The sequence below is a fragment of the Paroedura picta genome, unplaced genomic scaffold (assembly GCF_049243985.1).
Source record: "Paroedura picta isolate Pp20150507F unplaced genomic scaffold, Ppicta_v3.0 Ppicta_v3_sca41, whole genome shotgun sequence".
Taxonomy (NCBI): domain Eukaryota; kingdom Metazoa; phylum Chordata; class Lepidosauria; order Squamata; family Gekkonidae; genus Paroedura; species Paroedura picta.
The window spans coordinates 2566-68508 of record NW_027518638.1 but is presented as its reverse complement, the minus strand read 5'-3'; the positions used below and the strand labels follow the sequence as shown (position 1 = coordinate 68508).

General features: G+C 51.0%; 1 protein-coding gene across 1 annotated transcript; it reads right to left on the bottom strand.

Annotated features, from left to right (window-relative positions):
• Positions 1-5501: 5501 nt before the first annotated feature.
• On the bottom strand, positions 5502-37980 carry LOC143828504 (protein hinderin-like; the record flags this gene model as incomplete). Its single annotated transcript, XM_077318875.1, has 3 exons — positions 37119-37980; positions 34037-34141; positions 5502-5787 (listed from the first exon to the last, which is right to left on the bottom strand). Coding segments are annotated over exons 1-3 (1041 nt in total), but the record flags the coding sequence as incomplete, so codon positions are not given.
• Positions 37981-65943: the final 27963 nt, after the last annotated feature.

Below are 65943 nucleotides of genomic sequence, written 5' to 3'. Positions count from 1 at the left end.
CTGCCTGATACTGAATAAGACCCTTGGTCCATCCAGGTCAGTATTTTTGACTCTGACCATCAGTAGCTCTCCTGGGTCTTTCCCATCCCCTCCTGCCTGGTCCTTTTAACTGGAGATGCAGGGGATTCAACCTGGGACCTTCTGCAGGTCAAGCAGAGGCTCTGCCACTGAGCAAGGGTCTCAGGTCAAGGTGCTTCCCATCCCCTCCTGCCTGGTCCTTTTAACTGGAGATGTTGGGGATTGAACCTGGGACCTTCTGCCTGCCAAGCAGAAACTCTGCCACTGAGCCAGGGTCTCAGGCCAAGGTCTTTCCCATCCCCTCCTGCCTGGTCCTTTTAACTGGGGATGTTGGGGATTGAACCTGAGACCTTCTGCATGTCAAGCAGAGACTCTGCCACTGAGAAAGGGTCTCAGGTCAAGGTGCTTCCCATCCCCTCCTGCCTGGTCCTTTTAACTGGAGATGTTGGGGATTGAACCTGGGACCTTCTGCCTGCCAAGCAGAAACTCTGCCACTGAGCCAGGGTCTCAGGCCAAGGTCTTTCCCATCCCCTCCTGCCTTTTAACTGGGGATGTTGGGGATTCAACCTGGGACCTTCTGCATGTCAAGCAGAGACTCTGCCACTGAGAAAGGGTCTCAGGTCAAGGTGCTTCCCATCCCCTCCTGCCTGGTCCTTTTAACTGGAGATGTTGGGGATTGAACCTGGGACCTTCTGCCTGCCAAGCAGAAACTCTGCCACTGAGCCAGGGTCTCAGGCCAAGGTCTTTCCCATCCCCTCCTGCCTGGTCCTTTTAACTGGGGATGTTGGGGATTCAACCTGGGACCTTCTGCATGTCAAGCAGAGACTCTGCCACTGAGAAAGGGTCTCAGGTCAAGGTGCTTCCCATCCCCTCCTGCCTGGTCCTTTTAACTGGAGATGTTGGGGATTGAACCTGGGACCTTCTGCATGTCAAGCAGAGGCGCATCCATGGAGCCATGCCACCTCTTCATGGGTCTCCAGGGTCCATCCTTTTAACTGGAGATGCCGGGGATTGAACCTGGGACCTTCTGCACTCCAAGCAGATGCTCTACGTCTAAACCACAACTTTCCCCAATGGTCTCTGCCAAAGGTAGAGCAATATGGCTTCCCATTCCAAGCTACTGAACCATCCCCGTCAGGATTCCACATCCGGGCTCATTCCTAGGGTTCCCCTCCCCTGTTCTCCCATTCCCCTACTTCCCTCCCCCTCAACCGCCTGCATAATCTTCCTCTTCTTACTGGTGAGCTCTCCTGCTGTCCACATTCACCCCTCCGGCAGCCCTTTTCTCAGGGTCACAGGGCTGAGTGTAGACGGGAGCACGGGGGATTCCAAGCACATGGGGGTCAGGAGTTCACCAGCTGAGGTCCATGGCAGCTGGACCTGAGGGTGTCTTGAAGGCAGCTTGTGGAAAAAGAAAAGTATGCCGGCTGTTGGGTCTTCTGGGCTGTGTGGTTGTGGTCCGGTCATTTCAGTCCCTGACGTTTTGCCAGTAACTGTGGCTGGCACCTTCAGAGGTGGGCCATGGCAAGATGGGAATCTCTTTGTGCTAAAGTGTGAACGCTTTCTGGGCATTTTATTTACTTCTTGGCAGATGTGTGTGCCTGTGTTTTCCAGGGGATGGACTAGAACTAGGAAGTGCTTTTCCTGTGCCTCGGTGGAGTTCATTAGCAAGTCCATTTGGAAGTATTTCCCCTGTACCTGGGTGGTGTTCATTAGAAAATCCATTGACCAAGGTCTTGCCTGTCTTACCTTATGAACCAGGGTCAAATCCTGCTGCTTTCAGCCGTCAGGCGTCCCTGCTATTTCATGACTTAGCAACCCGCAGGTTGTAAGCCTGCTCAGCCAAGATTACAAGTCTCCCAGTTAGCATCCCAGTGATGCTTTGGGTGTCGGCATGAAACCTGGATCAGGATCATTGTAGCAGTGTGGGAAAGGGGGGTAGGGTTTAAGTGTTGTTGTTTTGCCCTATGCCAGTTCTCCAACCTGAAATATCATCCTCCAGAATATTTATTAACTACCTTTCTACCTGGTGGAACTCAAGGCAGCTTGGAATATAAATTAAACAATTATTATTTTTTTTAAAAGACCTCAATTTAAAAACTCCAATTAGGGTGGCCTATAAATACATACATGGGCTCCAAGATCACTGCAGATGGGGACTGCAGCAAAGAAATTAAAAGACGCTTGCTCCTGGGGAGGAAAGCTATGGCAAATCTAGACAGCATCCTAAAAAGCAGAGACATCACCCTGCAACGAAAGTGCGTTTAGTCAAGGCTATGGTCTTCCCAGTTACAATGTATGGCTGCGAAAGTTGGACCATAAGGAAGGCCGAGCGTCAAAGAATTGAGGCTTTTGAACTCTGGTGCTGGAGAAGACTCTTGCGAGTCCCTTGGACTGCAAGGCGAACAAACCGGTCAGTCCTAGAGGAGATCAGCCCCGACTGCTCCTGAGAAGGCCAGATCCTGAAGATGAAACTCAAATACTTTGGCCACCTCATGAGAAGGAAGGACTCCCTGGAGAAGAGCCTAATGCTGGGAGCGATCGAGGGCAAAAGAAGAAGGGGACAACAGATAATGAGGCGGCTGAATGGAGTCCCTGAAGCAGTAGGTGCAAGCTTAAATGGACTCCGGGGAATGGTAGAGCAGGGGTCTTCAACCCCCAGTCTACGGCCCAGCCCCGGGCCGCTATGGCCATGGTACCGGGCCGCCAATGGCCGCGCCTGCCTTCCTGCCCCCCCGCAGCGAGAGGGGGGGAAGAGGCAGGCGCGGCCGCTGGCATGCCAGCGACGCAAACGCGCACGCAGGGAGCCGGCGCGCATGCGTGTTTGTGCCCCCTGCTGGCGAAAACGCGCACGTGTGGCTGTTCTAGGCAAGCGCGTTCGTGCCATCTAGTAGCATAAACGCGCATGCGCGGCAACTGCGCGTGCACGTTTACGTGCAGCTGCTGTGGCCGGGCCGCCGGCTCTCTCCCACCCTCGAAGGCGGTCCCCGACTACAAGAAGGTTGGGGACCGCTATGGTAGAGGACAGGAAGGCCTGGAGGATCATTGTCCATGGGGTCGCGATGGGTCGGACACGACTTCGCACCTAACAACAACAACAACATAAATACACACTCAACCCATCAAAGACACTTAATGACACTTTCTCCATCCACCTCCTGAAAGCCAAGAGAGAGAGGGCAAGGTCTTCCTTGAGAAGACTGTTCCATAATCATGGGGCTGCCATCAAAAAGGACCCGTGGAGTTTGTTTCTTTGCTCCAGTAGGTTGTCTTGGGGCTGCTTTGGGTCAGCTCAACCTTTCGGCAAACTCTTTCTAATTATTCCCTGCATGTTATCCAGCCCTTTCTGCAAGGAGATCAAGGCAGCATGCTTGTCTCTCCCCTCTTCTACGTCATCCTCACCCCAAATCTAAGAAGCAGTTAAGATGAGAGACAATGAATGCCCAAAGGCCGCCCAGTTAGTTTCAGGGCAAGGGCACCTCTGAACCGGGGTTTACCCCATCCTGGACTCAGAAAGCTCTCTAACCCAGGGATCTCTGCCCTCTTTTGAGCTGGCAGGTACTTGTGGAATTCTGATGCAGGAAGAGGGAACACAAAGACTCAAATTGGCTAACTCGGGAGGAGGAGCCAACTGCAAAATGGCTGCCATGGCTTACCTTCGGTCACACAATGAAGATCCATGTTCAACAGAATCATAGAATCCTAGAGTTGGAAGGGACCTCATGGGTCATCTAGTCCAACCCCCTGCATTATGTAGGACACTCACAACTGGTGGCACCTACTGCCAAAGCAACAGTTTAAAAGGTCTGAGCAGCCCATCAAATCTCCCGAGGCCAATCAGAAGCCTTGCTGGGCTATGGCCACGCTTGGCCACACCCACTTTTTCAAAACACCAAGAAAGAGGTCAGCAGGCACCATCAAGACTGTGCAGTCCAGGGGTGGCCCAACTGACCCTCTAGATGTCCACGGACTACCATTCCCATGAGCCCCTATCAGCAGGTGCAGGCAGGGTCTCATGGGAATTGTAGTCCATGGATATCTGAAGGGCCACGGTTGGCAACCTCTGCTATAAACGCTACATTGACCACGCTGCCTAAATGCACTCCCAATCCAAATTGCAGTCCCAAAGCTTTGCTCTTCGCAAGAACAGAAGAGAGGGCTCCCAGGAGCTCCTGGCACCCTGCGGCTCACAGAATTTGCTGGTGGCTCAGTCTAAGCAGAGACGACCCGTCAGCTGACGATGAATAAAGGCATTCCCAAGCTTTATTCAGAACAAGTTCCTAGGTATAAAACCTCGTTTTCGTATTTTACTTCCTCAGTAAACTTATTTCTGAATTGGTTTTTATCCAGGGATACAAAGTCTTCAACCCACTACCAGATTCTTATATTTTATATACCTTTATATTTTAAGTCAAGAGCCTCTTGTGGTGCAGAGTGGTAAGGCAGCCGACATGCTGTCTGAGGCTCTGCCCATGAGGCTGGGAGTTCGATCCCAGCAGCCGGCTCAAGGTTGACTCGGCCTTCCATCCTTCCAAGGTCGGTAAAATGAGTACCCAGCTTGCTGGGGGGTAAACGGTAATGACTGGGGAAGGCACTGGCAAACCACCCCGAATTGAGTCTGCCATGAAAACGCTGGAGGGCGTCACCCCAAGGGTCAGACATGACCCGGTGCTTGCACAGGGGATACCTTTACCTTTACCTTTTTATATTTTAAGTCATATAATTTGGGTCTATTAGTATCAAAGGTCCATAAAGGTAACTACCTTATAAATGACCCACTTCAATACCTCTAAAAAGGTAAAGGTAAAGGTATCCCCTGTGCAAGAACCGAGTCATGTCTGACCCTTGGGGTGACGCCCTCTAGCGTTTTCATGGCAGACTCAATACGGGTTGGTTTGCCAGTGCCTTCCCCAGTCATTACCGTTTACCCCCCAGCACACAAGCTGACCTCATTTTACCGACCTCGGAAGGATGGAAGGCTGAGTCAACCTTGAACCGGCTGCTGGGATTGAACTCCCAGCCTCATGGGCAGAGCTTTCAGACAACATTTCTGCTGCCTTACCACCCTGCGCCACAAGAGGCTCTACTCAATCTCAAAATGTGAAGAATATACCCCGGCCTTTGGCTCTGTACTGTAGGGATGCTAGTTGGACTGAAGCACCAATTTTCTCACAAGTGAGAGGAACAACCACTGAGGAAAATCCCCTTTGAAAAGGGAAGATATCTGGAACCCATTCTGGTTGGATGCTACAATAAACCAACGTAATAAGAAGAGACTTTTTACTTTTCTTTATCCTGTATTAATTTTGTTAATATTGTTTGTAGCCTTGGGACAGGCATCTCAGTCTATACCAGGGGTAATCAAACTGCGGCCCTCCAGATGTCCATGGACTACAATTCCCAGGAGCCCCTGCCAGCGAATGCTGGCAGGGGCTTCTGGGAATTGTAGTCCATGGACATCTGGAGGGTCGCAGTTTGACTACCCCTGTGCACTGGGAATTGGGATTCTTGGGGGAATGTGATGCCACCAGCCCCAGCGAGCAACCAGGAGAGCCAGAGGGCTGGCAGACAAAATGGAGAGACGGGATGCGGCTCGCCGTCTTACCTCTTCTCGGCCTGACCCTGTCCTTCTCGGGCTGCCCCCAAGGGGCTTCCCCATCCGTGCCGAAGCCGACCGTCTTCTTCCCAGTGCTGCTTGCTGGTGCCCCGATCCTTCTCTGTGCGGCTGGGGTTCTAGAGAGGCAACCTTCGCAGTCGGACCTGGAGGGGCTGGAAGAGGCAACAGGGATTCAGGTGCCGCACGTTCCATTTTCCGCATCCCTCCCCCCTTTCGGTACATCCCCCGTGGCTTTGGACAGGCAAGAGACGAATGCAACTGAAAATCCCTTTGTGGCAGCGTTGAAAGGGCTCTTTTTCCTGGGCGATGAAACCAGGACCTGGCAAGGAGATGCACAAAACCCACTGGCCCTCCTGGGAGGGGAGCGTTTCTCCCCTTCGTACATGCCTAGGAGGTGGAGAACGAGAGTCCGTTCCAAGCCACAAAAGCAGGCAGCTGGGATAACCGGGGGCTCTTCCTCCTTGACAGATGGAAGGCTAACTTTTAATCAGGGGACAACGCTTGATCCACAGACGGCGATCGCTCCGGAGAATGGCCCTGTTGGCCCACCGTAGAACAGCTAGATCTGCGTTTTGGTGGAAAGTGCGGCCAAAGCAGGGCCAACCGATGGATTGATTCCTTCCTTTCTTCAATTTATTAACTGCTGCTCTCTGGCTAGCCGGCTCACGGCAGTTTACCACGGGCTAGAAACCATGAAACACAGTAAAATAGTAATACATCCCTGTTTCGCCTTAGTCTAACCCCCATAAAATTCCCGGCCTGACCCCAAGCCTCAGGGTAGATGTTTAGATCAGTGGTCTCCAACCTTTTTTTGGCTGGGAACCGGCAGGGCGACGGCCACGCCCGTGCAGCACGCATGCGTGGCCGTGCCCGCGCATTGCGCACGCGCGGGCGAGCTGCGCATGCGCATGCACACATGCGCGGCCAAAATCGCGTATGCACGGCACTTTCGCGCATGCGCATGCGCGGCACGGCCCTTATTCCCTCTCCCCCCCTCCCGCAGTAAGAAGCTTCCTGGGCCGCACGCTTGCGGCCTGGGAAGTTTTTTACTGCGGGGGGGGGCGGGGAGAGGGAACCGCGGCCCAGCGCCCTGGCCTTCACAGCCCGGTACTGGGCTGAAGACCGCAGGTTGGGGACCACTGGTTTAGATGGATTGCAGTGGTTGGATGAGTGGAGGAGGGACCCAAAAGATCTCCCTTGCCCTGGCCTTGACCAAACGCCTGGTGGAAGAGCTTCGTCTTGCAGGTCCTGTGGAATTGTGATAACCTCTGCCAGGGCCCTTAACTCTTCCGGGAGCTCATTCCACCAGGTAGGGGCCAGGACCCAAAAAGCCCCGGCCCTGCTCAAGACCAGGCATGCCTCACACAGGCCAGGGACCTCCAACCTATTCAAACTCGCGGAGTGGAAACCCTGCAGGGTTGTCGGGGCAGGAGGTGTTCAAAGCTAGTCTGCCATTGCCTGCTTCTGCACAAGAACGCTGGACTTCCTCCGTGATTTCCCATCCGACCTGACTGGGACCGACCCAGCGTGGCTACCGAGGTCTGATGAGGTCGGGCTAGCTTAGGCCCAGGGCACGGCAGGAACACCTCAAAGGCCAACACGGTTTTGGGGAATCGATCCCAACTAAGCGGTTACAAATACGAACCGCGGGGTGGGAAGCCCGTAGGATCACGGGAGAGTAAAGAAGAAGAAGAAGAAGAAGAGTTGGTTCTTATATGCCGCTTTTCCCTACCCGAAGGAGGCTCAAAGCGGCTTACAGTCGCCTTCCCTTTCCTCTCCCCACAACAGACACCCTGTGGGGTGGGTGAGGCTGAGAGAGCCCTGATATCACTGCTTGGTCAGAACAGCTTTATCAGTGCCATGGCGAGCCCAAGGTCACCCAGCTGGTTGTATGTGGGGGAGCGCAGAATCGAACCCGGCATGCCAGATTAGAAGTCCGCACTCCTGACCACTACACCAAACTGGACACTATGGCCTACAGCCATTTTGACAGTATGGATGATCGATGCTTTAGCGATTACTTCAAGTGATAAGGCTTAATAGGTATCACAACCCTGACCCCAGGAGGGGATTTATCCAGCTCCCGTTTCCTGAGGGAACGAGGACATTTCTACCGCCATGAAAATATTAGTGGTACTTTCTTTCACCGGGGAGTTTCAGCACAATTAGCATCGTTTAAAAGATATTTAAGAAGCCGGTCTTTACTCTGACCACTTTCCAGGGGCCCGGACTGAAGCTTTAATGAGAATTGATGGCCCTGTTATCCAAAGAGGGCGACCTTTGACTCCGGAAAATTAGGGGGAGGAAGCAAACGTCGCTGGAAGACTCCCATGGCTTCTCTCGAGGAGGCAAGGTTACCCCGAGGATGGAACGGCGGCTTTTCAGGGTTGAGAGCCAGAGAGAGACGGAGAAGGGAGGAAAAAAACCCTAAATTGCTAATTTTAAAGGACAGGGTTGGAAAGGAAATAAGGAAACGTACCACATAGCTCTACTACCAAGGCCTTGGGGCCTGACCCTTCAGTTCTTGAGTGAACAAAAGCCCGAAAGGATGTGAAGGAGGTTCAGGGGAATGGATTCATATCGGGGAAGGATTTCAAGGGCACAAACAGGCATTTGCTTGAGGCTGGCCGACCTAGACCCAGCAAGAAGACGACGAAAAGTTGGTTCTTATATGCCGCTTTTCTCTACTTGAAGGAGTCTCAAAGCAGCTTCCAATCACCTTCCCTTTCCTCTCCCCACAACAGACACCCTGTGAGGGAGGGAGGCTGAGAGAGCCCTGAAATTACTAAAGAAGAAGAAGAGTTGGTTCTTAGATGCAACTTTTCTCTACCCAAAGGAGTCTCAAAGCAGCTTCCAATCACCTTCCCTTTCCTCTCCCCACAACAGACACCCTGTGAGGGAGGGGAGGCTGAGAGAGCCCTGAAATTACTAAAGAAGAAGAAGAGTTGGTTCTTAGATGCAACTTTTCTCTACCCGAAGGAGGCTCAAAGCGGCTTACAGTCGCCTTCCCTTTCCTCTCCCCACAACAGACACCCTGTGAGGGAAGCGAGGCTGAGAGAGCCCTGAGATTCCTGCTCGGTAGAACAGTTTTATCAGTGCCATGGCAAGCCCAAGGTCACCCAGCTGGCTGCATGTGGGGGAGCGCAGAATCGAACCCGGCATGCCAGATTAGAAGTCCGCACTCCTAACCACTACACCAAACCAGCATCCGCTGGTCCCCGTCCCCCCTCAAGACACCCCCTTCCATGACTGAAATAATCTGACCTACCTAAGTCTTCTTTCAACGTTACCGTTCCTGTTGAAACAGTATTCTAGTTGATATGTTATGTTTGTTAGATTGGTTATGATATATTCTATGGCATCATATGTAAACCGGCCAGAGCCATACGGAAGGGCGGTATAAAAATCTAAAAATAGAAACGGGCAAGAAGGTTTTGCCATTACATACAGTCCAATCTAGTTGTAAAGTACAGTGGAATTTAAAGTGCATCAGCATACGTGTGAAAGTGCATCATTCAGGGTATGTGGGAAAGTTTAAACGTGAGTTATTCGGGGTACGTGTGAAAGTGCCACTGGACAGCTGTCAGCTCGGATGGATTGATGGCAGCACCTACTTTTCCTACACTGGCAACATGGCCACCCTTCCACCGATCTGCCTGTGGTCAACATCATGATAGATGTCTGTCTCATCTACCAAAGAAACTCATCCGACAGGTCCACGAGGAAGGGCCTTTTCAGTGGCAGCCCCGCAATTGTGAAACAATCTCCCCAGGACGGTTCGCCTGGCTCCTTTTACGCATGAGTTTCAAGAGGTAGCGGAAGATGACTTAGAACCAAATTCTGTCTTTGTTTTTTTTTAATGCATTTTATTCTATGTTTGCAAGCCACCTTAACTCCACCAGGAAGGAAAGGTGGCAAGTAAAATGTTTTAAGTAACCAAATAAATAAAATAAGTCGGTTGAGACTCCACGGCACCTCCGACTGCTAAATGACACGGCACCGCTGAGCATATCACAAAGATAAAAACGCATGACTGTCATTTGAGGGAAAGCCCGGGGGGGGGGGGGGACTCAAGGGCCAGAGCCCTCCCTGGTTTATCTAAACTCCTCCCAGAAAACACAGATCACCCATTAGTTTGCTTTAGCTGGAAGAGCAAATCTTAAAAAAATGACATTCAGGATCCCATTCCACGCTGAAGAGGATTTGCATTCCTTAAGAAGTAGTTGGGGAAGGGGGGGGAATGAGAAGGGAGGGGGGGGAGAGAAGCGTTAACCTTTTGTTTTATTGAATTAAAATGCCACGGAAATGCTGATGCAGTCTTCAGAGACTAAAATACTTTTGCCGAAAAGAATAGCTGTCATTTATTAGACGCAAAGAACAATGACTTGATCGGATGTCTTCTGACAAAAGGCAGATTGGTATTCTCATCATAGGAAAAGGCATGGCCGCGGGAGGGGGGGGGGAAGGAAAAGGAGGGGGGGGGAGGAAGAGAGAGAAAGAAAAACCCAGCAACAGACCTCTGAGACTTGAATAATTTAAAGCCGCATTTGGTGCAATTTGAATTTTTCTTTAGGGAGGCAAAGTTAAATACCTTTAATTTGTTCTAATTATTTCAAATTTGCAAGTTAATTATGGCTGATCATTAAATAACAAAAAGGACTATCATCTCCATAGAGTTTTACCTCCTACCCTCTGCATTACTTAAGCGCGATTTTAGTATGCATGAATTAACTTTCTAAATAATCGCCCGGTTTGACTAAATGGCTCAGCAAAATGAGCTCTGATCCTCGGAATAAGCATTAATGGACATTAGGCGGGCTACGGGGACCCATGATGCTTGCATTATAAGTATTTTTAATGGGGTCTTATTTACTAATCTTTATATACTGCTCAAGTTAGGGCAGGAACGGAGCTTCATTAGGCGCCTGGGCTCAAGAGGGAGGACACATCGCCCCGACAGAAACAGTAAAACCCAGGTCAGCTCGGAAGAAGAGCAAATCCTTTCGAAATCTACGTGAACATAGGACAACGGGGGCCTGGCTTGTCCATGCCGTGTGTGCCGATTAATCTAGCTAGGCAAGAGGGTGGCCGGGATCCAAGCGAGGCGTTTTACGGGACTGGCGATGTACTAAGTCAACCAAGCGGAGAGAGGGAGAGAGAGAGGGAGACTCTTTCGTTCCTCCATGACGCAAAAGTAGCAATCGGCACAGAGCCTTCCCAGCTGCGGATTCTGAATCTGCAGGCTCCTCCGAGTGAGGTCCATGTTTTGCTGGCCAATCGGAGGTATCCAGAGAACGGGGAAGCCAGCAGGCCGCTCAAGCCTTGCACTGCTGACCTCTGGCAGATGGCCTCTTCGTCTTCCCCACATCCCAGCAGAGACCGCCAGGCTTGTGAACGGAGCCACAGAGGTGCTCCCCTCCCGGTCTTAATCGGCTATGCTGCTATTTCTGTGGCCGGCGCCCACCGACACCTTTCCTGGCGCCCACCAAGTGTTGTAGGAAATGGGCAGGGCCGAGAGCCTTCTCGGTCCTGGCCCCCACCTGGTGGAACAAGCTCCCTGAAGGGAACAGGGCCCTGTCCGAACCCTCACAATTTCGCAGGGGCTGCAAAAGGGAGCTTGAGGCTTGGAGGGGTCCCCTACAGAATGTTTAAGGGTGCTCAGTGGCGGGGGAGGAATTGACCCGTAGGACAGATTTCGTCATACAATGCGCCAACGTTGCGGAACAAACCTGTTCAATCACTTGTTGAAGGGGGCTGGCCCTTCCTGCCGACGGGCCGCTCCAACAATAAGAACGGCCTTGTGGCACCGGAATGAGTAAATGAAAGGCACTCCATGGCCTCGATGGCACATGCTGCTCGCTGAGAGCCAGTTTGGTGTAGTGGTTAGGAGTGCGGACTTCTAATCTGGCTTGCCAGGTTCGATTCTGTGCTCCCCCACATGCAACCAGCTGGGTGACCTTGGGCTCACCACGGCACTGATAGAGCTGTTCTGACCGAGCAGTGATATCAGGGCTCTCCCAGCCTCACCTACCCCACAAGGTGTCTGTTGTGGGGAGAGGAATGGGAAGGCGACTGTAAGCCGCTTTAAGCCTCCTTCGAGTAGGGAAAAGCGGCATATAAGAACCAACTCTTCTTCTTCTTCTTCTCTGGCTCACTGAGATGTAGAGCATGGTGAGACTTCCCAACATGGCTGAAACTCCTCCACCAAGAACCCCAGGAAGCCTCCCAGACAGCATCGACCAAGTTCATTTTTGAAACAGTCACATGTAAACACAACCTCCACTTATGGATTACCATGCTCGCGCCCCCCACCCGCCCCCATGCTTACACACCGAGCCAGTCCTGGGGATCTGTGTGCAGAAAGCATGTTGGTGGTTGTGTGTTGTCTGGGCTGTGTGGCCGTGGCCTCGTAGTTTTAGGCCAGGGGTGGCCAGACTGTGGCTCTCCAGATGTCCGTGGACTGCAATTCCCATGAGCCCCTGCCAGCTGGCAGGGGCTCATGGGAATTGCAGTCCACGGACATCTGGAGAGCCACAGTCTGGCCACCGCATAGGCCCAGATGTTTAATCTTCAAAGGCAGAACACAGCAAAATGGGAACCTCTCAACACGGCACAGAGAGATTCTCATCTTGCTGTGCCCTACCTCTGAAGATGCCAGCCGCAATTACTGGGAAAAGGTCAGGGGCTAAACCTACCAGGCCGTGGCAAAACAGCCCGGAAAACCCGAAAACACCAGCAGACTTTGGCCATGAAAGCCGTCAACAATTTGTTAATAGCGTGTGGCTGGTAGCGACATGGTGGTGGGAAGTTCCATCACGCCACGGCCAACTTGTGGCGATCTCTGGTGGCGAGAAAGAGCCAGAGGTGGCTTGCTTGTGAGTCAGAGGTCGTAAACTTGGGATTCCCAAGTTTCTGAGTCTTGACGAGATCGGGATAGGCTGGCCTAGCATCGTGGACAGCAAAGCGATACATAGAATCATAGAATCCTAGAGTTGGAAGGGGCCATAGAGGCCATCTAGTCCAACCCCCTGCTCAACGCAGGATCAGCCCAAAGTATCGGATACGGAGGACTCTTCTGAGGCAGCCGGCCAACCTGACCCAAAACCACAGCCAGCGACCAACACTGCAGGAGGAGCCAGACATAACTCCAAACAAGGAAGTGGGCAACAGAGAGCCCTCTGCCAGCCAGTCCCCCTCCGTTGTCACCAGAGGCTTGGGGACAGCATAGGTGGAGGAAGGTAACGAGGGAACTGCAAGGCAGAAGCCACAGTGCTCGCCTGGCAGCACAACACGGGCTCTGCAACAAAGATGAGAAGGAGTGCAGGGTTGAGAGGACGGGTAGGTGCTTAGCAGGAAAACAGGGAGTGACAGTGTAGAAGGAACTTGTCTGGTGGCCACGGCCTTGCAGCCGGCACTGTGGGCTAATTTCCATGCATCGGACCCGAGCCCGTATCTGGATTATCCTTAGGACTTGAAGCTGGGAGCTACGTCTAACTGGTAGCTGATCCTTGCAACTGCGTTCTGCTAAATTCTCACATTGAAAAACTGCCCCTGTCTGTCTGCCGTGTGTCTGGAACCGGGATACCCACCCAGTTCAGGGCTGATATAGCAGCATTCAATACTTAAAAAAGAAAATTAAAGGTTTCAGAACAGAACTGTCCCTTCTGCTGCTTCCAGGACTTGCAAATACAACAAATGCCTATGATTGCCAGCTCTGGCCAGAGGAAGGCTAGAAAACTCAGCATGGTCCCTGGACATAGAGCAGGGGTGGCCGAACTGCGACTACAATCCCCATGAGCCCCTGCCAGCAGCAAAGGAATTGTCATCCATGCACATGGGGAAAGCCACAGTTTGGCCGCCGCTGTCATAGGGTCTGCCATCCAGAAAAGCCATTTTCTCCTGGGAAATTGATCTGAGGAGGATTAAAATGTGGAATTCACTGCCAGAGGAGGTAGCGATAAAAAGCTTTAAGAGCCACAGGAATAAACAGCTTTAAAAGGGCTGTGAAGAAATGCAATTTTCCTTTGGAGGTTTGAACTGAGCAAAACCTCAACTCCGACTTTCAAAACTCCCCCCCCCCTCTGCGCAGAGAACATGGCAGACCGTCAGCTGCCCCCTGCCCTGGGAAAACCACCCCAGAAAGGAGTTTGTTTCCAGGAGACCTACACCTAGGTACTCCCATTTCGTTCAATTGTTGATAGTGTCTTCTTACTGGTTCTAATTTGCATGTTCCTTTTAATTTAAAAGTGAACTCGTTTTTAAATGTAATGTTTTTTTTCCAATTGCATTGCTGTATTTTATATGATGCACACACACCCCTGAGCCAACTTGCTGGGAGGGCGGAATAAAAATTAAAAAAACCCGAAATAGTGACAGTCCGACTCTCACCGGTATGTGGAATACATACTTGCCCCGGGGCTCCTTGCTCCCTCTCCCTCCTTCCGTCTATCAGACGGACAGACAGACAGACAGACAGACAGGGGCATCTGCTGCCAGTTGTCCCCCTGCCTCTTTTTATTATTTTTTTATCATCATCATCATCATCTAATTTATTACCCGTCACTCCCGAGAGGCTTGTGGTGGGTTACAGAAGTCCAGCTAAAATCCCAATAAAATGTCACAACACGGTAACAGCATAGTAGCAACAACACGGCGGAACCTCCAACCCCTCCCCTATCCAGCTTCAAGAGGGAGGAGGAAGGAGAGACGAGAATCACAGGTGGCATTTAACATCAGCTGGACCCCACTGACCTTCCCCCACTGCCCCAGCTTCAACCGTAGACCTGGCAGGAGAGCTCCGTTTTGCCGGCCCTGCAGAATGCTGGAAGTTCCCGCAGGGCCCGAAGCTCACCCAGGAGCTCGTTCCACCAGGTCGGGGCCAGGACCGAAAAGGTCTTGGCCCCGGTTGAGGCTAGGCGTGCTTTGGGGGGGGGGGGGCATGCTTCTTTGGTGTGCTCCCTAGGGCGAGACTACAGGTGTCATATCCGGAGTCACATCCGTTTCAGGGGGCACACTGGAAGATGTGTTCCACATCATCAATAAATAATAAATAATAATAAGCAGAGGGAAATGTGTTCAGTTGTTTTCCAGACTTACCTCAGCACACCTTCACATAAATGTAATAGGGCTAGGCAATGGGATAGTCAGTCTCTCCCCTGCCCCCCAAGAAGGGAACAGTGATTAGAAGGAAATTTCTAGAGACATCAGGAAAAGCTTCTCTGACCAGCCTAACCTAGACAGTGGGTGGAAAAATAGGTTTGATAAAAACTCTGGGCAGTCCTGAAAAGGGTTCTTTGATTCTGAGTCCATCAGAAATCTTAACTGGGGGAGGCAGACACTGGCCGTGTGCTCACCTGAAGAGCTGGAGAAAACCCCAAGGTAATGGAGACTCTGTGGAGATCCATCCCTCTCTTATTGTTTAACATCTGATAGGCCATGTATAGAGAGAGGAACAGAGGAATTGTGTTTTACCTATTTCTTTTGGATTCCCTGATGAATCTGGTGCTGTGCCAAAACTATGCTTTTGGACATTTTCTTTTTGTATTAATACTTTAGAATTTTGGACGCTGATAGTGGTTCTAAATACCACATAGACACCCCCACCCCCCATCTCAGACATACTAAATTAATGAAGGATCTATTAAAGGCTACTAGCCACGGTGGCTGAGGGGAATCTCCCCAGAGGCACTGATCCGCTGACTCTCAGGGCCAGGAGGCAACACTGGGGGAAGGCCTCAACCTCTAGAGAGCCAGTTTGGTGTAGTGGTTAGGAGCACGGACTTCTAATCTGGCATGCCAGGTTCGATTCTGCGCTCCCCCATATGCAACCAGCTGGGTGACCTTGGGCTCGCCACAGCACTGATAAAACTGTTCTAACCGGGCAGTGATATCAGGGCTCTCTCAGCCTCACCCACCCCACAGGGTGTCTTTTGTGGGGGCATATAAGAACCAACTCTCATCCTCCTCCTCTTTCCTCTTCCTCTTCCTCTCCTCCTCCTCCTCCTCCTCCTCCTCCTCCTCCTCCTCCTCTTCTTCTTCTTCTTCTTCTTCTTCTCCTCTTCTTCTTCTATGCAATCCAGAGGAACAATTTTAGCCACTGTTTGAGACAAGATTCTGGACTAGGTGGACTCTTGGTCTGATCCAGCAGGGCATTTTTGATGTTCTTATGTCTGCAGATCAGTTCTAATTCCAGGAGATCTGCAGGACCTGCCTGGGAGCTTGCAATCCTCCCTCCAACTAAGCACAGACGAGTTAAATGGGTTTTTGGACTGGGGGATTGCGCGTTCCCATCTTATTCTGCTGCAAAAGTCAACCACGTTCTGATCCCGTCCCTCTTGGCAGCCTGGCGGGCTGTCCTCTGGAACGGCAACACGGTTAGAAGTTCTTCTCTCCCCTCCTTCCTGACCCTGCAGCAGAAACGACCCCCAGCCCCGGGTTCTGGAGAAATTCCTGTCGAAGGCAGACCTGGCGGCTTTGAGCGGGACAATATGCCAGGAATCCGCACGCGTGGCCTTTCTCGCCGCGCGGAGTAGGGCAGCTGTCGCTCCAACGAGGCGGCCTGTCAGCCTTCACAAAAGAAAGCCGTGTAAATGTCAAGGCGCAGGTAGGAAAACAATCCTTCCAAAGCCGGGCCCACGTTATCGGGAAAGCCTGCCGGGCTTTTAGTAGCAAGAGCAAACGATGCAGCTTGAGGGAGCCGCCTCTTCCAAACCGAAGTTGCTGACCTAGATCCCAACTCTGGCAACAGTTCGAAGAGACCGGAGCTCAGGCCACGGACGAGGCGGCAGGAGACAGACGTAGCTGGTGGGGAAAGGGGCGGCTTCCAGACATCCCGCTAGACACTCGTGGTTCCCGAGATACAACTGGAGGGCTGCACACTTTGGCCGTTTCGGTGAGCCCCCAATGCCTGAGGCGGCCAGTGGCGCAGCATGGAGGGACGGCGGTGGCATGCCAGCGGGAGCCTACACACAGGGGCTGCGGCGCTGCACCAGCCGGCACCCGCATGCAGGCGCAGAGATCTGTAGCTGCATGCGGGTGCCGGCTTATGCGCCGGAGCCCCCCCCTACTCCCCTCGGTGCTGCTGGCTTCCTTGGGCTTCGGGGCTCGCTGAAGCAGCCAAAGCATGCTGGAGCGCACAACCCTATGCAACTGTGCAGGTCAAGAGTCTTTGTGATGCCGCAAGACAAGTTTGCATATAAAGCCTTGCAATGCCAGGATACCTGACCACCGAATCGCAGAATGAGTTGGAATTTACGTCCTGCTTTTCACTGCCTGAAGGAGTCACAACGCGGCTTCCGATTGCCTTCCCTTCCTCTCCCGCGGCAGATGCCCTAAGAGGTAGATGAAGGTGAAAGAGCTCTGAGAGAACTGCTCTGTGAGAACAGATCTAGCAGGACTGTGAGTAACGCAAGGACACCCAGCTGGCGGCATGTGACGGAGGAGTGGGGAATCAAAGCCGGCTCGCCAGATTAGCTGCCGCCGCTGTTAACCACGACACCAAACTTGCCCCTCGGAAGGGTTGGAAGGGTCATCTACTCCAGCCCTCTCCTCCCAGTCCAGGATCAGCATAAAGCAGGCCTGTTTGTCTAGCCAGTGAGCAGGAGGAAACCCCCTACTCAGGCAGCCAATTTCAAGGTTGAACTGGTCTTGAGAGCAAGTGTGGTATTGTGGATAAGAGTTTCTACTCTGGAGAACCAGGTGTGATTCCCCACTCCTCCATGTGCAGCCAGCTGGGTGACCTTGGGACGGTCCCAGTTCTCTCAGAGCTCTTCTCATACATTTATTATTATTATTATTATTATTATATTATTATTATTATTATTATATTATTATTATTATTATTATTGAATTTATTACTTCACAGGGAATCTGTGGTGGCCTGAGGAAGGGAAAGGATCAGCTGCCTTGGGAGTCTTTTGGGTCATGAAAAGTGGGTATAAAAACCCCCAGCTCTTCTTCTTTCTGTAAAATCCCCCTCCCCCTAATATTGCACCAGTCCCTTTCTGACTGTAATTTAAACAACGCTATTGAACATAAGCAAAAAGAGTGTGGTGGTTAGTGCAGACATCCCCAACGTGGTTCCCTTGGTAGTTCGCTGGGTGATTTTAGGAGGTGGGCTTTCCCCCAATATGCCTTCTGAATGACCATTGGAGACTATTTTTTTAAGGTAAGCACGCCTGGCCTCAACCAGGGCCAGGGCTTTTTTCAGTCCTGGCCCCTTACCTGGTGGAATGAGCTCCCGGGAGAGCTGCGGGGCCCTGTGGGATTTGTCAGCTTTCCGCAGGGCCTGTAAAATGGAGCTCTTCCGCAGGTCTATGGTTGAGGCTGGGGTCAGCAAATCAGGGACATCACTCCCCCCCTAGGAGTTGGAGTGTACGCTACTCCCCCATCCTTTCCTCTTCACCTCTTAATAATTGGGGGAGGGATGGGATTTTTAGCCGCCATGTTAGTAGAGTGATGTTTTATGGGAATTTTAATGGGGTTAGTTGTTGTGACCCGCCTCGAGCCTATCGGGAGAGGCGGGAAATAAATCTAATAATAATAATAATAATAATAATAATAATAATAATAATAATAATAATAATAATAATAATAATAATAAATTGCCCTTTGACTCTCCGCCAGAGCATATGGATTGTAACATTAGCATTTATTGTGCCTATGGGCTGATCACTGGAATCACAAAGTATGCACCATACAGTAGTAAACCTAATGCATTTCACCTCCAAAATAGGTCTAACTCAGAGGTCTGATCCTGAACACACAAGGGATAGAGTAGACAGGGGTAGTCAACCTGTGGTCCTCCAGATGTCCATGGACTACAATTCCCATTAGCCCCTGCCAGCAAATGCTGGCAGGGGCTCATGGGAATTGTAGTCCATGGACATCTGAAGGACCACAGGTTGACTACCCCTGCAGGAGAGAATGCAGCCAGAGAGATAGGGGGGAAATCAATCTGTAAAATATGAAAAAATAAATAAGTGATATGCATAAATTAATAAAACTGTTAAAATACGTAGCCAAAAAGATGAGGAGTTAGAAGACCGACTTATTCCCTTTTCCCTGACTTATTCCCTGTGAATAATTTGGAAATGATAGAAGATGTCCATTTATCAAGTGTAAGTCCTCTATCTATTAAATAATGCAAAAACATAAGTTGGAAACGGAGAGAAATTACTCCTGGATAGAAAATAAGAAAAGAAAGGGGTTGGGGGGGAGAGAGAGAAGGGGGGGGGGGAAAGAAAATTTAAATATTTTTTTTTCTTTTCTTATTTTCTATTCCAGGAATAATTTCTCACAGTTTAGGTTTAGCACTGTAAGGTCCAGCATGGTATGGGTGCATAGTTTGTGATTTCACTGATACAGGCTGTGTCCTTAACCATAAGGAAGGCCGAGCGTCAAAGAATTGAGGCTTATGAACTCTGGTGCTGGAGAAGACTCTTGCGAGTCCCTTGGACTGCATGGCGAACAAACCGGTCAGTCCTAGAGGAGATCAGCCCTGACTGCTCCTTAGAAGGCCAGATCCTGAAGATGAAACTCAAATACTTTGGCCACCTCATGAGAAGGAAGGACTCCCTGGAGAAGAGCCTAATGCTGGGTAGCGATCGAGGGCAAAAGAAGAAGGGGACGACAGAGAATGAGGTGGCTGGATGGAGTCACTGAAGCAGTCGGTTGTGAACTTAAATGACCTCCGGGGAACGGTAGAGGACAGGAAGGCCTGGAGGATCATTGTCCTTGGGGGCGCGATGGGTCGGACACGACTTTGCACTAACAACATGTATTTAACTATAACCTATGCACAATAAATGTTAATATAATTTTAATATTTATATTTTAGTGGCCCCTAACCCTTTTGGGTCTCTAATCCCCCCTCTGTCATAGAAATTGGCTCCATCAGAAAGATTTCCTTAATGGGTGGAGTTCATTAATTGTTTATATATTTTTTTTAAAAAATTGTTAAACATTTATTGGGTGATATATGGTCATGTCAACCCACCCCACCTCTCCCAAAATGGCCATTGATGGGCCTGGAGGGGGTGGGAAGGGAAGGGGCACCAGGTGGGCGTGTCCACAGCTCTGCTTCCCAACCCTATTCTGCACAATTGCACCAGTTTTGAGGTTTCTCAAAGCCTGAAGAATGTTTCGGGGTTTCTTAAGTTTGACTCTCTCTCTCTCTCTCTCTCTCTCTCTCTCTCTCTCTCTCTCTCTCTCTCTCTCTCTCTCTCTCTCTCTCTCTCTCTCTCTCTCACCTTAACCTACCTTACGGGGTTGTTGCGATAAAATGGAGGAGGGAAATACTATGTAAACCACCCTGAGCTTCTTGGAGTTTCTGCAAAGGCTCTCCGGCAAGTCTGCTTTCCCCACAAAATGGCCGTTTCCCCCGCAGCATTTTCTCTCTGGCTGAGAAAGGTCCTGGGGTTTTCTCATCTTCTCCCTTCTCTCAAAGGATTTATTTCTGCTCCAATTTTCTCCCCCACCCCCTCCTTTTTCTTTTTACCCCTTGCCTTCAGGAGGGCCAGGCCGTAAATCACTGAGCCTACTCAAATCTTAAAAAATTCAGCTCTGCTAATTAACATGAAGACGAGCCATATATCACCGGGTCTTTGTTTGTAATTGCTCGGAGGGCCTCCACTTCTGCTTGAAGGCAGAGAGCGGCCAGGAGCTTCAAAAAGTTTCCTTGCAGCCTCTTGAACAATAACTAATGTCCTAGATCAGGGGTAGTCAACCTGTGGTCCTCCAGATGTTCATGGACTACAATTCCCATGAGACTCTGCCAGCAACGCTCCTCTGCCAAGGGGTCGTTCAGTGCTCCGTGCAGTAAGAAGCCCCCAACTAACTGTGGCAGCTAGTTTTTCTGGCAAGAATCATAGAGTGGGAAGGGACCCACTCTTTGCAGACGACACCAAATTGGGAGGACTGGCAAATACTCCGGAAGATAGAGACAGAGTTCAACGAGATCTGGACACAATGGAAAAATGGGCAAATAAGAACAGGATGCAATTTAATAAAGATAAGTGTAAAGTTCTGCATCTGGGTCAGAAAAATGAAAAGCATGCCTACTGGATGGGGGATTCGCTTCTAGGTAACACTGTGTGTGAACGAGACCTTGGGGTACTTGTGGATTGTAAACTAAACATGAGCAGGCAGTGTGATGCAGCGGTAAAGAAGGCGAATGCCATTTTGGGCTGTATCAACAGGGGCATCATATAAAAATCACAAGATGTCTTAGTCCCATTGTATACGGCACTGGTCAGGAGCGGCAGACATGCCATCTCAGCTTCTGCAGTTAATCTCTGTAGACCCTTGCCACTGGGGCCCGGCAGCAGTCCAGGACATCCAATTCCAGGCTCCTGCACTTCTTGTGGCTGCAAGAACGGCACCATTGCCACGGATCTTCCTGAGCACTTTAGCAGTCCTCTACCCGATGGTCACCTGCTTCCTCCTTGGCCCTGGGGCAGCAGAGAGTAGCAGAGTGCCATCAGAGGGGAGATTGGAAAAGCCTTCTCTGCAGATGCTGGCAGCGGCTGTCATAAAAGCAAGCTGCTCTGGTCACCCGGAGGCTTCTCTGTTTTGTGGACATTCCTGCCGTTGTGAGCTTAAATACACAACAGAAACACGACCGAGCTACCTGGGAGAAGCCAAACAGAGCCAAGAGGAGTGAAATGTGCGGTGCAGGAGCGGCTGTTTCAGAAAGTTCCAGCTAACTTGCAGAAGGTGATGCGTGACAGAGAAGGGAAGCTGCAAAACCAATCTCTCTAGAGACGGGAGTGGATCCTGCAGGACAACGGCCTGGGGGGCCCTTGCATTGACACGGAGGCAAGAAAAATACAGAGCTCCTTTTTTTTTTTTTTAAGCAAGATTAAGGCTGAGCTGCCGGCCAGACGACAGGGATCATATTGCAGAGAGGCAGGTGTGAGAGGAAGAGGAGCCATGGATTTAAAAGCCATCTGATGGCCGATTCGGGGGAGGTGAACGTGGGGGGATAAAGAGGGAGAAGACCTTTGAGCAAATCAAGTTGGGCTGAAATCCCTTCCCTGAAAGGGATGAAATTGCCTCGGAAAGCCCCTTCCGGGAGTAGGAGATACCATGCAAACACACACACACACACACACACACACGAACACGGACACGCAAGTCAGTCCCCTCTCTCTCCATAAAATCTAAAGATCAGCCGGCTTCTCAAATGAGGACGGCCGCTAAATGAGAGTTAACCCGAACAATAACTTTAGCTAAACTCCGGGTCGCGAGGAGTGAGCGTAATGAGATGAGGAATATGAAAAGGCCATTCATAAAGAAATCCATCACGACCGCAAATGCCACCCTCCAGGAAACTCCGGTGGCTCTCCTCCCTTGCTGAGCTTTGGGAGGTCCAGATCAGAAAGTCAACTTTCGTTGTTGTTAGGTGCGAAGTTGTGTCCGACCCATCGCGACCCCATCAGGCAAATCGGTATGTGTTAGAAGTGGCATGCTGTGGATAGCTGAAGCCCTGAGCCAAATGAATCACAGAATCATAGAGTTGGAAGGGACCTCCAGGGTCATCTAGTCCAACCCCCCCAACACAATGTACAAACTCACAGTGCCTACCCACAGTGGCCCCAATTTCATGGCCAAGTGATCCCCCGCCAGGAATCTCCAGAATCCAGCCTGGCCTGGAGGAAATACCAGCTTATTTAGTACAGATTTCTAATCTGGTGAGCTGGGTTTGATTCCGTGCTCCCATACGTGCAGCCAGCTGGGTGACCTTGGGCTAGTTACAGCCCTGATAAAGCTCTTCTGAACAAGCAGGAAACTCAGGGCTCTCTCAGCACCACCCATCTCACAGGGTGTCTGTTGTGGGGAGAGGAAAGGGAAGGCGAATGTAAGCCACTCTGAGACTCCTTCGGGTAGAGAACAGCGGCATCTTAAAACCAACCTTCTTCCAACATCTGACCTCTGATCAAGATGGGTGGCTGGGTTTGTCTGTCTGTAGCAGCAGTAAAGAGTCCAGGAGCACCAAAACCTGCTTAGGATCCCCGGTCCAAAGGAAGTGAGATTGGCCCCAAACAAGGCCCTGCCTGGTGGAACACTCTGCCAAGAGGGATCAGGGCGCCATGGTGCCTTAACCAGTTCCACAGAGCCTGCAAAACAGGGCTGTCCTGCCAGGTCTATGATCGAAATGCTGGCCTCACTGCCAGAAATTGATGGAAGAGCTGCCCTCTAAGGACCTGGTCCTCCCCTCAATCTAAACTAGTTGGGGCTGACTGAAATACAAATGAACTTTTACGTATGTTTTTTGTACATTATTGATTGTCATTTTATGTTGTTACTCACTGTGAGCATCCAGGAAAGGTGGAGTATGATTTTTCTTTTTAAAAGATTTAGTTAATTAATTTAATTAAACAAACACTCTGGGGGGCTGCTGCCACTGAAACAATGTCATTTGAAGCCCCACAAATTCAGTGATCAACTAGGAGCCATCCTGAATAATAGCTCCCCCCCCCTTTCCAAATATACTTGCTGGGCACCAAGAAAGGTGCCAGTGGGCGCCCGTGGGCACCCTCTTGGAGAGCCCTGCACAACAGCTTACGAAATCTCCACCCTAATTCCAAGACCCTCAGTGATGACTGAAATCGCCTGAAGAGCCCTCTCCTCTTTACATTCCTGCTCCCAGCTGATCGCTCCTGAGACAAGGGAAATTTTGTTGCTGCGTCAAAAAGGAACCAGCTCCTTCACAAAGCCGGAGCGCTCAGCTTCAAGGTTAAAGGATTAAGGCCCAAAGCGTTGCGTTCCGAAGGAAAGCAAGCCAAACATCAAAAGAAACACAAAAATCAATCCTCTTCACTGCAGGAGCAACACGGAGAACAAATCAGCCAAGCCGAATCTAATATTTTCTCTGTGTGGCTCTGCGGCAAGAAAGGAAAACACACACACACACACACACATTGGCTCTGTAGAAACCATAATGGACGGTTTGGGAAAAGCCAGCCCCGGTGGAAAATGCCCCAGAAACATTCTGGCAGGAGTAAGGCACGCCAAAAAATAGGGTATACTCTTGAGCAATTTCAATCTTTGTGTGTGTCGAGCTTAAAGTTGTGTAATTCTTCTGTCGTCGTTACTTTTGTCTTCTTGATTCTCTGGCTGCTAAGAAACAGAAGTGGACAGTGGAAGCCTCTACCAGCCACAAGGTACAGACGGAACACTCCCACTGCGGAAGTGATGCTCTGTATTCCTGGGGCTTGTGGGGCTTCTGGAGTTCTGGCCCCACTGGTGGACCTCCTGGGGTTTGTCCACAGTGGGACACAAAGTGCTGGACCGGATGGGCCATTAACCTGATCCAACATGGCTTCTCTTGCGTTCTTTTGTCTGGGGCAGTGATGCTCTGTATTCTAGGTGCTTGGTGGAGCCACAGTGGGAGGGCTTCTGGGCTTTTAGCCCCACGGATGGACCTCCTTGCTGGCCAATGGGTTTTGGTTACGGTGGAACACAGAGTGTTGTTCCGGATGGGCCACTGCCCTGATCCAACATGGCTTCTCATATGTTCTTGTGATACTTAGGGATGTGAAATATTCCAGCTCTGCAGGTAAGCACTATCAGAAGACAGCAAAACAGCTTCCACCGAAGGCTCTGAGGAGCTCCACACCAACGGCGGCCGGTTATTGAGCCTCATTGTGGTGGTAATGAGATCATTCACAAGACAGCCGTCTGTTATGCAAGAATGGGTGACGGCATCCGTCTGCAGCAGGACGACGCTGTGCTTATTGACAAGCCAGATTTGCATCTACCAATAAAGTCAGCATTTCCACTGTTGTGCAGATCCGTTGAGGGGCATTTCATTGACCTAACAAGCAGAGCTCGCTCTGTCTTTCGCCTCTCAAAGAGACACACATTTCAACATGCGTCCTTATGGGGCTGGCAGACGAGACCAGTGGGGAGAGCAAAATGTTTAGTTAGAGGGAAGGAGGGAGGGAGGGAGGGAGGGAGGGAGGGAGGGAGGGAAGAAGGAAGGAAGGAAGGAAGGAAGGAAGGAAGGAAGGAAGGAAGGAAGGAAGGAAGGAAGGAAGGAAGGGAAAGAGAGAAGGAAGGGAGGGAGGGAGGGAGGGAGGAGGGAGGGAGGGAGAAGAAGAAGAAGAGTTGGTTCTTATATGCCGCTTTTCCCTACCCGAAGGAGGCTCAAAACGGCTTACAGTCGCCTTCCCATTCCTCTCCCCACAACAGACACCCTGTGGGGTGGGTGAGGCTGAGAGAGCGCTGATATCACTGCTCGGTCAGAACAGTTTTTTCAGTGCCGTGGCGAGCCCAAGGTCACCCAGCTGGTTGCATGTGGGGGAGCGCAGAATCGAACCCGGCATGCCAGATTAGAAGTCCGCACTCCTAACCACTACACCAAACTGGAGGAAGGAAGAGAGGGAGGGAAGGAGGGAGGGAGGGAGGGAGGGAGGAAGGAAGGAAGGAAGGAAGGAAGGAAGGAAGGAAGGAAGGGGAGAGAGAGAGAGAAAGGAAGGAAGGAAAGAGGGAGGGAGGGAGGGAGGGAGGGAGGGAGGGAGAGGGAAAGAGGGTGGCAAATTGGAAAGCTGAACTTCCCGGTGGATTGTCAAAATGTTGAGAACCAAGGAAGGGAAAGGAGACTGGGAATGCAAGCAACGTTTAAGTGAATTCATGAAGCCAGTGAGGTGGTGGAAGGTGTGATTAGATGCACCTCCAGAGACCGGGGAGGAGCTCACAAGGCAGCCAAAGTCTGGCGGCCCGAGCTGAGCGCTGGCACAACTGGCAGCCGCTCCTCAAGAGACCTGGTGCCGAAATAGCTGGGCCTGATGTGTGTCACGACTGAAAAGAATTGACAGACGGCCCCAAGGGTGGAAGGGCAGAGCTGTGGGGCGGCTGCTATGAAAAGAAGGAAGGAAGGTGAGAAGCATGGGCCACACCGTACTGCTTTCATTACGGTAAGATGCAAAAAGAAGAATAACAACACCCTGAGCTGTGTGCACACATAGAGCAATTCTTTTTCTTTTTAAGGGAGAAATTCTGCCAATAATGTGTTTCTAACAAGCAACAGAAATAATCCCCTTTTCTCCTCCCAGCTTTCTTCCCATGCTAAGGATTCGGAACAGTTGTGCTAGAGAACTAAATCTTCTGAAGATCCAACAGCACCCGGATCTTGGAACGATCACCATAACAACGCGCGTTCAAAGGGCGGGAAAGCGCTCCGGAATTCTGCGCTGACATTTCCAGCTCACTCCAACTATGGAGAGGGGAATCGCCGGAGCTAAATGGAACTTGAATGCAGGGGAATAAAGAGGATGGCTCCAGCTACAGGGGGTGGGTGTGCAAACTGCAGGGAGAGGGAGCCAAGCCCCCAGCCGCCCCCCCCCCACGCAACAGGAACCGTGTGGTCTAATGCCAAACCAGTGCAACAAAATCAGAGTCCAGTCAGGCACCTTTAAGACCAACAAAGATTTATTCAAGGGGTGAGCTTTTGAGTGCAAGCACTCTTCCTCAAACTATGCACTGACCATCATGACAGCCAAACCAGTGGCAACCCAATAAGGGCCTTAAGAACACAATAAGAATGTAAGAGAAGCCATGTTGGATCAGGTCAATGGCCCACCTACTCCAGCACTCTGTGTCATACAGTGGCCGAAACCCAGGGGCCAACGGGAGGTCCAGCAGCAGGGACAGGACTCCAAAAGCCCTCCTGACTCTCTAGCCTTCTTGACTGGGGCACCAAAACTTTGAGACTCACTCCTTCATGGAGAATTGTCTGTCTCCTGCTTTGACTACCAGGTGAAGTCTTTTTTTTTGCTTCATCTAGCATACCTACAAAAACAGTTGCAGGCCTTCCTTTTTTGTGTTGTTCACGCGTATTTAATTGAATCGTTCTATAACTTGAACTGCAGTTTTTAATTGCACAAATGTGTTCATGTTTCTTTTCCTTTTTTTCCAAGGCTGGCTGCCTTATGGAAGACAGCATAAAGCCAGGCACAGCACAGTGCAGCAAAACCAGGTGGTATCGAGACTCACTGACCACGGCAGAGGACGTTTCTGTTATGGAGGTCTCTTCCTTGGGCTGTTTGTTCTACTGTGGCTCTAACTCCAGTCTTAGAATGCCCTCTTGACTCTGACAGCTTTGCATGTCCAGGACAATGGAAGAAGCAGGGAAGGACTTGTCTTTCGGAACAGACTGAGAGTCGGCCAGCAAAGGGAACCCAGCCATGGCAAGCACTACTAGGCTTTGAGGGGCTTGGAGCAGTGAAAGCACCAGCAAGCGTAGGAGTTTTCCTCTGCGGCCCACGTCTTCCTCAAAAACCCCGCAGTTTGTTTTCGTTTCAGCAAGGGGACTTCTTCCAGCCACTCTTCCCAGAGGTGCTGGGGAGACCAAGCAAGGTCTACTGAGCTTCAGTACAGTTACTGGAGCGAGAGAGCAAGAGTCCTGTGCATTTCTCGGACTCGGTAAGAATGGCGCAGCAGAATTTGCACATGGATTTCCTCTTCGCTGTCTTCTTGTAGCCAGGCACGAGAGACAGAAACGGAGCAATACGGAGGTGAGGCGGTTTAAGGGTGAGACGTAATTATATGCTGCAATTATTAGCAGAGCATCTTGCCTGAAAAGCACTTAAGTCTTAAGACAATTCTCCTCTGCTTTCAGCCACCCCCACCGCCCGCCAGGCCTGTGAAAGGCATTCCTGGTCGACAATCACGCTGAAATACAAGAGTGGATCTTTTTTTGAACAACCCACCTCTCCCAGATGTCAGGAGCGTGCACAAAAGCAGGTGCAGGGCGCGATGATCTCACCGAACACTCGCCAAGTGGGTCCTTGAGCACGCCGCAGCCCATCTGCAACGGAGAGACGGGTTCCTTTCTCCCTGAAAGACGTCCAACTGGAGGGGGGGGGATGCTTTGAGAACGAGCTGGAGTGTCTTTTGCGCCAGGGCGAGGTCTCAAAGCAGGGAATGCGGGAAAGCAAATGGCCGCGGACCGTTCGTCTTGCTGCTCGCAGGGGAACGGCCCCGGAAAGCCACACTGGCATCAGCGAGGCTGTTGTGAATTCCATGCGCCACGCATGAGCGGAACCAGCAAGAGACCTATGACATTGAGCCCCATGCTTTCCATGAAGGAGGTCTTAGATGACGGTGCTTGGGGTGTTGTGATGGCCCCAGAGTATCGTAGTCCAGGATGAGCAAGACCTTTGGTTTGAATGTTGCTTTTATGGGTCGTGTGTGTGTGTGTGTGTGTGTGTGTGAGGTCTTGTTACAAGACTTAAAGCCAGCTGGGACCCCCCCCCCCCCATGACTCCTGCAGAGAACCCTTCGCTTCAAGCAGAATTTTACGCAGAAGTCACCGAGTTCAGTCGCTGCATCTCCATTGGAAAAAGATGCTGAGTTTCTGCCAATAGGAGCACCCCCAGGTGGGCTACTGTCATGGACCAGTGTGCAGATCCCTCTCTGGATGAGCAGGCTGAAGACTCCCCGAGGAGGAGGGAGCTGGGCACCTGTCCCCGCCCAAGAGGGAGGCCACAGGGACAGGCAGATGGACTCACAATTTCGCTGTCGCTGGAGACATGAAGAGCAACTCACAAAAGCTCATCCCCTTCCGCAAAGGCTGTTCGATTGGACTATTGCTCTTTTCTGAAGCCGGAACCAGCCTCGATTTATGTGCCCAGGCCAGATTTCTCCTTCACCTGGCTGGAGGCCCGTGCTGCCGATCTGCTCCTTAAAATTAAGCGGCAAATTCACGTATCTTCCTTGCTATTCGCGTGCCGCTCCTGCCTCCGTGATCCCCTTGTCCCTCACTGCAAGGCTTTCTTCATGGTAACTCTTTATTGGTCATCCCCAGCGCCAGGGAAGCGTGCCTGGCCTCAACAACCTGGTGGAATGAGCTGTGGGCCTTGCAGGAGCTTTTGGCGTTCTGCAGGGCCTGCGAAATGGAGCTCTTCCACCAGGTCTGTGGTTGAGGCTGGCACTCCGAGAAAGATCTGTTTCCCCCCCTCCAGGATAGTGTGTGTATGGCGGCTTGGTTTCATCTGCCCCCTCTTCCCACCTCCCGTTTGAGTTACTGGGAGAAGGGAGAAGTTTTTTTTTTAATGTCCACTGTTCTTCTCTTTTACATTGTTCATTTGGATTGTGATGTTTTTACGTCTGGGATTTTATTGGGGTTTTTAATGGGGTTTTAGTCAGACTAATGTAACCCGCCATTAGCTGCTGGGAATGGCGGGCAATAAATCTAAGTATGACAACAACAACAACAACAACAACAATAATAATAATGTGGCAGCAAAACCAAAACCTTTACGCTTGAAGCTATGAGAACTTCTTGCCCATGAGGGGAAGGTTTGCAGTTCAAAACAAACCTTGGTTCCCCAACTGTGTGGGTCCCCCCCCCCCCGCAGTTGGTAGAATAATCTTCTCATGCCCATCTTTCTTCCCACCCGAGAATCACCAAGGCGGACAGCAAATTATAACGTACACAGGAAAATTTACATTTCAAACCCAGCATCCCCCGCCCAGATATAAACTGAACGCAGATGCCATCCCAGAGATGTACACCTCCTTTTGAGACGCAAAACTCATGGCTGCCGACACTCCCCTGCCGGCCGCCGAGCGCTGCCACGCACCCCGCGCTGCCTCTGCCCGCCCCCTTCCGTGGCCCGTCTGCAGCCAGGACCTTTCCTCCTGCCCTTGGGCAGGGCAGCCAGGAGCGCACGTTCCCTCGCCTGCTATTCTTCCCCAACAGATAATCGAGAATAAATTGAAATTACATTTGGTAATTGCGGATAATTAACTCAAAATGAGGAGTTAATTATAAAAAATATGTTTTCTGGGTGGTGATTGTATCATTTATTTTCGCTCAAAAAATCTAATGTCTCGCCTGAGCAAGTTCAATACTTGTAAATACTTTTTAACTTTGAGGAGGAGAGCGGGGGGGGGGGGACCTGAATATCAGGGCTGCATGAAAAAAGGTATCACATTGTAATCGCAAGATGCCATCGTCCCGCTGTCTACCGCATGGGTCAGACCCCACCTGCAGCCCTGCGTGAAGTTCTGGAAGCCTCACTTCCGAAAAGCTGTGGACAAAAGAGAGGGGGCAGAGGATGCGACGAGGATGACCCGGGGTCTGGGAAACAAGTCCTGTGAGGAAAGGCTGAGGGACGCGGGGATGTCCAGCCTGGAGAAGAGGAGGCTGAGAGAGGACAGGAAGGCTCTCTTGAAGTATCTGAAAGGTTGTCTTTTGGAGGAGGGCAGGGAGACATTCATGCAGACAGCAGAGAGGAACAGACCAATACAGAATGGACCAAACATGTTTCGACCCAGAGGGGTCTTCCGCAGTGGTCAAATTATTGAAAGGAATGCACTCATGTATAAAATCAAAGGGCTGCCTGGATGGCAAAGAAAAATCTGTTAGGTGCTGCTGCTCCAACTAGTCTTTCCAATGTAAACATATCTGATTTGAAGCCCAGCCTCTAAAATATGTAGTTCCAGAGGCCACCTCTCTCTGCTTTGGCCCAGCCCTCAGTCACCAGGGCATTCCCACGTGGGTCAGAAAAACCCTTGGCAGAAATGGGTTTCAACTATATGTAGAACGGTACCAGCTAGATATCAAGGAAAAAATGTTAGTCAGCATAGTTCAGCAGTGGAAGGGGCTGCCTAAGGAGGTGGTGAGCTCCCCCTCACTGGCAGTCTTCAAGCAAAGGTTGGATACACACTTTTCTTGGATGCTTTAGGATGCTTTGGGCTGATCCTGCATTGAGCAGGGGGTTGGGCTAGATGGCCTGCATGGCCCCTTCCAACTCTAGGATTCTAGGAGTCTAGTTCAGCAGTGGAGTGGGTTGCCTAAGGAGGTCGGGAGCTCCCCCTCACTGGCCGTCTTCAAGCAGAGGCTGGACAGATCCTTCTCCTGGGTGCTTGAGGCTGATCCTGCACTGAGCAGGGGGTGGACTAGATGGCCTCCATGGCCCCTTCCCACTCTAGGATTCTAGGAGTCTAGTTCAGCAGTGGAAGGGGCTGCCTAAGGAGGTGGGGAGCTCCCCCTCACTGGCCGTCTTCAAGCAGCGGCTGGACAGATCCTTCTCCTGGATGCTGGAGGCTGATCCTGCACTGAGCAGGGGGTGGGACTAGATGGCCTTTATCGAGCTTTCCAACTCTATGGTTCTACGATTCCAAGGTTGTGTGTGTGTGTGTGTGTGTGTGTGTGTGTGTGTGTGTTTCAATGGAGTTTTGCTTAGCTGGGGATTAAAATTAAGATCTTACTCCCAGAGAAGTTAATGTCAACCAAGAGGCAGAGAGAGCCTCTTTCCTTGATCATTTAATTTTTTTTAAAAAAAGAAACCGAAAAGTCCCTAGCGTGTTAATGACACAGTCAAACGGCTCGGCCCCGTTCTCCAGACCCTGTAATGACACGCACCCTTTTCAGCGGCCGGAGCCGACTCCACTTCCATATTCAAATGCATAAAAGAGAGAGAAATGGGCTTGTCGTCTTCGCCTCCTCTGGCTTTACATTAGATTAAATTATTTAAGGAGCATTCATCGGATAACCTTTGCAGAACTGATGAATGAATACGTGGGACAAACTTTCCGACGTCTCGCTGCCAGACCCCGCAACCAGCTGGCATCGAGACCGGGGAGCTCAAAAGCGCATTTTAACGTTGAAAAATGACTACAGGCTCCATCAGGGGAGCCGAGAAATGGACAAGCTCATGGAATCTGCAATTCTCATTTCACAGATGCCGCATTATTTGCCGGCCTCTGCCACACTCCAGGCAGGCCGTGAGGGCCCGATCCACCTTTTATCAAAGGGCAGGCTGGAGGGGAGACTCCTTAAAGGGAATCAAATCTCCATTTTCAATGGTTCTTCCCACCCACAGTGGTTAAGCAGTGAAAAAGGCAATAAAAATGAGTCATAGAATCATAGAGTTGGAAGGGGCCATAGAGGCTGTCTAGTCCAACCCCCTGCTCAACGCAGGATCAGCCCTAAGCATCCTAAAGCATCCAAGAAAAGTGTGTCTTCAAGCTTTGCTTGAAGACTGCCAGTGAGTCAGTTTACTGCACCTTGATAAAGTCTTCCTTATACCAAGAAGATGCTGGGGGGGGGGGGGGGAGGGCGCACACAACACATCCAGATTTGAAAGATCAGGTCAAGGTAACTCGCAGCTTTGCTATCTCTAGTTGTTTACATCCAGCATATTTATCTGCAGATTATAATGCTGGGTGGACATAAGCTGGTGCAATATTGATTCGAACGCAAGAGGGTGAAGACATGTGAAGAATAGGAAACTACGCCCCCAAGAAACAGGAACTTAAAAATTATTCAAACAAGGATGGAAAACAGCACTCTGCAGATGAATTCCAGGAACTCTGGAGCTATTATATCTAGGTAGTTAGTTAAAGAATGTTAGGTAAAGAGGGGGAAGGAGCTAACTATCTAGGTTAGTTAGTTAAGGAATGTATGAGAAGGTGGCAAAGCATAATGGAATATATTCTGTGTATTTTTTTTTATTCTCTCCTTTCCCTGTTCTATGTAAATGTCAATAAAAGCTCCTTTTACCAGCACCGTATAAGACTGGAGAAAAGTAGTGGAACTGGTCTGCCACCTCGAAGGAAACCACAAAATCTGACATGTGGATTGATACCGCCTACAGCCAGGGTGCCCAACCTCCAGAGGAAGAGGCCTCGTGCTGCAATAGCTGGACAAAGATACTGTGCCATCCCGGAAGCCTGTCCTACACCTCCCATGCCTTTTCATTACAAAGACATGGTGTGCAAATCCTTACAGGCACAGGTAGTCAACCTGTGGCCCTCCAGATGTCCATGGACTACAATTCCCAGGAGCCCCTGCCAGCATTTGCTGGCAGGGGCTCATGTGAATTGTAGTCCATGGACATCTGGAGGACCACAGGTTGACTACCCCTGCTTACAGGGGCACTGACTCCAGAATCAGAGTCAAGGTCTTGGTTATGACCTTTGAGGCCCTAAATAGCCTGGGACCGTCGTACCTCCAGGACCAGCCGCCTCTCCTTGTATGTCCCCCGAAGGCCAGTAAGATCGAGCCAGCTTCGGGCTTCTGACCCCAAGGAGATGGATCCCTGATCCAAATTCTTGCTGCCACTCCCTTGCACCTGCTCCTGTTGCGGCTCAAGCCCTGCCTACCACTCGAGGAGACCTGACTGCTCCTGCTGGCAGAACGCAGGACATGTGCAGGCTGGGGGGGAGGGCGGTCTGCCTCTGGGTTTTTTCTGCTGACAGGGGTATACTTGTATTGGGAGACGTTCCAGCAAGAGTTAAAAGTGAGCTGACGGTGAGAGCTGTTAGGGTGACCCGGGGAAACAGCATCTCCCATTCCCATCAGTTCTTCATTTGTTTTGCGGACAGGGCCCTGTGCGTGTGCGTGAGCATCTCAAGGATTTATTATTATTGTTATTATTTCTATTAGTATTTTAATGCACGGAGCTGGAGTAGCTTTCACCGGCGGCTCGCCGCTTTCCCGGCCTCCTGCCGTTCTGTTTCAAAGGTTTGATCGCTTTTATTGCAAAGTGCCTTGAATACATTTGTAAAAAGGCAGAAGCATCAATTAGCAGGGTGAGAACACCCAGTGCTGGTGGAAAAGGCTGGCAGGTCGCAGCCGGCCAATGGCAACCCCCAGGGATCTCAAGGCAAGAGACCTTGTGTAGGAACCTCAGCAGAGTCCCTGCTGGGTCAGACCAGGGAGGGTTGCTCTAGTCCAGCCTCCTGCCTCACATCAGAAGAGAACCTGCTGGATCTGGCCAGGGGTCCGTCTAGTCCAGCCTCCCATTTCACACAGGGGCCAGCCACTTCCTCTGCAGGGCCAGGCATAGGGTACAGAGAGGCCAAGGCCTTCATAAGGACATCAGGAGAGCCCTGCTGGGTCATACTAGGGAGGGTCCCCCACTGACGTCCCAAATTCCTCACTCCCCCCCCCCCTGGATTCTTTCACCACTTTCGGAATCCCTGCTCTAAAGCCTCTTGCGTTGGCATGTAAAGTGCCAACAAGCCGACTTACAGGGACCCCGCAGGGCTTCCAATGGAAGAGACCCTTAAGAGGTGATTTTGCCCCGGCCTGGAGACCTTCGGTGGTCTCCCACCCAAATAGTCACCCTGGCCGACTTGGCTTGGCTCCTGAGACCAAATGAGATTGGCCTAGCCTGGGTTAGGCACATTGGGCCTGGATAGACCCAGATAGTCCAATCTCATCCGATCTTGGAAGCTAAACCAGGTGGGCTTGGTTAGCCCTTGGACGAGAGCCCACCGAGGAAGACCAGGGTCTCTATGAGGGGCAGGCAAAGGCCAAAGCACTCCTGAGAGCCTTTCACCCTGAACGCTCCCAGGGGTTGACTGGGTGACAAAAGCCCTTTAGACTAACCATAAAAGATCCCGAGACGTGAAACTCCTTAAGGGGGAAGGCAAAGGAATTACCTGAGGATCCCACCGGGGCCGTTCGTCGCAGGGGCCAGCCCTCCCGGTCTCGTCAGCATGGCGTCAAGGAGACGGTCTTCTGAGCCAAGAGGATGCCCTTTACACCTGCAGGAAAGAAGGATGCAGCAAGGCAAACATGAATAGCCCTGACCCAGCAGGCGGGTTTTCACTCCACCCTTCTGCTGCCCTTCTTTGCTTAGTTGGTATCCACTGATTACTTGGCCTCCAAATCTAGCTGTAAAATTACATCCGCCCCCCCACTTCGTACTCTGGTTGCGTGTGTGCCCGGACTCCATGGTTGTTTAGTTCTGTCTTTAGACACAGGGTGTGTGTGTGTGTGTAAAGTTCATCCTTTGTAGATCACAGCTTTCACAGCTTTAAAACAGTGCTCAAGGGATGGAAAACAGGGTGCAAGGACACTTCTGCTCTGAGCACAGATCTACCCAGGGCCTCACCCTGTTTCTGCCATGGGCAGTTTATCCTAGTAGCACACGGGGCACAAGCTACGAGCCCTGCATTGCAAGGGCCCCTCAGTGCTGCAGAGTCAGGGGACTTCACACTGTGATGCTTAGAGGGTCTTCATACCTATGCGGTTTGTGGACAGCAAGAACGAAAAAGAGCAGCTGTCACTGGTTTCCAAAGTTCCAGCTATACCTGGTAAGGATGCCCCACCGTTACAGCACAAGTGGGAGTGCCGGCTTTGCTCTGCTAAATCCCCACACATTCTTAAACTGGGTCTGATGCTGCAGGCCCTGCAAACCCTTAAACTGAGCCCGGCTTTCTGGCAGCTGGGTGGTTCGAGGAAGCTCCGAGAGCAGGGCCTGAAACGCAACTTCCCCCCTCCCCCTGTTGGATGCCCCTTCCAGGATCATCTGGTATTCCGAGGTAGACTGCCCACTGGCGTGGATGTTCTACTTCCCTATCCTAGAAGGTCTCGCTCCTGTGAACCGAATGCATTGATTTGGGGGCAGAAACCGAGCAGAGGTGCTAAAGGAGGTTTCCTGATGATGCTTTCCTGCAAAGGAGCGCTCCACAGCAGGGATAGTCAACCTGTGGTCCTCCAGATGTCCATGGACTACAATTCGCATGAGCCCCTGCCAGCATTTGCTGGCAGGGGCTAATGGGAATTGCAGTCCATGGACATCTGGAGGACCACAGGTTGTCTACCCCTGCTCCACAGTACGTGCCACCTTCCCGTCAGGATCTTGGGGGTAAGGGAGGTGAGGAGGCACCATGCAGACGGTGTTTGATTCCAGAGTCCCTTGGACGGGCAGCTGACGCCTCTCTGAGTGCTCCAAGAGGGCTTTCCGTACCGTGAGGCTGCCTCATCCTCGCCTCGCCTGCAGCCTCTCGCCTGTTCTTCTCCCCCATTAGCTGAAACATATGCAGGGATTTAACATCCTGGATCATTAAAAATCCATCTGCTCCTACTTAGTGCCTCACCTTTGCTTGTGACCCCAGCAGTCTTCTAAAGTACACAGCTCTGATTGCCTCTGAGCAAACAGGCATTTGGAAAAGGAAAGCAACACGGTTTGCTGCAGAAGAAGGATCCCTGCAGGCGGCCGGGGCGGAGGGGCAGAGCTCTGAGAAGCCGGGGACTTTGGGGAACTACGTATCCCCCCCCCCCCCCCATTACCTGCAGGCTTGACAGGGCAGTTAGGGAACCAATGACAAATCCCCACTGCTAGGACGTGACAATGGCTGGAACCTTCCCTATGGCTGCCCTCCCGCTTCGTAAGCACGGGAAAGGGGTAGGGGGCCAAAGTGGATTCACTCCAAAATGACCTAAGGGCAGAGGCTGGGGCTCACTGCAGGAGGTCCTCTTTTGAATCCCCAGCATCACCAGCTACAAGATCAGGTTGGTGTCGTGCTTAAGAGCGGCGGCCTCTAATCTGGAGAACCCGGTTGATTCCCCGCTCCTCCACACGCAGCCGGCCGGGTGACCTTGGGCTTGTCGAGTCCTGATAGAGCTGTTGTCATGGAGCAGTTCTGTCAGAGCTCTCTCACGCCCACCCACCTCAAAGGGTGTCTGTCATGAGGAGAGGAAGGGAAGGCGATTGTAAGTTGCATGGAAACTGCTTCAGGTAGTGAAAACCAACTCTTATTCTTCTTCCCGGAGATGTGACAATGCAGCTCCCGAGGGTCAGCACCTGCACCCCATAGGTGGGTGCTGTGGTCACCAGTCCTGGATCATGCCTGGGTTGGCCCCTGTGGGCAAGAGCAGCTACACCAGGATGAGTCCCAGGACACCGGGAAGCCAAGGAACTTAGAGGATGGGAAGAGACAAAACCAGGCAGGAGCTGTTCCCTTCTCTTCTGGGTTTTTTCTTAAAGGGCCCAACTCCCTGTTGGGACTAAGCAGTGGCTCAGGTGATGTTGTGGGGGAAGATGATGGAAGGGGGAGGAGCCTGGAAAGGGAGGGAGGGAGGATAAATAGCACTGCTCAGGGGAGGCTGAGGAGGAAAAGTGGCTGATCTCCCTGCGGCTTGCAAGCAGGTAGACAGCTGGGGGATGCCCGGGTGTTGAAGCCTGAGACCCCTCCTTGACCCATTCTGTGACCTCTTGGCGGCCAGCAGACGGTAGGAGGCCCCAGGGGAACAGGGGAGACACTTGGAGGGGTGGCTGCAGGTGGGAGGTCCTACGCCAGTCATGGCCAAACTGTGGCTCTCCGGATGCCTGTGGACTGCAATTCCCATGAGCCCCTGCCGCCAAACGCTGGCAGGGGCTCATGGGAACTGTAGTCCACGGGCATCTGGAGGGCCGCAGTTTGACTACCCGTGTTCTAGAGCATCAGAAGTTCATAGTTGAAAACCATTTTCGGTCCAGGCCAAAAACACATCTGCAAGCCCCAAATCTTTCCTCCTCCCTCCCTGCCTAAAGGGCAATCCTGTCCCAGCTCTTTCAGCAGGGAGGCCTTGCTAGCTATTCCTCAAGGTCCCCAAGACCAATTGCAGGTCCCAGAAGGCAGGAGTTCATAATGAAAGGCCCCTTTCTTTCAGGGGGGGTCAGTGAAAGCCCCACAACACCCCAGCCCCTGGCAACCCCAGCCACCCCCCTTCCCACGGCCCTCCCAGGACACCCACCTGCTGTAGGCCAGCCTGGACTGGTGCAGCTGCTGCTGCTGGAGCAAGAGCCTGGCCTCCTTCTCGGCCAGGAGGTTCTGCAGGCGCTCCTTCTCGATCTCCAGCTCCATCTTCTGCAGCAAGAGCTGCTTCCGCCTCTCTTCGGACAACCTCTTGACCCGCCCCTTCTTTTTCGACCCGGAGCCCGTGCTGCCAGTCAGTCCCGAGGACCGCGAGGGGCCGGAGTGGTCAGGAGACGATCCGCAGCGCGGTCCGGAGGGCCTCCCTGGAGTGTGGTGGCCCTCCTGGCAACAGCGGTGATCCGGCCCACAAGCCTTCCGGTGGAAGGTGCAAGTCGGAAGAGGACACGCGTTGTTCCGCTGGCCGGCGTCAGGAGCTCCTTTCATATGGGGAAGCCCTTCTGACTTGCCCGGGGACATCAGGTTGTTGCATTTCCCATGTAGCCTGTGTTCCAGTGGGCCCTGGCTCCAGTCTTCTGGCGTGCTGTCAGGGATCGGGGCCTCGGGAACATGGCTGTTCAGGCACTGATGAGCTGCGGGTGCAAAAGGACCGCTCCTGTTGTTCTTGTATAGAGTCTGCGGTCGGGCTATATTGAGATACGAGCCATCCAGCTCAAAATGAGGCTGACCGAGGCTTCTCTGCTGGGACATCTGTAAGGAAGGAGAAAGGGAACTCGAGTTTACCTTATTGAACTCTTCTTCTTCTAGGAGAATCACAGAGGCCGACAAGGTTTTAAGGGTATGACGCTTCCAGAGTCAAAGCTCCCTTCATCCCATGACGGACAATGTTTCTTTACACAAAGAGGGATTAAAATGTGGAATTCATTGACAATGTAGCGATGGCCACAGGAATAGACAGCTTTAAAAGAGGGTTAGATGGATTCATGGAGGAGAGGTCTATCTGGGGCAAATAACCATGGTGACTCAAGGGAACTTCCACATTCAGAGGTAGCCAACCTCTGAATACCAACATCAGGAGGCAACGTCAGGGGTAGGCCTAGGCCTCTGTGCCCTGTTGTGGGCCCTCCAAAGGAACTGGCTGGGTAGTAGGTGAGGTTGGACTAGACAGACCACTGATCTGACCCAACAGCCCTCTTCTGATGTTCTTATGAAGGCCTCTAGAGCAGGGATAGTCAACCTGTGGTCCTCCAGATGTCCATGGACATCTGCTGGCAGGGGTTAATGGGAATTGTAGTCCATGAACATCTGGAGGACCACAGGTTGACTACCCCTGCTCTAGAGAAACTGCTTGGCCACTCTATGAGGCAGGGTGCTGGACTAGATGGGCCACTTGCCTGATCCAGCCACTTCTCAGGGAAAGGCCTCGGCCTCCCTGCCCTGTGGCTGGCCCTGCAGAGGAACTGGCTGGCCCCTGGGTGAGATGGGAGGCTGGACTGGAGGGACCCTCCCTGGCCTGACCCAGCAGGGCTCTTCTGAGGGTCTTCTCAGGGAAAGGCCTTGGCCTCCCTGCCCTGTGGCTGGCCCTGCAGAGGAACTGGCTGGCCCCTGGGTGAGACGGGAGGCTGGACTGGAGGGACCCTCCCTGATCTGACCCAGCAGGGCTCTTCGGAGGGTCTTCTCAGGGGAAGGCCTCGGCCTCTCTGCCCTGTGGCTGGCCATGCAGAGGAACTGGCCGGCCCCTGGGTGAGACGGGAGGCTGGACTGGAGGGACCCTCCCTGGCCTGACCCAGCAGGGCTTTTCTGAGGGTCTTCTTAGGGGAAGGCCTCGGCCTCTCTGCCCTGTGGCTGGTCCTGCAGAGGAACAGGCTGGCCCCTGGGAGAGACGGGAGGCTGGACTGGAGGGGCCCTCCCTGGCCTGACCCAGCAGGGCTCTTCTGAGGGTCTTCTCAGGGGAAGGCCTCGGCCTCTCTGCCCTGTGGCTGGCCCTGCAGAGGAACTGGCCGGCCCCTGGGTGAGTCAGGATGTTCGACTAGAAGGACCCGCACTGGTCTGATCCAGCAGGGCTCTTCTGAGGTTCTTACGAAAGTTCATACTCTGAAAATCTTGTCAGTTTGACGTGTTCAGTGGACTCAAGCCCAGCTGTTCCTTTTCTAGTTTTCATCCCTGGCTCAAAAAACAAAACAACTTCTGCGGGAACCGTTCAGCTCGGAGCCGTGTGCTGATCAACACCTCCCGCAACTCACTGGAAAAATGGCTTTTGAATGGAAGGGAGGAACGCGCTATCAGATCTGCAATTTAATTCTGCCTGCACAGGTACGATAAATATAAAACCACAGCCTGCGGGATCGAGGGCATAAACAAGGCACTCCAACCTATCAAGGAGCTGTGAGTTTCTAGGGTTACATAAAATCAACTTGAAGTGTGGCAGAAAAGGGGGGGGGGAGCATTAAATGTTAATGTCTGAAAATGTTTAATTTTGAATACGAAGCCAAGAAATCCATTCAGCCACTATAAATACCGTCTGATTGGCCATTACGCAGCGGGGGATTTGATGTAAAACATTTCACCTTGCGCTGAATGGGATATTACTTACTGTTGGAAATTTGATGAGAGTTTTTGAAATATCCTTACAGAAACACTGATAAAGAACTAGACCACTTCCTGTCAAATGCGCTCCGGCATCAAAAGCTGCCATTCAACTACAAAACGTGCTTAAATCCCGCCGTAAAAGTGATATTTTTTTTTCCCAATTAAGTTGGGCTGGCGATGAGACTCTGATAAAAAAAACTCCAAATGCTGAAAGACACTGCAATTTGCATTTCCCCGCTTAATCCGAAAGATTCCAGGACGGGGGAGGCGCATGCTGGAGTTGAACCAAACGAACAGTTCGCGGATCTCGCGTTTGACAGGTGTTCAGAGAGTACAGTGCGCACCGTGGCCTACTTCTGCCCTCGGGTTAATCGTGCCTCAACAAATTCTTTCTCTGGCTCATCCCAGCACTTTCACGGAAGTACGCTTTCTACACTGTGTGCCTTCGCTTTGGTGACTCTGTTTCCGTTCTCGGGGGAGCCCCACATTGGGTGAGCAAGGCGAAGGCAGCGGCAACTTCTGATTATATTTTGAGGCAGAGAAGTTCCGTTCATGAAACTGAACCCAGATGTTCTCGTAGAAAAATCCAGTCAGAACACTTCTGACCAATGATAGGGGAGAAATTGCATATTTGATAGGGCTTTACCATCCATCCATCCATCCATCCATCCACCCACCCACCCATTCATCCATCCATCCATCCATCCATCTATCCATCCATCCAACAACAGCTATCTAGCATCTATCAGTCATCTATCCACCCACCCACCTGTCCGTCTGTCCGTCCATCCATCCATCTACCCACCCACCTGGGTTCTCCATCATCTATCAGTCTCAGGCCAAAAACAGGGGGAAGGGGTGGCTATCCTGGTCCGAGACACTTATCCCCTCAGGGCTCTCCCAGCCCCGATGGTCCCGGGGGGGGGGTGGACTGTGTCGGCCAGGCGTGAGGAACGGTCATGCTATTCGATCTGTTGGCAGTGCCTGATGTGGTTGACCATGAGTTGTTAGCCCACTCCCTCTCCGGTACGGGGATACGAGGGATAGCCTTGCAGTGGCTGGTCTCTTTTCTCCGGAACCGGACACAGGGGTTGCCATGGGGAAGGAACAGTCACACAGCTACCAACTTCCCCCTGCCACTTTCGGCTGTGAAGAAGCACATGCTCAAGGGCTGGTTGTGAAAAGTATGTTTGAGATGAGGCCATCAAGCTAACTTTACATGCAGCTGCAGCATAACGTGGAATTGGACACAACCCCCCACTAGAAGCCCATATTTCATATCTGGAAGAAGCTACTGCTAATTTCCAAATATTGGTGGAGCAGCCACAAACCTGGCCCACCTGTCCCTCCTCGAGAGACAGCTTCATTGCCCTACAGCAGGGGTAGTCAAACTGCGGCCCTCCAGTGAATGCTGGCAGGGACTTCTGGGAATTGTAGTCCATGGACATCTGGAGGGCCGCAGTTTGACTACCCCTGCCCTACAGCAAGGGGTCCAGTTTTAACTCTCGGATGTTGCCATTACACCCTCTCATCTCTTGGCTCTTCCGCCAGAGTCGATTCTTCACTATAAGAAATGTGCAAAATTAAAACTGCAAGTAAAAGATATCCGACGCTTGGGCTCGTTCCTTTTATAGCCCAATCTTTTACTCAAATCTCTGCTTCCTCCAAAAGAAGAAGAAGAAGAAGAAGAAGTCTAAGATGAATCATTACAAAGCACCTAAGATGGGACTGCGATTGTCTATATTAATACTCCGAGATAAATAAGGTTGATAAGGATGTAAAAAAGGTTAGTTGCCTATTTTCTTAGCGGGAGATAAAGTGCCACGGCGGCTCATGAATGATGTATGACAGTGATGATGGCCGTAACTCAAGTACGCCAACCCCCCCTCGCCCCCCCCAAACCCACACACAATGGGGGAGGGAACGGCGACCAAGTTTCCATTGTTCTCGTCCCGTGCAGCGCCGTCGAGGGGAACAAAAGGATGTGACTTCCAAAGAGACGGCCCAATAGAATCATAGAATCATAGAGCTGGAAGGGGCCATACAGGCCATCTAGTCCAACCCCCTGCTCAATGCAGGATCATAGAATCTTTCATAGAATCATAGAGTTGGAAGGGGCCACACAGGCCATCTAGTCCAACCCCCTGCTCAATGCAGGATCATAGAATCTTTCATAGAATCATAGAGTTGGAAGGGGCCATACAGGCCATCTAGTCCAACCCCCAGCTCAACGCAGGATTAGCCCTAAGCATCCTAAAGCACTAGAATGTGGTGGATGACGGGGTCGTGCTCCGTGGACCGGAGGTTCCTGCTTTCTTGGTTCGCTGAGCTGATTTCCATGCCGCCTTTTGATGCTTCCAATTTGAAAATAAACATTCCAGCAATCTGCTGATCCCTGGCCCCAAAGCACTTTGCCAGGCATCGACGAGAGCCGGAGCTTTTTCGTCCGTGGCCCCAACTTGGTGAAACCAACTCCCTAGTGAAATCAAGGCTCTCCTGGAACGAACAATTCTATAAGTCCTGCAAAAGGGAGCTCTTCCGCCGTGGTTTTAGGTGAAAGCCAGCAACGAGAACCTGCCTACAACCTAGTTCCTTCCCAGGCAACTCCTGACATCCAACAGGGTCCCTAACAGAAATTGTTTGTTCCTTAACTGTTGTTTGTAACCAATCGTTACTACTGTTATAACTGTTATGTCATTTGCAGTTCCAAATGTTACAATGTACTTTTCTGCGCCCTGTTGGTTCTATGTACACAAACCCAAGACATCACAGTATGGGGGGTGGTACATAAATCGAATGAATGAATGAATGAATGAATGAATGAATGAATGAATGAATGAATGAATGAATGAATGAATGAATGAATGAATGAATGAATGAATAGGTGTGATCAAACAGTAAAATACCTTCAGTCGTTACTTCCACTACCTTGTGGACGAATATTATTTAACAAAGACCTGAAGTGCCCTACCCCGATTTCTAAAATGGCAAAAAGCTAGCTCCAAATTGTGCACCAAAGCAACTCAAAATACGTCTCACAAGAGATGTGGCATTGCACCGATGTGGCATGATCGAAGGTTTGCATGGCTCCCTGATTGCCCAGTGGGCTTTCTAGCCTACTGTACCCAACTCACAAGCGTTTTCAATTGTTGGTTGATCCCAGCAGGTGGCATGCTCAATGGCCCCCTAGGGCCAGGAACCTAGCAAGGGAAGAGTGCTTGCTTGATGTGGATTCTCACATGGTTCCCCGCCCCATGGCAAAATGTCTCAAAATGGTTGGTCCTACGTACTACTCAGCCCAGTGGTCCTCATCAAGGAGCCCAGCAGCCCAGAGGAGGTACTGATGGTCACATACTAGGGATGCCAGCCTCCAGGTGGGAACTGGGGATCCCTTGGAATGGCAGCTGCTCTCCAGACTAGAGAGTTCAGTTCCCCTGGATAATTTGGAGGAGGGGGGCTCTATGTACCCCACACCCTCCTGAGGCTCCATTCCCAACGTGGAGCTGGCAACGCTACCACCCTTCCCTGCTGGGCAGGATGGGACATGGCGAGCCTATCACAGATGTAGACAGCTTCATGAAGAAGAGGTCCATCAGTGGGTACTAGCCATGGTGACTAAAGGAAGCCGTCATATTTGAATCCCAGAGCCAGGAGGCAACAACAGGGGAAGGTCTCAACTTCAGTGCCTTGTTGTTGCACCTCCAGATGAGCCAGTTGGTCAGTTCGTGGGACAGGATGCTGGAATAAGATGATCATTAGTCTGATCCAGCCGACTATTCATAATGTTCTTCTGAATGCCTCAGCCTCTATGCCCTGTTGGTGGCTCTCCAGAGGAACTGGTTGGCCACTGTGTGAGAGAGGACACTGGACTAGATGGAGTGTAAGTCTGATCCAACAGGGTTCTTCTGTTCTTCTTATGAAGTCCTTGGCCTTTAGGCCCCATTGTTGGCCCTCCAGAGGAAGTGGTTGGCCACTGTGTGGGACAGGAGGCTGGACTAGGTTGACCCCTGGACTGATCCAGCAGGGGTCTTCTGAGGTTGTTAGGAAAGCCTCGGCCTCTCTGCCCTGTTGTTGGTCCTCCACTGAGAGGAACTTGCAGGCCTCTGGTTGAGATGGGAGGCTGGACAGGATGAACTCTCAGTGGTCTGATCCAACAGGGCTCTTCTGAGGGTCTTATGAAAGCCTCAGCCTCTAGGCCTTGTTGTTGGCCCTCCAGAAGAACTGCTTAGACCACAGTGTGAGAGAGGATACTGGACTAGATGGAGCATAAGTCTGAACCAGCAGGGCTCTTCTGATGTTTTTATGAAGTCCTTGGCCTCTAGGCCCTGTTGTTGGCCCTCCAGAGGAACTGAGTGACTGTTGTATGTGACAGGCTACACCAACTACTACTCTAATCCAGCAGAGCTTATCAAGGGAAGGCCTCGGCCTCTCTGCCCTGTTCTTGGCCCTTCATTGCAACTTGCTGGCCACTGTATGAGACAGGAGGCTGGGCTAGATGGACCACTGCTCTGGTCCAGCAGGGCTCTTCTGATGTTCTTACATTGTATTTCTGCCCACTGCTTTTCTCTCCAGACAGGCATAAGGTAAAGCCAGCCTCCCCTGTTTGGAACTGACCACCACCTGAAACACAGCATCCTCATTTAGGAGAGATGAAATAGGTTTAGCACTCCCCAAGGCTAAAGAGATGCAACACAGGTGTGCCACAGGTGGCACATCAATGGCAGGCCAGAATGCCAACATTCTGCCAACTTGAGTGTGGGACAGGCCCTTTCCCCTCCAACAGGAAACATCCACCTCCTGGCGCACGGTCAAGAAATTTGCATTCAGCGCACTGCCGATATTATCAACATAACGAAGCAAAACAGAAAGCTCTCTGGCTTCAGGGTAGCGGAGATGGTGGATTTGTATTAATTTCTACTTCCACCGCCCGCCCCCGCATTTTATTTGACCGCGGGCTCAGCGGCACAAGACCTAAATAAATATTTCAGAAACGAGACCATTTGCGAGCAAGATCAGGTTGCTGCCATCTCCCGGCGCATTCGGAGCTCCCGGGGAAGGAGGGCGGGTAGGCGGGCGGGCGGGCGGCCTGCCTCGCTACGTCGGGGGCTGATCGGGAATGCGTGCGGCAACAGCTGCATGGTAATCTCTGCCAAAGCCCCGTCCCGGATAAATGGAGTGCGTTCTCCCAAGTGCAATTAACTCGCACGCTCTGGCAGGCTCCTTTTCTTTCCTTTTCCCCCCCTCTTTTTTTCCTTCTCGCGCCGAGATCATCAAGGCAGATTACCTTGCAGCGCATGAACTAAATACTTACAGGTGTTACATCATCCGTTATTACTTACAAACTTCTGCATTTAACGAGACATCCCGGCAAATGAATGATATCGTCCTATGAATTATTTATCGGGGCCCGCGCGGCAGGCTCCCCTTTTCCAGGTCACGTGGCACCAATTAGAGCTGAATTTTAAATCATTCAATAACGCGAACTCTCTTGTCATTTAACATATAGATATCAACGCCGTAAACAAGTTAAGGCTAATGGACCCCGGGGGGGTTCTATTCCACCCCCCACCCCCCCGAAGACCCTTCTCACCCGTCAGCCGCCGGGGCTGCGCTCCATGTCCAGAATAAGAATAAAATAACGCACATTCACAAACCCGCAGGCAAGGTTTTAATGTGTGTTACTTTGGCCTGCCTTAGGGATTTCGAATCATCTCTTACAACGGCTGAATTTAAAGCATATTAAAAGTCATTACTTGCAAGGGTGCCCCCCCTCCCATTTTTTTTAAATTAGTTCATAGCAAAAAGGGTGGAAAAACAGGGGGGGGTGTGCATCTAGGATAAACCACATAGAAAGGTTTCACATGAAGTAAACCAGAGGTAGGAATCACAGAGAGCATCTTAAATGCGGCTAGATTTGAGTCTGGTGGTACCTTATAGACCAGGGGTGGCTACACTGTGGCTCTCCAAACGTCCCCGGACTACAATTCCCATGAGCCCCTGCCAGTGGGGAATTGTAGTCCGTAGGCATCTGGAGAGCCACAGTTTGGCCACTCCAATTATAGATCAACTAGGTTTAAGGCCCGCTGTAGCCCGGATACAGTGGGCGCTAGCGGGCAGGCGGCTGGGCGCGGGAGGCTTCGCGGCTCCTGATTGGCCCCTGCGAGTTTTTATCCTGGACTTGCCCCACCCCTTTCTCCTCCCACATTGCCCTTAGTGTTTTATTACTACCGCTCCCATGGAGCGGTTTACAGATGAGATTGGAGAGGAAAGGGAAGGTGACTCTAAGCTGCTTTGAGACTCCTTCGAGTAGAGAAAAGTGGCATATAAGAACCAACTCTTCTTCTTCTTCAGTAATATCATGGCTCTCTCAGCCTCACCCACCTCACAGGGTGTCTGTTGTGGGGAGAGGAAAGGGAAAGCGATTGGAAGCCGCTTTGAGATTCCTTCAGGTAGAGAAAAGTGGCATATAAGAACAAACTCTTCTTCTTCTTCAGTAATCTCAGGGCTCTCTCAGCCTCCCCTCCCTCACAGAGTGTCTGTTGTGGGGAGAGGAAAGGGAAAGCGACTGGAAGCCGCTTTGATACTCTTTTGGGTAGAGAAAAGCGGCATATAAAAACCAACTCTTCTTCTTCAGTAATCTCAGGGCTCTCTCAGCCTCACCCACCTCACAGGGTGTCTGTTGTGGGGAGAGGAAAGGGAAGGCAAATGTAAGCTGCTTTGAGACTCCTCCAGGTAGAGAAAAATGGAGTATAAAAAGCAGCTCTTCTTCTTACTCAAGCTGTCTGGGTCAGGGTTGTGGGACATGAAGAGGACAAGCCCAAGAATTCCATTTTCATCACCGCTTTAAAAAGGCAGGAAGGCGGCCTTGATCAGGGTCCGTCTCCAGACTGTGCTCTCAAAGCAGATGGCTTTCTCTCCAAAAGGTAGCACAAGCTGCTCAAATGTTAGGAGCCCCTGCAGGCCCTTTTGGCTGGAGATCTGAGATGTGTGGGAAAGAATCGCCCGCTCAGAAGCTGTGCCAAAAAATGGCTAAAAGGCCCTTTTAAAAAAAACAAACAAACGACAACACAGGCAAGACGGACCGCTCTAAAGAGACTGGCCAGGAGGGCGAACTGTTTCCACAACGGAGGCATCCCCAAATGCTAGGGAATTGCTGGGAGCGGCGGTATAAAAGTTCGATAAATAAATAATAAATAATTATCTGGCTTCAGGGGAAACGTGGCCTCTGGGCCGCCAACGGGGAGAAGGGCAACGTCCTTGCAGAAGAACACTCCGATTCTGCTAATGATCCAGGCCTCCAGGTGGTGACGCGCAAGAAAAACAAAAGAGCAAACCTCCGCTTTCACCTGGCTGCCCTTCTGATCCTCCCTTTGGAGGGGGGCATTCCGGAGGCTAGCTAGCAGCGCCCCTGCGGCTCCGCCGGATTGACCTCCGGCATGCCCCTCAAGTGACAATCATACCAAGCGACAAGGCGGAGACAAAGGGAAAGCGGAGACGCCGGGATACCAGGACGGCGCACGAGAGGCAGCTTGCCTCGTGATCACAGGCAGACACAACCGTTCTCGGGAGAGCATGTGTGTGCGCACCTTTCTGATGTGATGCAGCAAATGGACAACGCTCTTGGCTGGGCCCAGGGAAGACCGGAGACAAAGGACAGCGCAGTCACCGAGCTGAAGAGTGAGATATCTGTGCGTCACTGAAGAAGCTAGGCCTTACAGCTGGAAGGGCTGGCTCAGGGTCCCTCCATCCCCCCCAGGATGTCCCTCTCTTTGTAGCAGGTTCAAAAGACAGAGAGGCCCAGGTGGGACAGGGAGAGAGCAAGATTTCTCCTTGCACTTCTCTCCCCCCCCCCCATGCTCTCTGTCTGGTTTCCCAAATTTTACTGCCAAACAGCAGTTCTGTTCTTTTTTCTCTACGTCAGGCCACCGACGATACTAGTGCATCCCAGGTCAGCACCGTTCTTCCAGGACTGGCTTGCTGTCAGCTCCCAATACAGTTTGTTGTAGTAGAGATTAAGGAAGGCAGGTCTCTTACTGTTCGGTGCTCTCTCTCTCTATCTCCGCCCGGGAGGTGGATCTCCACTGGGGACAGAAGCAGACACCCAGTCTAGGGTGGGTGGGTGGGGGGGTACTCCCAGTCACAAAGTGCTTGCAAAACAGAAACAGGAAGTGTGCCTCTGCACGAAAGCGTCTACCTTGAATAAACCTGTGTGGCTCTTAAAGGTGCCCATGGACTCAAACTGTTCTGCTGCTCCAGACCAGCACGATGACCCAACTCAATCGATCTTAACAATGGTCTTCAGGTCAGGTTCCATATTTCTCACAGAGAATGGGGGGGAATGAAATCATTTATGGCAGGGGTAGTCAACCTGTGGTCCTCCAGATGTCCATGGACTACAAATCCCACGAGCCCCTGCCAGCAAACGCTGGCAGGGGCTCATGGGAATTGTAGTCCATGGACATCTGGAGGACCACAGGTTGACTACCCCTGATTTACGGGATGGTGCCTGCATGGTGTAGTGGCTCAAGTGCCGGACTAGGATCTGGGAGAACCAGGTTCAAATCTGCACTCTGCTATGGAAGCTTGCTGGGTGGCCTTGGGGGCCAGTCACACGCTCTTAGCACAGCCTACCTCAGAGGGTTGTTGTGCGGATAAAACAGAAGAGACGAAAATGACACAAGCCACTCTGGGTCCCTCACGGGGAGAAAGCTGGGATATAAAATAATTCAGAAATATCTAAAGCCCGTCAGAACTTTTGATTTCTTTTTAAATTTTATATGCACAAAAGGACCTATCAATGAGCAAAGATTCATTCATTCATTCATTCATTCATTCATTCATTCATTCATTCATTCATTCATTCATTCATTCATTCATTCATTCATTCATTCATTCATATTTATATACCGCCCTCCCTGAAGGTTCAGGGCTTGGCTTGAAAAGGATGTCCTCAAAATAAGCCACAGCATCCTTAAAATGAAGAGCAGGAGGTCTCTAGTGCGAAACCGTTCTCTAGACATCTCATCACAACGTGTGGCCCCCATCGGCAGAGACCTAAATTCACCCAGAGGCTAAACAAATTTTGCTGAAAACTTGGAAGACTCCCCTCCCACATTTGCAGGAAAACCTGAAATCACCCAAACCAGGTAGAAAGTGGGAGCCCAGCTGTCATGGCACAAGAGGCCAGAAGCTGTTCCAGGCCCCCAGCAGCCTTCAGTCTCCACCATGGCTGAGCTCGACGGAGGATAAAGGGGTCCGGAGCCACGCCAGGCTTGGTAATGTGGGGAGGGGATGGGATTCCCAACCCGTAAGTCTTGCCGGGATCCTGCTCGTTTCAGCGCGCTGCGCACCCGAATGCAGTGACGCCCTTCCTTCACATCTTGGGCCCATTTCCTTCCCATGAAGAAGCGCGGGTGACGGCAGGACACTCACCCCCTGGGCTGCGGCCGGGCTGGAGCGTCTCGGACCCAGCAAAGACATCCAGTCTTTTCAATCAGCTTCGGCTCTAGGCTCGGCTCGGTAAGATTAATAGTTTCCTGCCGCTTTGGCATTTCTGGAGTAACGTGAACTTGCAAATTTATAAGAAGGGTGGGCGCAACGTGAAGCGTTCTTGGAAAAGGGCAAACCTTGAGTGACGCTCCCCCGGGAGAATTCCTCGCCACCGCCACGGACATCGGTAAACTCGAGCAAGCCGATGTCAAAATATATCGGGGTGCCAGGTCATTCCACAATTGGGCGACGCCATGGTAGAAGAGGCTGGCATCCGCTCCCAAGATCCCAGCCACCCCCTTCTAGAAACGCCTAGAGTCAGGGGGGGGGGAGAGAAAGATACAACCTAATCCAGGGGTAGTCCAGCATTTGCTGGCAGGGGCTCATGAGAATTGTAGTCCATGGACATCTGGACATTCATATGTCCATGGACATTCATATACTGCAGTGGTAGTCAACCTGTGGTCCTCCAGATGTCCATGGACTACAATTCCCATGAGCCCCTGCCAGCATTCGCTGGCAGGGGCTCATGGGAATTGTAGTCCATGGACATCTGGAGGGCCACAGGTTGACTACCTCGGATATACTGGATTTAAAAGAACACCTCCCTGCAAAGAAGACCCGTCCTCCTTTCCCTGGTTTGGCAGCTCCTGCTGCTGCTTTCTCACCTGAAGTCATAATCCTGCACTGACGTTATAATCCTGTTGCGAGCCACCGACAGAGATGTCACAAACTGTAGGACTGCGGCCACGTGGGGGAAGAAGCGGCAGGAGGAGAGGAGCTCTTTGGGAGGGGAGAAATTGTTTTCACGTAAATGCCACCCTGGATAAGTGGAGAATAGGAACGGGGTGGGGGGGGGGGAATGGCAGGCTCGCGGTTTTGAAGAGAGCACTGGCTTCTCCCAAATGAACGTGCAGGTTGGAGGCCTCACTACTACGAGGATGGGGATGGCAGGGAACGGAGGACGGAGGGACCGATGGGGGGACCAAGCCCTGCGAGGAAAGGCTGAGGGACCTTGGAAGGTTCAGTCTGGGGCAGAGGAAGGGGACAAGGGACAGGATGGCTCTCTTGGTCTTTGAAAGGCCGCCACTTAGAGGAGAACAGGGAAAGGTTCCTGTGGGCAGCAGAGGAGAGGACTGGCAATAATGGCTTTAAATTACAGGTGGAAAGGTACTGGCTGGTCATATCAGGGATCTCTCAGCCTGCCCTCCCTCACAGGGTGTCTGTTGTGGGGAGAGGAAGGGAAGGTGAATGGAAGCTACTTTGAGCCTCTTTTAGGTAGAGAAAAGCAGCATATAAGAACCAACTCTTCTTCTTCTTCAGCAATCTCAGGGCTCTCTCAGCCTCACCCACAGCACAGGGTGTCTGTTGTGGGGAGAGGAAAGGAAGGCGATTGGAAGCTGCTTTGAAACTCCTTCAGATAGAGAAAAGCAGCATATCTTGAAGAAGCATTCTTCTTCAATTCTGCTTTATCAGAAATGCGATCGACCAGGGACACCTTAGATATGACTGTTTCCTCCCCTAACAAGGTTTCTCTGTACAAAATCCCATGCTTAACACCGGCCATGGGCAGGATTCTCCAGATCAGGGGTCTGCCATGTCGTGCTCGTGGGCCGGCCCCATGGCGCTCACCAGCACCTTCCCTGGAGCCACCAACTCTTTTTCGACAGAGGGTGGGGCTGGGTGGGCCTCTTCTGATTGGCTGTGTGGATTCAGAGAGCGCCCCTTTCAGCTGGAGCTACCCATTGTGTCGACATTATTCTTTTTCGCTCCTCTCACCCAATCTACTTTTAAATTCTCTCTCTTCTCCAAGCCTCCGCTTGGGATTCCAAAGGTGACCACAGGTCCAAAAGCCAAGGGGGCTCCTGCTCCAGATGGTTCCCGCCCAACCTCAATTGGGTATCACTGCGTTGTATGATCCTGCGTTGAGCAGGGGGTTGGACTAGATGGCCTGTGTGGCCCCTTCCAACTCTATGATTCTATGATCCTGCGTTGAGCAGGGGGTTGGACTAGATGGCCTGTATGGCCCCTTCCAACTCTATGATTCTATGATCCTGCATTGAGCAGGGGGTTGGACTAGATGGCCTGTGTGGCCCCTTCCAACTCTATGATTCTATGATCCTGCGTTGAGCAGGGGGTTGGACTAGATGGCCTGTATGGCCCCTTCCAACTCTATGATTCTATGATCCTGCATTGAGCAGGGGGTTGGACTAGATGGCCTGTATGGCCCCTTCTAACTCTATGGTTCTATGATTCTATGATTCTATTATTCTATGATTGGGATTTGAGTGTCCTGCACAGTGCAGGGGGTTGGACTAGATGACCCAGGAGGTCCCTTCCAACTCTATGATTCTATGATTCTACCGTTTTTATTTGACCATGCTATGGGCCCCCACGACAAGCCCAACGCGTCAGAGGGAGCCAGAGTGGCAGAAGAGACCCTTCCAGAACAGTCCTGCCGTACCCTTTATCACCTGCCCCATTTCCCGTTTCGCTGCCTGCCTTTCCGAGGTGCCGAGTGCCCTTGCTCTTTCATCAAAGTGGGCCGGAGCAGTGGGTGATCAACAACCCTGGCAAAGAACCCACCGATGCCAATTATCCGCGGCTTTACATCAGAAAAGGCATTTCTAAATTGATCATTAAAAATGCAGCCCGGCTGGTGAATTAAATGTCAGGTTCTGGCCAGATATGAATTAAAATTGCTGTTGAAATTCAAAGCACCGAGGGATCCTTCGCATAAAAGTCAAATGCAACTTTGGCGAGATGGGCCATCCCTCGTGCGCCTCTAGGAAGCATGGAAAAGCATCTTTGCAAGCTTCTGGCCCAGGGTTACATGAAGCCTGGGAGGTTTCTTGATGACCCTGGAAGGGCTTCCCAAAGAGGTGGGAGTTTATTAAGGGCACATATATTTTTATATTTGTCGAACATTTATCGGGTGATATGACCATATATGGCCATGTCAATCCACCCACCCCTCCCAAAATGGCCAATGACGGGCCTGGAGGGGGTGGGAAGGGGAGGGGCCCCAGGTGGGCGTGTCCACCGCTATGCTCCCCGACTGTATTCTGCAAGATCACGCCACTTCTGGGGTTTTGTGAATCATGAAGAATGTTTCAGGGGTTTATCAAGGCTAAAAAAAAGTGGAGGAAAGCTGACCCACACCTTGGGGCTGTGCTGGGCATTGTTTTCAGAGTCTGTAACCTTCAGACTTAAAAAAATCCCAAGGCAAGGATAAAGCCCATCAAAACTCCCCATAAAGAAAGAAGACTGCCTGAGGAATAACTGAAAGATATTAGTACTGATGATGATCTTAAGTTTATTGTAGACAAAGTCTAGATAAACAAGAAATTGGGGGGGGGCTCATATGAATTGTAATTGAAAACAATGTTGATAATGTTCTATCAATTTGCTACCTAAATTACTGTCCCAAACTTTTATGGCTGTTAAGAAAATAATAATAATTATTATATATATTTGTGTGTGGGGGGGGGGGGTGGCCGGCTGGCCAGACAGACAGAGGCAGAGAGACAGATAGATAAAGAAATCCAGAACTGGTCTGATCGTACAGAATATAATTGGGAAGCATGATTGTGTATACATCCACCCTTCCTACCCCCTCCAGGCCCTTCATTAGCCATTTTGGGAGTGGGGGGGAACCAGGCCGACAAAGAACATGGTGGCTAGAAACGATCAAAATGGACACTGGCCAGAGCATTATAAGTGGTACAAGATCATAAGACGTGTAGACAGCTGAGGCCCAGGACCCCCAAGAGTCGGTCACTGAATGAGCTTTAACCATCCCTACTACTAGTGCAACTGAACAGTTTTATCCTGCGTTTTGAAGTTTCGGCATTTTTAAGGCAATTGGGAGGCCACTCCTCTCCCTCGGGACAGGCATCCCCAGCCTCTGTGAGCCTGCAGGCCCCTTTGGAATTCCGACACAGTGCAGCAGGCGCCGCCACAAAATGGCTGCTGCTGAAGGCGGAGCCAGTCCCAAGATGTCTACCACAGCGCACCCTCTGTCATGCAGTGAGGATCCTCGTGCCGTGATACCAGTCACTGCCAAAGCAACGTCTTTTAAAATCTGCACAGCCAATCAAAATATTCAGAGGTCAATCAAAAGACTTGGCCGGACAAAATGCCTCATCTGGCCCCTTCCATGTTCTAAAACCTTTCGGTGGGCACCAGCAAAGCTGCCCATGGGTGCCATGCCTTAGGCTTGGAGACACATGGGTGAGGAAAGGGAAGTCTGCTCTGTCGCTCTACTCCCCCCCCCCCATGCTGCCGATTCCAAACCCCTCCTCCCTCTTGCGAAAACCGACTGCTAAGCAGAGATTTGAGTAAAGTTTGGAAGCAAAGAGCTCTCAGGTGTTTGCTTGTGCTTTCTGAAATGAGAGGTCAACTCTATTACCCCTTGGATGTTGGACTCCTGAAATTCCTGAAAATACAGCACTCGCTTCCTATTTCCGCACACGCACCTCATGTCGCGACGCACGCGGAGTCAATGAGGGTGCCTCCTCTGTATTTTCTCATTTTGTAAGTTATGACCGGCTTCCACGGCGGCGATCTCCACCCGCCTCCTCCAAATGAGCTCCCGTTTGCCATGCCTCCAAAGCTCTGCTGCATTCGTAAACAGAGGCTGCTTAGGGGATAACCGCAGCCCTTCCCACGGGGAATTGGACGCTACTGGAAGATAATGCCTCCCTCCCTCCTTCCCTCCCTCCTCCACAATCCGGAGTTATCCATTAAAGCAAGCCGCCACTCATCTTCCAGTCCTTTGTCCCAACATGTAAAGACAGTATGTATTTATTTCAGTTCATCAGGAACGCTGATGCGCGGGGCCGAGAGCCCCGCGTTGCATATGGAAATGCATGTGCCCTGCCAAATCAGTATCGCTCCCTGCATTCTCCTCCCAGTACAGACAAAGAATTGCCGTCAGCAGGATAACAGAGCAATTTGAGGCGGAGCGGCACGTTTTCAGAACCGCACGCAAATCCATGCAACCTATTAAGCGCTCAGTATGCGCCGTTGGCGTGCGCCAAGGCTGGGCCGAATAATAGAGAGATGGCTCCGGGTCTGGGTAAACAGGGGTCAAGTTGCACTTGACTCTGGTGTTTTATTTACTTGACTTTTCTTGTTTTATTGTGGGAATCCCCCACTGCTCTGAGATCTGCTGTTGCTGTTGTTGAAAGCCTGCTGGGGGAGCCTGCTGGGTAACCCACTGGCAGGGTGGTTGTGAGGAGAAATGGTGGTGGTGGTGGACAATTAGGAGGAGGAGGGGGAGGAGGAAGAGGAGAAGAAGAAGAAGAGTTGGTTGTTGTATGCTGCTTTTCTCTACCTGAAGGAGGCTCAAAGTGGCTTTCCAATCGCCTTCCCTTTCCTCTCCCCACAACAGACACCATGTGAGGGAGGTGAGGCTGAGAGAGCCCTGAGATTACTGAAGAAGAAAAAGAGTTGGTTCTTATATGCTGCTTTTCTCTACCCAAAGGAGTCTCAAAGTGGCTTACATTTGCCTTCCCTTTCCTCTCCCCACAACAGACACCCTGCGAGGGAGGTAAGGCTGAGAGAGCCCTGATATGACTGAAGAAGAAGAAGAGTAGGTTCTTATATGCCGCTTTTCTCTACCTGAAGGAGGGTCAAAGTGGCTTCCATTCGCCTTCCCTTTCCTCTCCCCATAACAGGCACCTTGTGGGGTGGGTAAGGCTGAGAGACCCCTGAGATTCCTGCTCAGTCAGAACAGTTTTATCAGTGCCGTGGCGAGCCCAAGGTCACCCAGCTGGCTGCATGTGGGGGAGCGCAGAATCGAACCCAGCATGCCAGATTAAAAATCCGCACTCCTAACCACTACACCAAACTGGTGTATTAGGCTATAATAATCTGCGGTTTTGGCAGCCCACAAACAACATCACAGAAAGGTCTTGTACAAAGCAGAACTTTGCGACGTTCTTTCCAAACAGACAGCTCTGTGGTGAGAATCCAGTGTCACATTGAAATCTAAGACCAGTTATTCCAATATGGGTTTTTTGAGTCACAGCTAGGGTTGGCTGGCTACGGCAGGGAGGGTAGGGAAATCGAGGAGTATGCCACTCTGCATACACCATGACTGTAGGGATTCTGGGTAATCTCTGGTAAAGCCGTTGTTTCTGGCAATTCCTAGAGCTACCCGATGCCACTTCTGGGTTGTTGCAGGAAGTGACATCATGATACTCACAAATTCTCAAACAAACAACTGTTGTTAGTCTTCAGTGCCCCATTGGATTTTTTGTTTTCTTTGACGTTTCATTAGGAGGGTTACTCAAGTTGTTTATTACTTGTCTCAGTCTAAAGAGTACACGAAAAAACCCTCACGTTAGTCCTTCAATTTAGACTGTTGGAATCCGGAAGCAAAGAGTAGCGATCCCCAATCTGTGGGCTTCAGACCACATGTGGTCCTTTGACTACTTGGAGGTGGGCCACAAAGGACGCCTTCTCTCCCCCCCCCCCCCCCGGCCCTTTACAACACACTTAGGGTGTCATTGTCTCCCATCACTCCCAGATGGGACTATCTCGTTGCAGAGAAACAAGCTCAGGGTTCCCATTGATTTGTCATTGTCATGAGTTAAAATTTCCATGAGAATAAAATGTTCCTTATGTTCATTGTTGTGGCGTGTCTGTCTCTTATTTTGAAGGGAGGTTTAAACATTACCATAGCGACCAGAGAGCGTTAGGGCAGTGGTTGAGAGTAGAGGAGTAAACTACCCCCCCACACCGGGCCTCAGTAAAATTGTCAACCGTTGAGTGGTCCCCAGTGATAAAAAGGTTGGGGACCACTGGCAAAGAGGACCGGAAACTTGCTGGAACAAGGCTGGTGAGAAAGTGGAGCGGGTTCATTGGCTGCTTTGCCCAGCAGGAAGGTGTGACTGCGGGCAAGAGAACTGAGCACCTGGTTGGCATATCCAGAAGGTCCCAGGTTCAATCCCCGGCATCTCCAGGTAAAAGATCTGGCAGGAGAGGATGTGAAAAACCTCAGCCCGAGACCCTGGAGCAGGTTTCTCACCAGTTTTACTATTGAGAAACGGTGAGAGGTGGTTAGCTGTTGCCCACCTCTTTACAAAGACCCAGGATTCCCTTGGTGGTCTCCCATCCATGTACTATACGGGGCCGGCCCTGCTTAGCTGTTGAGATCTGATGAGATCAGACTAACCTGGATTATATAAGCCCATTTATGATTATGACCTCCAAGCAGTTGGCTTTATCAAAGGGGAGGGGGTAAATAAACCTATTGTAAAATGCTCTGTGATTCGGCTGCTGGAGGGTCTGCTAAATAAGACTTCCTGAACACCAAGGGAAAGCGTCTGTCTCAATTGCTACCAACGTTATCCTTCGGCCATCTCCAAAAACCTTCCCCTGGCCATGGCACTACGGGCTTCTGTCCCCAAAGAAGCTGGGTTGTAAATATGGCGAGCCACAATTCATTGCTGTGAATGACTAAGGGGGAAATCTGATCTTATTTCTACCAAGATATTTTCACAACAGCAAATTCACTATATCCTTTCTGGTGGGTGCAGTCCTAAATCTCATTTAAAAAGGGAAAAAGAGAGAGAGAGAGAGAGACAGAGAGAGAGAAAAAGAGAGAGACAGAAAGACAGAGAGATCTGTTTTCAATTAGCCGAATTGAAACAACAAATTGAAGAGTTGGAGAATAATAAAGGATGTGTCATATCCTTGGGATGCCTTCTTCTCTTCCCTTCAATTCCCATGCTGTGGGTCATTGGGCCTGCACAGATATGATGTCACGTGGCTCTGAGGAGGAGAATCAGACAAGATCTCCTCTCCTCCCATTTGCCTCAGAGAGAATCATAGAATCATAGAATCATAGAGTTGGAAGGGGCCATACAGGCCATCTAATCCAACCTCCTGCTCAATGCAGGATCAGCCCTAAGCATCCTAAAGCATCCAAGAAAAGTGTGTCTCCAACCTTTGCTTGAAGACTGCCAGTGAAGGGTGGGATCTGTGGTCCCGTCTCGGACCTTCTGTGGGATATGCAGAAGGTCCGAGACGGGACCAGGAGATCTCCTGGAATCACAACTGATGTCCAGCCACCAGAGATCAGATCCCTTGGAGAAGATGGTTGTTTTGGAGAGTTGAGTCTATGGCAGGGATGGCCAAACTGTGACTTTCCAAAGGTCCCTGGACTACAATTCCCATGAGCTCCTGAATGGCAGGCATTCATGGGAATTGTAGTCCACAGACTTCTGGAGAGCTGCAATTTGGCTACCCCTGGTCTTTGGCGTTATGCTGGCTGAGATCCTTCCCCTCCAGAAGCCCCACTCTCCCAGAAATTCCTTGCCCAGAGTTGGCAACTGTGCTCAGCAGAGTATAATACCACAGGTCCCACCCTACAAGGTAGTCTGGAGTTTGGCAAGCCTGCCAATATTGGCAATAGATGGCAGAGATGGTATGGCATGGCATGTGGTACATGACACAGGAACACTGTTATTAATTGGGGCTGCATAATGCGCATAACTTATAGTTGGAGCACAAAGCTCAGAGATACACACACTTTATATCAGTAAGCTTCAGAGAACAGGACTCTTTCCCAGGTAACAATAAAACATAATGAGAGAAAAGCGCATGCCGAAAAGACAGTTGGCTTCTCTGCAAACCAAGCACGCGTTCCTCCCCGTCTGACTCCAGACAGCCCACAGTCGGTAGGAAAGCAACCAGCATGTGTTAACACATCTCACAATTACATTTTCATTGGCATCTCGATGCAAGAATCACTTATGGGAACAATTCCCTGGCTGGAAAAAATAAAGCGTGGATCTTTACGCAGCCCCCGTAATGAAAGATGACTGGGCTGAAGAAAGAAGAAGAAGAAGAAGAGAATGAGGACAAGGAAGAAGAAGAAGAAGAAGAGAATGAGGACAAGGAAGAAGAAGAAGAAGAAGAAGAAGAAGAAGAAGAAGAAGAAGAAGAAGAAGAAGAAGAAGAAGAAGAAGAAGAAGAAGAAGAAGAAGAAGAAGAAGAAGAAGAAGAAGAAGAAGAAGAAGAAGAAGAAGAAGAAGAAGAAGAAGAAGAAGAAGAAGAAGAAAACGACAAGGATGAAAAAGAGGATGAGGAAGAAGAATCCACCGAGCATTCGGTTGAGGTCCGGGGCAACCTCTACTGGTCTCTCAGAGCTCCTCCCAGTCTGATACGCATTCTAGTGTTATCGTGGGCAATCCCCATCAAACTACTCTGCGGGGTCGGGATCGAAATGTTAACGTTTCAGTGAAACATTGGTCAATCAAACACCCAATGTTGTGGCAAAGTTGTTGAGGTCATTATTATGGTTGATGCTAATGATGTAGTTTATGAACTCATATTGCATTCGTTGCAGAGTTAGGGAGGGAGGGGGGAGGGAAGGAGGGAGGAAGGAAAGAAGGAAGGAAGGAAGGAGGGAGGAGGGAGGGAGGGGGGAGGGAGGGGGGGAGGGAGGGAGGGAGGGGGGAGGGAGGGGGGGGGAGGAAGGAAGGAAGGAAGGAAGGAAGGAAGGAAGGAGTAGTGTCAGGAAGGAAGGAAGCAAGGAAGCAAGGAAGGAAGGAAAGTTCCCATGAGGTAGGACGCACAAGGGGGATTGGACTGACAATGGACACGCCCAGGTGAAAAAGAGAAAAATAGAATCCACATTCAGTGTGGAAGTCATGCAGGGGGATTGTAATAATTAAAACTCTGGGTCATTTGGAGATCAGGATGTGGGTGCTCAAACATCATCTAACTCCCACTCCGCTGTGCATGCAGAGGTCAGATGCAGGAAGAAGAGGCAAAGGACTGGAGGGAAGCCACATGTGCCAGACCCCAAACACATTCTGCAATCCTTTATCCCAGTCAAGTTCGCCCTCTTTGAATCCAAAGAGTCCCAGCCATGCTCCAGAGCATCAAACACAATGGAAAAGGCAAAGCACAGCATCAGGAAGAATACTTGCCAGATTTGTAAAGTTTTGTGGTGAGGGGCGCAGGTGGGGGGGAGCTGTTGCCAGATAAGGCTCCTCTCCCTTCTGGGAAGGGGCGTGGCCGGGAGGTGTGGCCAGCTAACATCACTTCCTGGTACCTCACATTCTGAAAAATCCTTCAGCGGTTCCTCCGTGGTCAAAAGGTTGAGAAAAGGCTGCCCAACAGGGTTGCTGGAATTCTTACTTTTGCTCTTAGCCTGGCGACCATGTCAGATCTTGGAAGCAAAGCCCAGCCAGCTCTGGTTAGGACTTGGATGGGAGACCACAGCTGCTATGCAGAAGATGGCGAGGGCAAACCAACTCTGAAAGACTCACCCCGAAAAGCCCTCTGGGGCCACCTTAAGTCAGTTGAGCCCTGACAGCACTTTCCGCCGGCCCTGCATCAAAGCAACCAAGGGGGTCTCGAGAGCTTGTCAACATTCAGGGGGCTCCTAACCACTTTTAACATGGAGATGCTTCTAAGTTCCTATTTAAAGGCCTTCATCATAACCTGCAGCTTTGGGTTTGTTTTTAAAACTCTGAATGGAAGAATAAAGGGATAATGATGCGCAACATGAAGGCAGCCAATCAGCTGGGAGCCTCCCCCTACCCCTCGCCCCTAGTCGGCTAACCATCAGCCCCAGCTGCGGGCCAATTAAACCCTCAACAGTTCACAGGTGTTCGCAGAAACGGCGAACACAAAAGAAATCCTTCCTTCGGAAATGTTAGATTTAAAAGCTCCGAGGTGGAGCCGAGAAAAGATAAAAAGCCGGAATTAAGTTTATTGCCACCTAGCGCTCTCAAGCAGGGTTTCGGAGCCGGGCCTCCCCCCTGCCCCCCTGCCCCGGTTTTAAAAGTTTGATGAACATCTGCATTTTAGAAAAACACAGGGAACGGGAAGACGCGGAGGGCTCCGAAACAAAAATGCCGTTTGCCACACCGGAGCTGTCCGGCGTTCGCTCCCCTAAAACAATGGTTGCGGGGAGATGTGCGGAGATGTACTTGCCAAGTGGAAACGGCTGGTGGGATCTAAGTCAACGCAATGTGCCCAATGGCTGCGACTTTCGTAAATATTGTCGGGTGCTCAGTCCCCCCCCCCCCAAGCCATAACTCTCCTTTCTCAAAATAACCGTTTCTTTAAATTTTAATGAGAGCAAAACCATGCAAAGATCACATGGCGCACTCTTCAAGTCTTATTAAAAAGCACAAGACGGGAGGGCAGGGAACGAACGGGACTCCCAGGACAGCTCTCCCGGTTCTCTTAAGCTGCTGTTTGACAGAACGTTCCGGCAAATGAATCCCCGCCTCCCTCTCTGCAGGCCGGCAAACAACGGCAGCTCCGGAAAGAGAGCTCTCTTTGCAGTCCTAGAGCTGAATGTGTGTACAAATTAACATCCAAATGCCTTTAATTCCCTCGATGTGTCTATTAAGCGGCAATTCTCCGGAAGGCTGTTTAACTATCCAAACTGCGACCTAAACTTGCCGTCTTTATAAGCTCCCCATAACTTATTGCTCAGCTCCCTATAAAAAGTCATTAATATTGGTCTCTCTCTCTTTCTCTCTCTCTCTCTGTCTCACCGGAGATATTCTGCAAAGGGAGGCAATAAAATCACGTTTTCTGCCATCATTTCATTTAAAAAGTCCTTGTTAAATTCCTAGCTGAACAGTGTACATTATATACATATATATATTCCCCCCCCCCCACAAAAAATCAGGGTGATTATTAACTACGCTGCTCCTCATGAGATGAACTTTTAAAAGAATAATGAAGACTATTTCTAACCTCTAAGAACACTGTTCATTTTCACTGCAATGAAATTTTAATCGAGGCATTGTTTAAAAATGTTTTTAAGATTCATTGCATTACAACGTTCCCCGGGGAGAGCAGAAATCCACAGGGCACAATGCTTGTCTCCCCTGCCAGCATCTCAATAAGGTGGGGCCAGACATGTTCGAGGGGCCCCCATTCCTGTCCGGTTCCCTTCCTTCATTTTGAGTGATATGACCATATATGGTCATGTTGACTCGCCCTCCCCGCCCCGCCCTGCCCAATGGCCAATGATGCACCTGGAGACGTAGGAAGAGGAGGGGTCTTGGGTGGGCTTGTCCACAGCTCTACTTCCCCATCATATTCTGCACGATTGCAACATTTCTGGTGTTCCTCAAAGCCTGAAGAACATTTCAGGGGTTTCTCAAGGGTAAAAAAGTTTTAAAAGGCTAATTTAGTCCATCATCCCATCTCATGCAGTGGCTGACCAGTTCCTGTGGAGAGCCAACAACAGGGCACAGAGGCCACAGCTGTCATAAGAATGTAAGAGGGGATCTGCTCAGTGAGATCAACCATCATCTAGTCCAGAGGTAGTCAACCTGTGGTCCTCCAGATGTTCATGGACTACAATTTGCATTTGCTGGCAGGGGCTCATGGGAATTGTAGGCCATGAACATCTGGAGGGCCACAGGTTGACTACCCTTGATCTAGTCCAACATCCTGTCCCACCAGGCCCTCTGGAGGTGCAACAACATAGAATAGAGGCCAAGGCCTTCCCAGGATGTTGCTTCTTGGCTCTGTGAGTCAGAGGATTTGCGCCCACGGCTCGTCACCAATGAGGGTTTTTTGAACCGTCAATGCCTGGGCCCGTCACGACATCCGCTGACAACGAATTCTACCTTTTAAAGACTCTCTGTGTAAAGTAGCATTTCCTTCCGCTCTTCCTGAACCTACTGCCCATCAGCTTCTGCTCGAAGTCGGCCTGTTCTTTTAATTCTCTCTTTTTAAATTCCCTCAGCCTTTTTATCTGTAACTGGCTTTCTGCTTCACTAAGCAGCTTCAATTTCACTACGGCAAAATTAAATGAAGTGTCATCTGTCTACACGGCCATTGTCTATTCGTTTATTTTATTAGATTTTTTTTTTAACCCTGCCCCTCTTCCAAAATGGGGCTCCTGGCAGCTAACAATGAAGCAATGCAATAATAAAAATAATAAACCACCATTTCAATAAAACCCAATCAAAAACTCAGCACACAGCAAACAAATTTGTTTGCCATAGAAACCAACAGGGTTGAGGCTACCAAAAATCACAGGAACGGAATGGTTGGGGGTATCACTTTTTGTCTTGTGAGCCCCCCCCCCGAATACAGACAAGCAGCTCTGGATGTGGGGGCCGGGCACCGCCAAGAGCCTACGCACGGCAGAACAAAGGTGTCAGGGAGGATCTGTTTATGAGGCCACCATTTAAGTGGGTTTTCATGATGGGGGAAAGAGCTGGTGAGGACACTCAACTGCACTCTTTCACTTATGTAAAACATTTATTAGTTGCCTTTCTTCCTTACAGCTTGCGACAGAGATAAAACACGTACCATAAAAGATGCCGAAAACATAAAACCCCAAATCTGAAAAATCACGACTCAAGACTGCAAATAAACTTAAGCAAAGGCAATCCAAAATAAAACTGTCTTCAGCGGTTTCCTGCTGATCAAAAATGAGGGGCCACATGCATCTTCCCAGGGAAGTTATTCTATAACTGTGGGGCTGCCACCAAAAAGGCCCTCTCTTGTGGACCCACAGAACAAGCTTCTTTGACTGATGGACCAGATATCTTAATTTGGAGGGGTTAATATCCTGTTCCCAAGTTATGTGGGGACTCTTACAACACCTCACAATGGTTTATCATATTAGACAGGCAAGGCCTTGACTAAAACTTTCTAATGAACTCCATGTAGATGCAGGAAAAATACTTCCTAATGGATTTGCTAATGAACTCCACCCAGGTACAGGAAAAGAAGAAGAGTTGGCTTTTATATCCCGCTTTTAACTACTGAAAGGAGTCCTCCAAGCGGCTTAAAATCAGCTTCCCTTCTTCTCCCACTACAGAAACCCTGGAAAGTAGGTGGCTCTGAGAGAGCTCTGACAGAACTGCTCTAACAGGACTGTGACTACACAAAGTCGCCCAGTTGGCTGTGTGTGGAGTGTTGTGTCTGCACTTTTGCCGATGACCAAGTTCGAGGTCCAGGGCAGGATCATAAATCTGCACTGTAATTCACCAGTGCGCAGCTAAATCCCATCTGCCGGATCCAGTCAGTTTAAATAGTGCCCACTGGCAAGAAGATCTAATTGTGTGTGTGTGTGTGTGTGGGGGGGGGGGGCTTGTATATAAGTTGGGATTGGTTGTGGGTTTCTTTGGTTCAGTTTTGGTTCTTGTTTCTGCCATGCTGGGATCACAATAAAGAGCTGAAATGAACTCCCAGCATCCTGGTCTCCCTGAATCCACCAATCTAACACAGAAGAGTAGAGAATAAAACCCGGTTTGCCATATTAGAGGCCAACATTTTTAACCACTACACCAAGCTGGCTCTCCGCTCCTAGTTCCCGTGTTTCCCCTGCAAGGCAGGAACGTAATGCATCACACACACACACACACACACAGAGTAAATAAACTACTCTTCACATATTCCACACTTTGGCCCAGAGAGATTCCCATCTGGCCGTGTCCTACCTCTGAAGATGCCAGCCACAGTGACTGCCGAAATGTAGGGACTAAACCGACCACGGCCACACAGCCCTGAAAACCCACAACTACTAGATTACTCCAACTGCGAAAGCTTTGACCAGGGGTAGTCAAACTGCGGCCCTCCAGATGTCCATGGACTACAATTCCCAGGAGCCCCTGCCAGCATTCGCTGGCAGGGGGCTCCTGGGAATTGTAGTCCATGGACATCTGGAGGGCCGCAGTTTGACTACCCCTGCCTTTGACAGTCCATCCTGATGAGGGCTTGGGAGTAGATCAGGAGCCAATGCGATTGCTGTAATATTAGGGCCACGTGCTCCCGACAGCGGTCCACCTACAACACACCTAAGCAGGTCTTTGTTTCTTGAGGATAGATTCAAATGAGTAGCCGTGTTGGTCTGAAGGAGCACAATAGAATCAAGAGTCCAGGAGCACCTTTAAGACCGACAAAGATTTAATCAAGGCCGAAGGGTGCTTGCACTCGAATGCTCACGCCTTGGTTAAAACTTTGTGTCAGGATCATTAGGATCTCTGCCATAAATTAGCCTGGTACTTCCATGACAGTTATATTGCTTGGTGCCTGGCAGTTTCAGGCCCTGTATTCATGCTTGTTAGTTAGAGGGAAATATATGTTTTGGGTAACTCCTATCTTGTGTGGAGGCCTCTCGGCTGGGGCTAGTTTTGTTATCACCCGGCCAAGGCCATGTGAATGTTCTGTTGTTTTTAATTGCTTGTGCCTTCTCCCTCCTGCTCCCCTCCCTTGGGAACTTTCAAGTTTTGGGCGGGAGAAAATGTATTGAAAAGAAGAAGCAAATCTGCTTAGCCTCAGATTTGTCCTTCGCCAGTCTGGATGTTTCGTAGTACTTCTCAATAAAGCTTTCTTATGATTAAGAAGCTAGTTGTGAGTTCTTTCAACGTCTGACACTTTGTCCGTCTTAAAGGTGCTCCTGGACTCTGATTTTTTTTGTTTCTTAAGTTCACCTAAAATGAATATAACAATAGTCTCAAGCCTGAACGCCAATGATTTCACTTGGAGGGTCTCTCCATCTTGTCGGGCTATAAATACCCCTCCTACGATAGGCCCAGTTCAATTCCCCCCCCCCTCCCAACTATGCAAAAAGGTTTCATACCAGGGACACATTGATTTAAGCCGGTCTCATTATTACTAATGCTCTGCTTAATTTTAAAGACAACACGATATTGAACAGAATAATGCCCCCGCATTAATAAACTTTCCCTTCAAATGGCTAGCAGATTTATTGCATTTGGTGGCTCAAATAAACACCGAGATCACTTTCCATAAATCATCATCTGCCTAAAAGGACGGCCAGCGAGGAACTTGATAAAGAAAGGGAGGAAAGTTATTAAAAAGTACGCGCAATCTCATTGCAAGTCTCAGCCAATGCATTTTAATCAGGGAAGGACACAAGACGAACAATGGAGGAAATCAGGAGGAAACCAGTCTAGTCCAGCCTCTCGCCTCACACAGGGTCCGACCAGTTGCTCTGGAAGGCCAAGGACAGGGCAGAGAGGCTGAGGCCTTCATAAGACCCTCAGAAGAGCCCTGCTGGGTCAGACCAGGGAGGGTCCCTCCAGTCCAGCCTCCCGTCTCACCCAGGAGCCAGCCAGTTCCTCTGCAGGGCCAGCCACAGGGCAGGGAGGCCGAGGCCTTCCCCTGAGAAGACCCTCAGAAGAGCCCTGCTGGGTCAGGCCAGGGAGGGTCCTTCCAGCCTCCTGTCTCACCCAGGGGCTAGCCAGTTCCTCTGCAGGGCCAGCCACAGGCCAGAGAGGCTGAGGCCTTCCCCTATAAGACCCTAAGAAGAGCCCTGCTGGGTCAGGCCAGGGAGGGTCCCTCCAGTCCAGCCTCCCGTCTCACCCAGGGGCCAGCCAGTTCCTCTGCAGGGCCAGCCACAGGGCAGAGAAGCCGAGGCCTTCCCCTGAGAAGACCCTCAGAAGAGCCCTGCTGGGTCAGGCCAGGGAGGGTCCCTCCAGTCCAGCCTCCCGTCTCACACAGGGGCCAGCCTGTTCCTCTGCAGGGCCAGCCACAGGGCAGAGAGGCCGAGGCCTTCCCCTGAGAAGACCCTCAGAAGAGCCCTGCTGGGTCAGGCCAGGGAGGGTCCCTCCAGTCCAGCCTCCCGTCTCACCCAGGGGCCAGCCAGTTCCTCTGCAGGGCCAGCCACAGGGCAGAGAGGCCGAGGCTTCCCCTGAGAAGACCCTCCGAAGAGCCCTGCTGGGTCAGGCCAGGGAGGGTCCCTCCAGTCCAGCCTCCCGTCTCACCCAGGGGCCAGCCAGTTCCTCTGCAGGGCCAGCCACAGGCAGAGAGGCCGAGGCCTTCCCTGAGAAGACCCTCAGAAGAGCCCTGCTGGGTCAGACCAGGGAGGGTCCATC